We start from the raw sequence: 71,064 nt of genomic DNA, 5'->3' as shown, positions 1-71,064 counted from the left end.
GGGACTGCTGTGACTGGGATGGGATGCAGTTGTACTGGGAAGGGACTGGGGAGGGACTGGGAATCACTTAGGAGGGACCGGGATGGGACTAGGCAAACTGGGGAAGGACTGGGTTGCACTGCAAAAGGACACTTGGGAGGGAAAGGAGGTGGTGGGTTGCAGTGGGGGAAGTGGGGAGAGAGTGGGATGAGAGTGGGGGCACTGGGGTGGGACTGGGAGCACTGGTGGCACTGGGCTAGGACTGGGGGAACTGGGGAGGGAGCAGGGAGAGACTGCGAAGTGACTGGGATGGGAATGGGATGCACAGGGAAAAGGAGCACAATGAACTGGGGAGGGACTGGGATGGGACTGGGGACACTTCAAGGGAGTTGGATGCACTGGGCTGAGACTAGGGGCACTGGAGCGGGACTGGGGGGAGTAGGGAGGGACTGGGATGGGACTGAGGGCACTGGAGATGGACTGGGGAGAACTGGGCTGGCACTGGGGGTGCTGGAGTGCAACTGGGATTCTCAAGGGAGGGACTGGGGGAAGTGGGATGGGACAGGGGTCATTGGGGAGGGATTGGGGACAGTGGGACTACAGGGACTGGGATGGGACTGAGCTGCGCTGGGTGGGCAGAGGGATGGGACTGAGGTCACTGGGGAGGGAACTGGGATGGGACTGGGAGCACTGGGAAAGGGACTGGGAAGGGACTGCAAGAGGACTGTGACAGGACTGGGGAGTGGGCCTGGGATGGGACTGGGATGCACAGGGGGAAAGAACCGGGATGCCCTGGGGAGGGACTGAGGTCACGGGAGGGCTGGGGATGGGTCAGGGGCACTGGGGAGGGAACTGGGATGGGACTTGGATGTTCTAGGGAGGGAGTGGGATGCATCGGGGAAAAGGACTGACATGCACTGGGAGGGACTGGGGCAGTGGGGAGGGATGGGGATGGGACTGGGGACGCTGGGGGGATTTGGGCTGGGAGTGGGGACACTGGGGTGGGACTGAGATTTTCGGGGGGGTGAGGGGGACTGGGAGCACTGGGATGGGACTGGGGGTCATTGGGGAGGGAACTGGGATGGGACTGGGAGCACTGGGAAAGGGACTGCAGGGACTGGGATAGGACTGGGAAGGGACTGCAAGGGGACTGTGAGAGGACTGGGGAGGGGACTGGAGAGCGTGCCTGGGATGGGCCTGAGAATCTCTGGGGAGGGACTGGGACCACTGGGATGGGACTGCTGTGACTGGGATGGGATGCAGTTGTACTGGGAAGGGACTGGGAAGGGACTGGGAATCACATAGGAGGGACCGGGATGGGACTAGGCAAACTGGGGAAGGACTGGGTTGCACTGCAAAAGGACACTTGGGAGGGAAAGGAGGTGGTGGGTTGCAGTGGGGGAAGTGGGGAGAGAGTGGGATGAGAGTGGGGGCACTGGGGTGGGACTGGGAGCACTGGTGGCACTGGGCTAGGACTGGGGGAACTGGGGAGGGAGCAGGGAAGGGAACTGGGATGGTACTGGGATGGGAATGGGATGCACAGGGAAAAGGAGCACAATGAACTGGGGAGGGACTGGGATGGGACTGGGGACACTTCAAGGGAGTTGGATGCACTGGGCTGAGACTAGGGGCACTGGAGCGGGACTGGGGGGAGTAGGGAGGGACTGGGATGGGACTGAGGGCACTGGAGATGGACTGGGGAGAACTGGGCTGGCACTGGGGGCGCTGGAGTGCAACTGGAATTCTCAAGGGAGGGACTGGGGGAAGTGGGATGGGACAGGGGTCACTGGGGAGGGATTGGGGACAGTGGGACTACAGGCACTGGGATGGGACTGAGCTGCGCTGGGTGGGCACAGGGATGGGACTGAGGTCACTGGGGAGGGAACTGGGATGGGACTGGGAGCACTGGGAAAGGGACTGCAGAGACTGGGATAGGACTGGGAAGGGACTGCAAGGGGACTGTGAGAGGACTGGGGAGGGGACTGGAGAGCGTGCCTGGGATGGGCCTGAGAATCTCTGGGGAGGGACTGGGACCACTGGGATGGGACTGCTGTGACTGGGATGGGATGCAGTTGTACTGGGAAGGGACTGGGGAGGGGACTGGGAATCACTTAGGAGGGACCGGGATGGGACTAGGCAAACTGGGGAAGGACTGGGTTGCACTGCAAAAGGACACTTGGGAGGGAAAGGAGGTGGTGGGTTGCAGTGGGGGAAGTGGGGAGAGAGTGGGATGAGAGTGGGGGCACTGGGGTGGGACTGGGAGGACAGGTGGCACTGGGCTAGGACTGGGGGAACTGGGGAGGGAGCAGGGAGGGACTGCGAAGTGACTGGGATGGGAATGGGATGCACAGGGAAAAGGAGCACAATGAACTGGGGAGGGACTGGGATGGGACTGGGGACACTTCAAGGGAGTTGGATGCACTGGGCTGAGACTAGGGGCACTGGAGCGGGACTGGGGGGAGTAGGGAGGGACTGGGATGGGACTGAGGGCACTGGAGATGGACTGGGGAGAACTGGGCTGGCACTGGGGGCGCTGGAGTGCAACTGGGATTCTCAAGGGAGGGACTGGGGGAAGTGGGATGGGACAGGGGTCATTGGGGAGGGATTGGGGACAGTGGGACTACAGGGACTGGGATGGGACTGAGCTGCGCTGGGTGGGCAGAGGGATGGGACTGAGGTCACTGGGGAGGGAACTGGGATGGGACTGGGAGCACTGGGAAAGGGACTGGGAAGGGACTGCAAGAGGACTGTGACAGGACTGGGGAGTGGGCCTGGGATGGGACTGGGATGCACAGGGGGAAAGAACCGGGATGCCCTGGGGAGGGACTGAGGTCACGGGAGGGCTGGGGATGGGTCAGGGGCACTGGGGAGGGAACTGGGATGGGACTTGGATGTTCTAGGGAGGGAGTGGGATGCATCGGGGAAAAGGACTGACATGCACTGGGAGGGACTGGGGCAGTGGGGAGGGATGGGGATGGGACTGGGGACGCTGGAGAGGGACTGGGGACACTGGGGGGATTTGGGCTGGGAGTGGGGACACTGGGGTGGGACTGAGATTTTCGGGGGGGTGAGGGGGACTGGGAGCACTGGGATGGGACTGGGGGTCATTGGGGAGGGACTGGGATGGGACTGGGAGCACTGGGAAAGGGACTGCAGGGACTGGGATAGGACTGGGAAGGGACTGCAAGGGGACTGTGAGAGGACTGGGGAGGGGACTGGAGAGCGTGCCTGGGATGGGCCTGAGAATCTCTGGGGAGGGACTGGGACCACTGGGATGGGACTGCTGTGACTGGGATGGGATGCAGTTGTACTGGGAAGGGACTGGGGAGGGACTGGGAATCACTTAGGAGGGACCGGGATGGGACTAGGCAAACTGGGGAAGGACTGGGTTGCACTGCAAAAGGACACTTGGGAGGGAAAGGAGGTGGTGGGTTGCAGTGGGGGAAGTGGGGAGAGAGTGGGATGAGAGTGGGGGCACTGGGGTGGGACTGGGAGCACTGGTGGCACTGGGCTAGGACTGGGGGAACTGGGGAGGGAGCAGGGAAGGGAACTGGGATGGTACTGGGATGGGAATGGGATGCACAGGGAAAAGGAGCACAATGAACTGGGGAGGGACTGGGATGGGACTGGGGACACTTCAAGGGAGTTGGATGCACTGGGCTGAGACTAGGGGCACTGGAGCGGGACTGGGGGGAGTAGGGAGGGACTGGGATGGGACTGAGGGCACTGGAGATGGACTGGGGAGAACTGGGCTGGCACTGGGGGCGCTGGAGTGCAACTGGAATTCTCAAGGGAGGGACTGGGGGAAGTGGGATGGGACAGGGGTCACTGGGGAGGGATTGGGGACAGTTAGACTACAGGCACTGGGATGGGACTGAGCTGCGCTGGGTGGGCACAGGGATGGGACTGAGGTCACTGGGGAGGGAACTGGGATGGGACTGGGAGCACTGGGAAAGGGACTGCAGAGACTGGGATAGGACTGGGAAGGGACTGCAAGGGGACTGTGAGAGGACTGGGGAGGGGACTGGAGAGCGTGCCTGGGATGGGCCTGAGAATCTCTGGGGAGGGACTGGGACCACTGGGATGGGACTGCTGTGACTGGGATGGGATGCAGTTGTACTGGGAAGGGACTGGGGAGGGACTGGGAATCACTTAGGAGGGACCGGGATGGGACTAGGCAAACTGGGGAAGGACTGGGTTGCACTGCAAAAGGACACTTGGGAGGGAAAGGAGGTGGTGGGTTGCAGTGGGGGAAGTGGGGAGAGAGTGGGATGAGAGTGGGGGCACTGGGGTGGGACTGGGAGGACAGGTGGCACTGGGCTAGGACTGGGGGAACTGGGGAGGGAGCAGGGAGGGACTGCGAAGTGACTGGGATGGGAATGGGATGCACAGGGAAAAGGAGCACAATGAACTGGGGAGGGACTGGGATGGGACTGGGGACACTTCAAGGGAGTTGGATGCACTGGGCTGAGACTAGGGGCACTGGAGCGGGACTGGGGGGAGTAGGGAGGGACTGGGATGGGACTGAGGGCACTGGAGATGGACTGGGGAGAACTGGGCTGGCACTGGGGGTGCTGGAGTGCAACTGGGATTCTCAAGGGAGGGACTGGGGGAAGTGGGATGGGACAGGGAGCACTGGGAAAGGGACTGGGAAGGGACTGCAAGAGGACTGTGACAGGACTGGGGAGTGGGCCTGGGATGGGACTGGGATGCACAGGGGGAAAGAACCGGGATGCCCTGGGGAGGGACTGAGGTCACGGGAGGGCTGGGGATGGGTCAGGGGCACTGGGGAGGGAACTGGGATGGGACTTGGATGTTCTAGGGAGGGAGTGGGATGCATCGGGGAAAAGGACTGACATGCACTGGGAGGGACTGGGGAAGTGGGGAGGGATGGGGATGGGACTGGGGACGCTGGAGAGGGACTGGGGACACTGGGGTGGGACTGAGATTTTCGGGGGGGTGAGGGGGACTGGGAGCACTGGGATGGGACTGGGGGTCATTGGGGAGGGACTGGGATGGGACTGGGAGCACTGGGAAAGGGACTGCAGGGACTGGGATAGGACTGGGAAGGGACTGCAAGGGGACTGTGAGAGGACTGGGGAGGGGACTGGAGAGCGTGCCTGGGATGGGCCTGAGAATCTCTGGGGAGGGACTGGGACCACTGGGATGGGACTGCTGTGACTGGGATGGGATGCAGTTGTACTGGGAAGGGACTGGGGAGGGACTGGGAATCACTTAGGAGGGACCGGGATGGGACTAGGCAAACTGGGGAAGGACTGGGTTGCACTGCAAAAGGACACTTGGGAGGGAAAGGAGGTGGTGGGTTGCAGTGGGGGAAGTGGGGAGAGAGTGGGATGAGAGTGGGGGCACTGGGGTGGGACTGGGAGCACTGGTGGCACTGGGCTAGGACTGGGGGAACTGGGGAGGGAGCAGGGAAGGGAACTGGGATGGTACTGGGATGGGAATGGGATGCACAGGGAAAAGGAGCACAATGAACTGGGGAGGGACTGGGATGGGACTGGGGACACTTCAAGGGAGTTGGATGCACTGGGCTGAGACTAGGGGCACTGGAGCGGGACTGGGGGGAGTAGGGAGGGACTGGGATGGGACTGAGGGCACTGGAGATGGACTGGGGAGAACTGGGCTGGCACTGGGGGCGCTGGAGTGCAACTGGAATTCTCAAGGGAGGGACTGGGGGAAGTGGGATGGGACAGGGGTCACTGGGGAGGGATTGGGGACAGTTAGACTACAGGCACTGGGATGGGACTGAGCTGCGCTGGGTGGGCACAGGGATGGGACTGAGGTCACTGGGGAGGGAACTGGGATGGGACTGGGAGCACTGGGAAAGGGACTGCAGAGACTGGGATAGGACTGGGAAGGGACTGCAAGGGGACTGTGAGAGGACTGGGGAGGGGACTGGAGAGCGTGCCTGGGATGGGCCTGAGAATCTCTGGGGAGGGACTTGGGCCACTGGGATGGGACTGCTGTGACTGGGATGGGATGCAGTTGTACTGGGAAGGGACTGGGGAGGGACTGGGAATCACTTAGGAGGGACCGGGATGGGACTAGGCAAACTGGGGAAGGACTGGGTTGCACTGCAAAAGGACACTTGGGAGGGAAAGGAGGTGGTGGGTTGCAGTGGGGGAAGTGGGGAGAGAGTGGGATGAGAGTGGGGGCACTGGGGTGGGACTGGGAGCACTGGTGGCACTGGGCTAGGACTGGGGGAACTGGGGAGGGAGCAGGGAGAGACTGCGAAGTGACTGGGATGGGAATGGGATGCACAGGGAAAAGGAGCACAATGAACTGGGGAGGGACTGGGATGGGACTGGGGACACTTCAAGGGAGTTGGATGCACTGGGCTGAGACTAGGGGCACTGGAGCGGGACTGGGGGGAGTAGGGAGGGACTGGGATGGGACTGAGGGCACTGGAGATGGACTGGGGAGAACTGGGCTGGCACTGGGGGTGCTGGAGTGCAACTGGGATTCTCAAGGGAGGGACTGGGGGAAGTGGGATGGGACAGGGGTCATTGGGGAGGGATTGGGGACAGTGGGACTACAGGGACTGGGATGGGACTGAGCTGCGCTGGGTGGGCAGAGGGATGGGACTGAGGTCACTGGGGAGGGAACTGGGATGGGACTGGGAGCACTGGGAAAGGGACTGGGAAGGGACTGCAAGAGGACTGTGACAGGACTGGGGAGTGGGCCTGGGATGGGACTGGGATGCACAGGGGGAAAGAACCGGGATGCCCTGGGGAGGGACTGAGGTCACGGGAGGGCTGGGGATGGGTCAGGGGCACTGGGGAGGGAACTGGGATGGGACTTGGATGTTCTAGGGAGGGAGTGGGATGCATCGGGGAAAAGGACTGACATGCACTGGGAGGGACTGGGGCAGTGGGGAGGGATGGGGATGGGACTGGGGACGCTGGGGGGATTTGGGCTGGGAGTGGGGACACTGGGGTGGGACTGAGATTTTCGGGGGGGTGAGGGGGACTGGGAGCACTGGGATGGGACTGGGGGTCATTGGGGAGGGAACTGGGATGGGACTGGGAGCACTGGGAAAGGGACTGCAGGGACTGGGATAGGACTGGGAAGGGACTGCAAGGGGACTGTGAGAGGACTGGGGAGGGGACTGGAGAGCGTGCCTGGGATGGGCCTGAGAATCTCTGGGGAGGGACTGGGACCACTGGGATGGGACTGCTGTGACTGGGATGGGATGCAGTTGTACTGGGAAGGGACTGGGAAGGGACTGGGAATCACATAGGAGGGACCGGGATGGGACTAGGCAAACTGGGGAAGGACTGGGTTGCACTGCAAAAGGACACTTGGGAGGGAAAGGAGGTGGTGGGTTGCAGTGGGGGAAGTGGGGAGAGAGTGGGATGAGAGTGGGGGCACTGGGGTGGGACTGGGAGCACTGGTGGCACTGGGCTAGGACTGGGGGAACTGGGGAGGGAGCAGGGAAGGGAACTGGGATGGTACTGGGATGGGAATGGGATGCACAGGGAAAAGGAGCACAATGAACTGGGGAGGGACTGGGATGGGACTGGGGACACTTCAAGGGAGTTGGATGCACTGGGCTGAGACTAGGGGCACTGGAGCGGGACTGGGGGGAGTAGGGAGGGACTGGGATGGGACTGAGGGCACTGGAGATGGACTGGGGAGAACTGGGCTGGCACTGGGGGCGCTGGAGTGCAACTGGAATTCTCAAGGGAGGGACTGGGGGAAGTGGGATGGGACAGGGGTCACTGGGGAGGGATTGGGGACAGTGGGACTACAGGCACTGGGATGGGACTGAGCTGCGCTGGGTGGGCACAGGGATGGGACTGAGGTCACTGGGGAGGGAACTGGGATGGGACTGGGAGCACTGGGAAAGGGACTGCAGAGACTGGGATAGGACTGGGAAGGGACTGCAAGGGGACTGTGAGAGGACTGGGGAGGGGACTGGAGAGCGTGCCTGGGATGGGCCTGAGAATCTCTGGGGAGGGACTGGGACCACTGGGATGGGACTGCTGTGACTGGGATGGGATGCAGTTGTACTGGGAAGGGACTGGGGAGGGACTGGGAATCACTTAGGAGGGACCGGGATGGGACTAGGCAAACTGGGGAAGGACTGGGTTGCACTGCAAAAGGACACTTGGGAGGGAAAGGAGGTGGTGGGTTGCAGTGGGGGAAGTGGGGAGAGAGTGGGATGAGAGTGGGGGCACTGGGGTGGGACTGGGAGGACAGGTGGCACTGGGCTAGGACTGGGGGAACTGGGGAGGGAGCAGGGAGGGACTGCGAAGTGACTGGGATGGGAATGGGATGCACAGGGAAAAGGAGCACAATGAACTGGGGAGGGACTGGGATGGGACTGGGGACACTTCAAGGGAGTTGGATGCACTGGGCTGAGACTAGGGGCACTGGAGCGGGACTGGGGGGAGTAGGGAGGGACTGGGATGGGACTGAGGGCACTGGAGATGGACTGGGGAGAACTGGGCTGGCACTGGGGGCGCTGGAGTGCAACTGGGATTCTCAAGGGAGGGACTGGGGGAAGTGGGATGGGACAGGGGTCATTGGGGAGGGATTGGGGACAGTGGGACTACAGGGACTGGGATGGGACTGAGCTGCGCTGGGTGGGCAGAGGGATGGGACTGAGGTCACTGGGGAGGGAACTGGGATGGGACTGGGAGCACTGGGAAAGGGACTGGGAAGGGACTGCAAGAGGACTGTGACAGGACTGGGGAGTGGGCCTGGGATGGGACTGGGATGCACAGGGGGAAAGAACCGGGATGCCCTGGGGAGGGACTGAGGTCACGGGAGGGCTGGGGATGGGTCAGGGGCACTGGGGAGGGAACTGGGATGGGACTTGGATGTTCTAGGGAGGGAGTGGGATGCATCGGGGAAAAGGACTGACATGCACTGGGAGGGACTGGGGCAGTGGGGAGGGATGGGGATGGGACTGGGGACGCTGGAGAGGGACTGGGGACACTGGGGGGATTTGGGCTGGGAGTGGGGACACTGGGGTGGGACTGAGATTTTCGGGGGGGTGAGGGGGACTGGGAGCACTGGGATGGGACTGGGGGTCATTGGGGAGGGACTGGGATGGGACTGGGAGCACTGGGAAAGGGACTGCAGGGACTGGGATAGGACTGGGAAGGGACTGCAAGGGGACTGTGAGAGGACTGGGGAGGGGACTGGAGAGCGTGCCTGGGATGGGCCTGAGAATCTCTGGGGAGGGACTGGGACCACTGGGATGGGACTGCTGTGACTGGGATGGGATGCAGTTGTACTGGGAAGGGACTGGGGAGGGACTGGGAATCACTTAGGAGGGACCGGGATGGGACTAGGCAAACTGGGGAAGGACTGGGTTGCACTGCAAAAGGACACTTGGGAGGGAAAGGAGGTGGTGGGTTGCAGTGGGGGAAGTGGGGAGAGAGTGGGATGAGAGTGGGGGCACTGGGGTGGGACTGGGAGCACTGGTGGCACTGGGCTAGGACTGGGGGAACTGGGGAGGGAGCAGGGAAGGGAACTGGGATGGTACTGGGATGGGAATGGGATGCACAGGGAAAAGGAGCACAATGAACTGGGGAGGGACTGGGATGGGACTGGGGACACTTCAAGGGAGTTGGATGCACTGGGCTGAGACTAGGGGCACTGGAGCGGGACTGGGGGGAGTAGGGAGGGACTGGGATGGGACTGAGGGCACTGGAGATGGACTGGGGAGAACTGGGCTGGCACTGGGGGCGCTGGAGTGCAACTGGAATTCTCAAGGGAGGGACTGGGGGAAGTGGGATGGGACAGGGGTCACTGGGGAGGGATTGGGGACAGTTAGACTACAGGCACTGGGATGGGACTGAGCTGCGCTGGGTGGGCACAGGGATGGGACTGAGGTCACTGGGGAGGGAACTGGGATGGGACTGGGAGCACTGGGAAAGGGACTGCAGAGACTGGGATAGGACTGGGAAGGGACTGCAAGGGGACTGTGAGAGGACTGGGGAGGGGACTGGAGAGCGTGCCTGGGATGGGCCTGAGAATCTCTGGGGAGGGACTGGGACCACTGGGATGGGACTGCTGTGACTGGGATGGGATGCAGTTGTACTGGGAAGGGACTGGGGAGGGACTGGGAATCACTTAGGAGGGACCGGGATGGGACTAGGCAAACTGGGGAAGGACTGGGTTGCACTGCAAAAGGACACTTGGGAGGGAAAGGAGGTGGTGGGTTGCAGTGGGGGAAGTGGGGAGAGAGTGGGATGAGAGTGGGGGCACTGGGGTGGGACTGGGAGGACAGGTGGCACTGGGCTAGGACTGGGGGAACTGGGGAGGGAGCAGGGAGGGACTGCGAAGTGACTGGGATGGGAATGGGATGCACAGGGAAAAGGAGCACAATGAACTGGGGAGGGACTGGGATGGGACTGGGGACACTTCAAGGGAGTTGGATGCACTGGGCTGAGACTAGGGGCACTGGAGCGGGACTGGGGGGAGTAGGGAGGGACAGGGATGGGACTGAGGGCACTGGAGATGGACTGGGGAGAACTGGGCTGGCACTGGGGGTGCTGGAGTGCAACTGGGATTCTCAAGGGAGGGACTGGGGGAAGTGGGATGGGACAGGGAGCACTGGGAAAGGGACTGGGAAGGGACTGCAAGAGGACTGTGACAGGACTGGGGAGTGGGCCTGGGATGGGACTGGGATGCACAGGGGGAAAGAACCGGGATGCCCTGGGGAGGGACTGAGGTCACGGGAGGGCTGGGGATGGGTCAGGGGCACTGGGGAGGGAACTGGGATGGGACTTGGATGTTCTAGGGAGGGAGTGGGATGCATCGGGGAAAAGGACTGACATGCACTGGGAGGGACTGGGGAAGTGGGGAGGGATGGGGATGGGACTGGGGACGCTGGAGAGGGACTGGGGACACTGGGGTGGGACTGAGATTTTCGGGGGGGTGAGGGGGACTGGGAGCACTGGGATGGGACTGGGGGTCATTGGGGAGGGACTGGGATGGGACTGGGAGCACTGGGAAAGGGACTGCAGGGACTGGGATAGGACTGGGAAGGGACTGCAAGGGGACTGTGAGAGGACTGGGGAGGGGACTGGAGAGCGTGCCTGGGATGGGCCTGAGAATCTCTGGGGAGGGACTGGGACCACTGGGATGGGACTGCTGTGACTGGGATGGGATGCAGTTGTACTGGGAAGGGACTGGGGAGGGACTGGGAATCACTTAGGAGGGACCGGGATGGGACTAGGCAAACTGGGGAAGGACTGGGTTGCACTGCAAAAGGACACTTGGGAGGGAAAGGAGGTGGTGGGTTGCAGTGGGGGAAGTGGGGAGAGAGTGGGATGAGAGTGGGGGCACTGGGGTGGGACTGGGAGCACTGGTGGCACTGGGCTAGGACTGGGGGAACTGGGGAGGGAGCAGGGAAGGGAACTGGGATGGTACTGGGATGGGAATGGGATGCACAGGGAAAAGGAGCACAATGAACTGGGGAGGGACTGGGATGGGACTGGGGACACTTCAAGGGAGTTGGATGCACTGGGCTGAGACTAGGGGCACTGGAGCGGGACTGGGGGGAGTAGGGAGGGACTGGGATGGGACTGAGGGCACTGGAGATGGACTGGGGAGAACTGGGCTGGCACTGGGGGCGCTGGAGTGCAACTGGAATTCTCAAGGGAGGGACTGGGGGAAGTGGGATGGGACAGGGGTCACTGGGGAGGGATTGGGGACAGTGGGACTACAGGCACTGGGATGGGACTGAGCTGCGCTGGGTGGGCAGAGGGATGGGACTGAGGTCACTGGGGAGGGAACTGGGATGGGACTGGGAGCACTGGGAAAGGGACTGCAGAGACTGGGATAGGACTGGGAAGGGACTGCAAGGGGACTGTGAGAGGACTGGGGAGGGGACTGGAGAGCGTGCCTGGGATGGGCCTGAGAATCTCTGGGGAGGGACTGGGGCCACTGGGATGGGACTGCTGTGACTGGGATGGGATGCAGTTGTACTGGGAAGGGACTGGGGAGGGACTGGGAATCACTTAGGAGGGACCGGGATGGGACTAGGCAAACTGGGGAAGGACTGGGTTGCACTGCAAAAGGACACTTGGGAGGGAAAGGAGGTGGTGGGTTGCAGTGGGGGAAGTGGGGAGAGAGTGGGATGAGAGTGGGGGCACTGGGGTGGGACTGGGAGGACAGGTGGCACTGGGCTAGGACTGGGGGAACTGGGGAGGGAGCAGGGAGGGACTGCGAAGTGACTGGGATGGGAATGGGATGCACAGGGAAAAGGAGCACAATGAACTGGGGAGGGACTGGGATGGGACTGGGGACACTTCAAGGGAGTTGGATGCACTTGGCTGAGACTAGGGGCACTGGAGCGGGACTGGGGGGAGTAGGGAGGGACTGGGACTGAGGGCACTGGAGATGGACTGGGGAGAACTGGGCTGGCACTGGGGGTGCTGGAGTGCAACTGGGATTCTCAAGGGAGGGACTGGGGGAAGTGGGATGGGACAGGGGTCATTGGGGAGGGATTGGGGACAGTGGGACTACAGGCACTGGGATGGGACTGAGCTGCACTGGGTGGGCAGAGGGATGGGACTGAGGTCACTGGGGAGGGAACTGGGATGGGACAGGGAGCACTGGGAAAGGGACTGGGAAGGGACTGCAAGAGGACTGTGACAGGACTGGGGAGTGGGCCTGGGATGGGACTGGGATGCACAGGGGGAAAGAACCGGGATGCCCTGGGGAGGGACTGAGGTCACGGGAGGGCTGGGGATGGGTCAGGGGCACTGGGGAGGGAACTGGGATGGGACTTGGATGTTCTAGGGAGGGAGTGGGATGCATCGGGGAAAAGGACTGACATGCACTGGGAGGGACTGGGGCAGTGGGGAGGGATGGGGATGGGACTGGGGACGCTGGGGGGATTTGGGCTGGGAGTGGGGACACTGGGGTGGGACTGAGATTTTCGGGGGGGTGAGGGGGACTGGGAGCACTGGGATGGGACTGGGGGTCATTGGGGAGGGACTGGGATGGGACTGGGAGCACTGGGAAAGGGACTGCAGGGACTGGGATAGGACTGGGAAGGGACTGCAAGGGGACTGTGAGAGGACTGGGGAGGGGACTGGAGAGCGTGCCTGGGATGGGCCTGAGAATCTCTGGGGAGGGACTGGGACCACTGGGATGGGACTGCTGTGACTGGGATGGGATGCAGTTGTACTGGGAAGGGACTGGGGAGGGACTGGGAATCACTTAGGAGGGACCGGGATGGGACTAGGCAAACTGGGGAAGGACTGGGTTGCACTGCAAAAGGACACTTGGGAGGGAAAGGAGGTGGTGGGTTGCAGTGGGGGAAGTGGGGAGAGAGTGGGATGAGAGTGGGGGCACTGGGGTGGGACTGGGAGCACTGGTGGCACTGGGCTAGGACTGGGGGAACTGGGGAGGGAGCAGGGAAGGGAACTGGGATGGTACTGGGATGGGAATGGGATGCACAGGGAAAAGGAGCACAATGAACTGGGGAGGGACTGGGATGGGACTGGGGACACTTCAAGGGAGTTGGATGCACTGGGCTGAGACTAGGGGCACTGGAGCGGGACTGGGGGGAGTAGGGAGGGACTGGGATGGGACTGAGGGCACTGGAGATGGACTGGGGAGAACTGGGCTGGCACTGGGGGCGCTGGAGTGCAACTGGAATTCTCAAGGGAGGGACTGGGGGAAGTGGGATGGGACAGGGGTCACTGGGGAGGGATTGGGGACAGTTAGACTACAGGCACTGGGATGGGACTGAGCTGCGCTGGGTGGGCAGAGGGATGGGACTGAGGTCACTGGGGAGGGAACTGGGATGGGACTGGGAGCACTGGGAAAGGGACTGCAGAGACTGGGATAGGACTGGGAAGGGACTGCAAGGGGACTGTGAGAGGACTGGGGAGGGGACTGGAGAGCGTGCCTGGGATGGGCCTGAGAATCTCTGGGGAGGGACTGGGACCACTGGGATGGGACTGCTGTGACTGGGATGGGATGCAGTTGTACTGGGAAGGGACTGGGGAGGGACTGGGAATCACTTAGGAGGGACCGGGATGGGACTAGGCAAACTGGGGAAGGACTGGGTTGCACTGCAAAAGGACACTTGGGAGGGAAAGGAGGTGGTGGGTTGCAGTGGGGGAAGTGGGGAGAGAGTGGGATGAGAGTGGGGGCACTGGGGTGGGACTGGGAGGACAGGTGGCACTGGGCTAGGACTGGGGGAACTGGGGAGGGAGCAGGGAGGGACTGCGAAGTGACTGGGATGGGAATGGGATGCACAGGGAAAAGGAGCACAATGAACTGGGGAGGGACTGGGATGGGACTGGGGACACTTCAAGGGAGTTGGATGCACTGGGCTGAGACTAGGGGCACTGGAGCGGGACTGGGGGGAGTAGGGAGGGACTGGGATGGGACTGAGGGCACTGGAGATGGACTGGGGAGAACTGGGCTGGCACTGGGGGCGCTGGAGTGCAACTGGGATTCTCAAGGGAGGGACTGGGGGAAGTGGGATGGGACAGGGGTCATTGGGGAGGGATTGGGGACAGTGGGACTACAGGGACTGGGATGGGACTGAGCTGCGCTGGGTGGGCAGAGGGATGGGACTGAGGTCACTGGGGAGGGAACTGGGATGGGACTGGGAGCACTGGGAAAGGGACTGGGAAGGGACTGCAAGAGGACTGTGACAGGACTGGGGAGTGGGCCTGGGATGGGACTGGGATGCACAGGGGGAAAGAACCGGGATGCCCTGGGGAGGGACTGAGGTCACGGGAGGGCTGGGGATGGGTCAGGGGCACTGGGGAGGGAACTGGGATGGGACTTGGATGTTCTAGGGAGGGAGTGGGATGCATCGGGGAAAAGGACTGACATGCACTGGGAGGGACTGGGGCAGTGGGGAGGGATGGGGATGGGACTGGGGACGCTGGAGAGGGACTGGGGACACTGGGGGGATTTGGGCTGGGAGTGGGGACACTGGGGTGGGACTGAGATTTTCGGGGGGGTGAGGGGGACTGGGAGCACTGGGATGGGACTGGGGGTCATTGGGGAGGGACTGGGATGGGACTGGGAGCACTGGGAAAGGGACTGCAGGGACTGGGATAGGACTGGGAAGGGACTGCAAGGGGACTGTGAGAGGACTGGGGAGGGGACTGGAGAGCGTGCCTGGGATGGGCCTGAGAATCTCTGGGGAGGGACTGGGACCACTGGGATGGGACTGCTGTGACTGGGATGGGATGCAGTTGTACTGGGAAGGGACTGGGAAGGGACTGGGAATCACTTAGGAGGGACCGGGATGGGACTAGGCAAACTGGGGAAGGACTGGGTTGCACTGCAAAAGGACACTTGGGAGGGAAAGGAGGTGGTGGGTTGCAGTGGGGGAAGTGGGGAGAGAGTGGGATGAGAGTGGGGGCACTGGGGTGGGACTGGGAGCACTGGTGGCACTGGGCTAGGACTGGGGGAACTGGGGAGGGAGCAGGGAAGGGAACTGGGATGGTACTGGGATGGGAATGGGATGCACAGGGAAAAGGAGCACAATGAACTGGGGAGGGACTGGGATGGGACTGGGGACACTTCAAGGGAGTTGGATGCACTGGGCTGAGACTAGGGGCACTGGAGCGGGACTGGGGGGAGTAGGGAGGGACTGGGATGGGACTGAGGGCACTGGAGATGGACTGGGGAGAACTGGGCTGGCACTGGGGGCGCTGGAGTGCAACTGGAATTCTCAAGGGAGGGACTGGGGGAAGTGGGATGGGACAGGGGTCACTGGGGAGGGATTGGGGACAGTGGGACTACAGGCACTGGGATGGGACTGAGCTGCGCTGGGTGGGCAGAGGGATGGGACTGAGGTCACTGGGGAGGGAACTGGGATGGGACTGGGAGCACTGGGAAAGGGACTGCAGAGACTGGGATAGGACTGGGAAGGGACTGCAAGGGGACTGTGAGAGGACTGGGGAGGGGACTGGAGAGCGTGCCTGGGATGGGCCTGAGAATCTCTGGGGAGGGACTGGGACCACTGGGATGGGACTGCTGTGACTGGGATGGGATGCAGTTGTACTGGGAAGGGACTGGGGAGGGACTGGGAATCACTTAGGAGGGACCGGGATGGGACTAGGCAAACTGGGGAAGGACTGGGTTGCACTGCAAAAGGACACTTGGGAGGGAAAGGAGGTGGTGGGTTGCAGTGGGGGAAGTGGGGAGAGAGTGGGATGAGAGTGGGGGCACTGGGGTGGGACTGGGAGGACAGGTGGCACTGGGCTAGGACTGGGGGAACTGGGGAGGGAGCAGGGAGGGACTGCGAAGTGACTGGGATGGGAATGGGATGCACAGGGAAAAGGAGCACAATGAACTGGGGAGGGACTGGGATGGGACTGGGGACACTTCAAGGGAGTTGGATGCACTTGGCTGAGACTAGGGGCACTGGAGCGGGACTGGGGGGAGTAGGGAGGGACTGGGACTGAGGGCACTGGAGATGGACTGGGGAGAACTGGGCTGGCACTGGGGGTGCTGGAGTGCAACTGGGATTCTCAAGGGAGGGACTGGGGGAAGTGGGATGGGACAGGGGTCATTGGGGAGGGATTGGGGACAGTGGGACTACAGGCACTGGGATGGGACTGAGCTGCACTGGGTGGGCAGAGGGATGGGACTGAGGTCACTGGGGAGGGAACTGGGATGGGACTGGGAGCACTGGGAAAGGGACTGGGAAGGGACTGCAAGAGGACTGTGACAGGACTGGGGAGTGGGCCTGGGATGGGACTGGGATGCACAGGGGGAAAGAACCGGGATGCCCTGGGGAGGGACTGAGGTCACGGGAGGGCTGGGGATGGGTCAGGGGCACTGGGGAGGGAACTGGGATGGGACTTGGATGTTCTAGGGAGGGAGTGGGATGCATCGGGGAAAAGGACTGACATGCACTGGGAGGGACTGGGGCAGTGGGGAGGGATGGGGATGGGACTGGGGACGCTGGAGAGGGACTGGGGACACTGGGGGGATTTGGGCTGGGAGTGGGGACACTGGGGTGGGACTGAGATTTTCGGGGGGGTGAGGGGGACTGGGAGCACTGGGATGGGACTGGGGTCATTGGGGAGGGACTGGGATGGGACTGGGAGCACTGGGAAAGGGACTGCAGGGACTGGGATAGGACTGGGAAGGGACTGCAAGGGGACTGTGAGAGGACTGGGGAGGGGACTGGAGAGCGTGCCTGGGATGGGCCTGAGAATCTCTGGGGAGGGACTGGGACCACTGGGATGGGACTGCTGTGACTGGGATGGGATGCAGTTGTACTGGGAAGGGACTGGGGAGGGACTGGGAATCACTTAGGAGGGACCGGGATGGGACTAGGCAAACTGGGGAAGGACTGGGTTGCACTGCAAAAGGACACTTGGGAGGGAAAGGAGGTGGTGGGTTGCAGTGGGGGAAGTGGGGAGAGAGTGGGATGAGAGTGGGGGCACTGGGGTGGGACTGGGAGCACTGGTGGCACTGGGCTAGGACTGGGGGAACTGGGGAGGGAGCAGGGAAGGGAACTGGGATGGTACTGGGATGGGAATGGGATGCACAGGGAAAAGGAGCACAATGAACTGGGGAGGGACTGGGATGGGACTGGGGACACTTCAAGGGAGTTGGATGCACTGGGCTGAGACTAGGGGCACTGGAGCGGGACTGGGGGGAGTAGGGAGGGACTGGGATGGGACTGAGGGCACTGGAGATGGACTGGGGAGAACTGGGCTGGCACTGGGGGCGCTGGAGTGCAACTGGAATTCTCAAGGGAGGGACTGGGGGAAGTGGGATGGGACAGGGGTCACTGGGGAGGGATTGGGGACAGTTAGACTACAGGCACTGGGATGGGACTGAGCTGCGCTGGGTGGGCAGAGGGATGGGACTGAGGTCACTGGGGAGGGAACTGGGATGGGACTGGGAGCACTGGGAAAGGGACTGCAGAGACTGGGATAGGACTGGGAAGGGACTGCAAGGGGACTGTGAGAGGACTGGGGAGGGGACTGGAGAGCGTGCCTGGGATGGGCCTGAGAATCTCTGGGGAGGGACTGGGACCACTGGGATGGGACTGCTGTGACTGGGATGGGATGCAGTTGTACTGGGAAGGGACTGGGGAGGGACTGGGAATCACTTAGGAGGGACCGGGATGGGACTAGGCAAACTGGGGAAGGACTGGGTTGCACTGCAAAAGGACACTTGGGAGGGAAAGGAGGTGGTGGGTTGCAGTGGGGGAAGTGGGGAGAGAGTGGGATGAGAGTGGGGGCACTGGGGTGGGACTGGGAGGACAGGTGGCACTGGGCTAGGACTGGGGGAACTGGGGAGGGAGCAGGGAGGGACTGCGAAGTGACTGGGATGGGAATGGGATGCACAGGGAAAAGGAGCACAATGAACTGGGGAGGGACTGGGATGGGACTGGGGACACTTCAAGGGAGTTGGATGCACTGGGCTGAGACTAGGGGCACTGGAGCGGGACTGGGGGGAGTAGGGAGGGACTGGGATGGGACTGAGGGCACTGGAGATGGACTGGGGAGAACTGGGCTGGCACTGGGGGCGCTGGAGTGCAACTGGGATTCTCAAGGGAGGGACTGGGGGAAGTGGGATGGGACAGGGAGCACTGGGAAAGGGACTGGGAAGGGACTGCAAGAGGACTGTGACAGGACTGGGGAGTGGGCCTGGGATGGGACTGGGATGCACAGGGGGAAAGAACCGGGATGCCCTGGGGAGGGACTGAGGTCACGGGAGGGCTGGGGATGGGTCAGGGGCACTGGGGAGGGAACTGGGATGGGACTTGGATGTTCTAGGGAGGGAGTGGGATGCATCGGGGAAAAGGACTGACATGCACTGGGAGGGACTGGGGAAGTGGGGAGGGATGGGGATGGGACTGGGGACGCTGGAGAGGGACTGGGGACACTGGGGTGGGACTGAGATTTTCGGGGGGGTGAGGGGGACTGGGAGCACTGGGATGGGACTGGGGGTCATTGGGGAGGGACTGGGATGGGACTGGGAGCACTGGGAAAGGGACTGCAGGGACTGGGATAGGACTGGGAAGGGACTGCAAGGGGACTGTGAGAGGACTGGGGAGGGGACTGGAGAGCGTGCCTGGGATGGGCCTGAGAATCTCTGGGGAGGGACTGGGACCACTGGGATGGGACTGCTGTGACTGGGATGGGATGCAGTTGTACTGGGAAGGGACTGGGAAGGGACTGGGAATCACATAGGAGGGACTGGGATGGGACTAGGCAAACTGGGGAAGGACTGGGTTGCACTGCAAAAGGACACTTGGGAGGGAAAGGAGGTGGTGGGTTGCAGTGGGGGAAGTGGGGAGAGAGTGGGATGAGAGTGGGGGCACTGGGGTGGGACTGGGAGCACTGGTGGCACTGGGCTAGGACTGGGGGAACTGGGGAGGGAGCAGGGAAGGGAACTGGGATGGTACTGGGATGGGAATGGGATGCACAGGGAAAAGGAGCACAATGAACTGGGGAGGGACTGGGATGGGACTGGGGACACTTCAAGGGAGTTGGATGCACTGGGCTGAGACTAGGGGCACTGGAGCGGGACTGGGGGGAGTAGGGAGGGACTGGGATGGGATTGAGGGCACTGGAGATGGACTGGGGAGAACTGGGCTGGCACTGGGGGCGCTGGAGTGCAACTGGAATTCTCAAGGGAGGGACTGGGGGAAGTGGGATGGGACAGGGGTCACTGGGGAGGGATTGGGGACAGTTAGACTACAGGCACTGGGATGGGACTGAGCTGCGCTGGGTGGGCAGAGGGATGGGACTGAGGTCACTGGGGAGGGAACTGGGATGGGACTGGGAGCACTGGGAAAGGGACTGCAGAGACTGGGATAGGACTGGGAAGGGACTGCAAGGGGACTGTGAGAGGACTGGGGAGGGGACTGGAGAGCGTGCCTGGGATGGGCCTGAGAATCTCTGGGGAGGGACTGGGACCACTGGGATGGGACTGCTGTGACTGGGATGGGATGCAGTTGTACTGGGAAGGGACTGGGAAGGGACTGGGAATCACTTAGGAGGGACCGGGATGGGACTAGGCAAACTGGGGAAGGACTGGGTTGCACTGCAAAAGGACACTTGGGAGGGAAAGGAGGTGGTGGGGTTGCAGTGGGGGAAGTGGGGAGAGAGTGGGATGAGAGTGGGGGCACTGGGGTGGGACTGGGAGGACAGGTGGCACTGGGCTAGGACTGGGGGAACTGGGGAGGGAGCAGGGAGGGACTGCGAAGTGACTGGGATGGGAATGGGATGCACAGGGAAAAGGAGCACAATGAACTGGGGAGGGACTGGGATGGGACTGGGGACACTTCAAGGGAGTTGGATGCACTTGGCTGAGACTAGGGGCACTGGAGCGGGACTGGGGGGAGTAGGGAGGGACTGGGACTGAGGGCACTGGAGATGGACTGGGGAGAACTGGGCTGGCACTGGGGGTGCTGGAGTGCAACTGGGATTCTCAAGGGAGGGACTGGGGGAAGTGGGATGGGACAGGGGTCATTGGGGAGGGATTGGGGACAGTGGGACTACAGGCACTGGGATGGGACTGAGCTGCACTGGGTGGGCAGAGGGATGGGACTGAGGTCACTGGGGAGGGAACTGGGATGGGACTGGGAGCACTGGGAAAGGGACTGGGAAGGGACTGCAAGAGGACTGTGACAGGACTGGGGAGTGGGCCTGGGATGGGACTGGGATGCACAGGGGGAAAGAACCGGGATGCCCTGGGGAGGGACTGAGGTCACGGGAGGGCTGGGGATGGGTCAGGGGCACTGGGGAGGGAACTGGGATGGGACTTGGATGTTCTAGGGAGGGAGTGGGATGCATCGGGGAAAAGGACTGGCATGCACTGGGAGGGACTGGGGCAGTGGGGAGGGATGGGGATGGGACTGGGGACGCTGGGGGGATTTGGGCTGGGAGTGGGGACACTGGGGTGGGACTGAGATTTTCGGGGGGGTGAGGGGGACTGGGAGCACTGGGATGGGACTGGGGGTCATTGGGGAGGGACTGGGATGGGACTGGGAGCACTGGGAAAGGGACTGCAGGGACTGGGATAGGACTGGGAAGGGACTGCAAGGGGACTGTGAGAGGACTGGGGAGGGGACTGGAGAGCGTGCCTGGGATGGGCCTGAGAATCTCTGGGGAGGGACTGGGACCACTGGGATGGGACTGCTGTGACTGGGATGGGATGCAGTTGTACTGGGAAGGGACTGGGGAGGGACTGGGAATCACTTAGGAGGGACCGGGATGGGACTAGGCAAACTGGGGAAGGACTGGGTTGCACTGCAAAAGGACACTTGGGAGGGAAAGGAGGTGGTGGGTTGCAGTGGGGGAAGTGGGGAGAGAGTGGGATGAGAGTGGGGGCACTGGGGTGGGACTGGGAGCACTGGTGGCACTGGGCTAGGACTGGGGGAACTGGGGAGGGAGCAGGGAGAGACTGCGAAGTGACTGGGATGGGAATGGGATGCACAGGGAAAAGGAGCACAATGAACTGGGGAGGGACTGGGATGGGACTGGGGACACTTCAAGGGAGTTGGATGCACTGGGCTGAGACTAGGGGCACTGGAGCGGGACTGGGGGGAGTAGGGAGGGACTGGGATGGGACTGAGGGCACTGGAGATGGACTGGGGAGAACTGGGCTGGCACTGGGGGCGCTGGAGTGCAACTGGGATTCTCAAGGGAGGGACTGGGGGAAGTGGGATGGGACAGGGGTCATTGGGGAGGGATTGGGGACAGTGGGACTACAGGCACTGGGATGGGACTGAGCTGCGCTGGGTGGGCAGAGGGATGGGACTGAGGTCACTGGGGAGGGAACTGGGATGGGACTGGGAGCACTGGGAAAGGGACTGGGAAGGGACTGCAAGAGGACTGTGACAGGACTGGGGAGTGGGCCTGGGATGGGACTGGGATGCACAGGGGGAAAGAACCGGGATGCCCTGGGGAGGGACTGAGGTCATGGGAGGGCTGGGGATGGGTCAGGGGCACTGGGGAGGGAACTGGGATGGGACTTGGATGTTCTAGGGAGGGAGTGGGATGCATCGGGGAAAAGGACTGACATGCACTGGGAGGGACTGGGGCAGTGGGGAGGGATGGGGATGGGACTGGGGACGCTGGAGAGGGACTGGGGACACTGGGGGGATTTGGGCTGGGAGTGGGGACACTGGGGTGGGACTGAGATTTTCGGGGGGGTGAGGGGGACTGGGAGCACTGGGATGGGACTGGGGGTCATTGGGGAGGGACTGGGATGGGACTGGGAGCACTGGGAAAGGGACTGCAGGGACTGGGATAGGACTGGGAAGGGACTGCAAGGGGACTGTGAGAGGACTGGGGAGGGGACTGGAGAGCGTGCCTGGGATGGGCCTGAGAATCTCTGGGGAGGGACTGGGACCACTGGGATGGGACTGCTGTGACTGGGATGGGATGCAGTTGTACTGGGAAGGGACTGGGAAGGGACTGGGAATCACTTAGGAGGGACCGGGATGGGACTAGGCAAACTGGGGAAGGACTGGGTTGCACTGCAAAAGGACACTTGGGAGGGAAAGGAGGTGGTGGGTTGCAGTGGGGGAAGTGGGGAGAGAGTGGGATGAGAGTGGGGGCACTGGGGTGGGACTGGGAGCACTGGTGGCACTGGGCTAGGACTGGGGGAACTGGGGAGGGAGCAGGGAAGGGAACTGGGATGGTACTGGGATGGGAATGGGATGCACAGGGAAAAGGAGCACAATGAACTGGGGAGGGACTGGGATGGGACTGGGGACACTTCAAGGGAGTTGGATGCACTGGGCTGAGACTAGGGGCACTGGAGCGGGACTGGGGGGAGTAGGGAGGGACTGGGATGGGACTGAGGGCACTGGAGATGGACTGGGGAGAACTGGGCTGGCACTGGGGGCGCTGGAGTGCAACTGGGATTCTCAAGGGAGGGACTGGGGGAAGTGGGATGGGACAGGGGTCACTGGGGAGGGATTGGGGACAGTTAGACTACAGGCACTGGGATGGGACTGAGCTGCGCTGGGTGGGCACAGGGATGGGACTGAGGTCACTGGGGAGGGAACTGGGATGGGACTGGGAGCACTGGGAAAGGGACTGCAGAGACTGGGATAGGACTGGGAAGGGACTGCAAGGGGACTGTGAGAGGACTGGGGAGGGGACTGGAGAGCGTGCCTGGGATGGGCCTGAGAATCTCTGGGGAGGGACTTGGGCCACTGGGATGGGACTGCTGTGACTGGGATGGGATGCAGTTGTACTGGGAAGGGACTGGGGAGGGACTGGGAATCACTTAGGAGGGACCGGGATGGGACTAGGCAAACTGGGGAAGGACTGGGTTGCACTGCAAAAGGACACTTGGGAGGGAAAGGAGGTGGTGGGTTGCAGTGGGGGAAGTGGGGAGAGAGTGGGATGAGAGTGGGGGCACTGGGGTGGGACTGGGAGCACTGGTGGCACTGGGCTAGGACTGGGGGAACTGGGGAGGGAGCAGGGAGAGACTGCGAAGTGACTGGGATGGGAATGGGATGCACAGGGAAAAGGAGCACAATGAACTGGGGAGGGACTGGGATGGGACTGGGGACACTTCAAGGGAGTTGGATGCACTGGGCTGAGACTAGGGGCACTGGAGCGGGACTGGGGGGAGTAGGGAGGGACTGGGATGGGACTGAGGGCACTGGAGATGGACTGGGGAGAACTGGGCTGGCACTGGGGGTGCTGGAGTGCAACTGGGATTCTCAAGGGAGGGACTGGGGAAGTGGGATGGGACAGGGGTCATTGGGGAGGGATTGGGGACAGTGGGACTACAGGCACTGGGATGGGACTGAGCTGCGCTGGGTGGGCAGAGGGATGGGACTGAGGTCACTGGGGAGGGAACTGGGATGGGACTGGGAGCACTGGGAAAGGGACTGGGAAGGGACTGCAAGAGGACTGTGACAGGACTGGGGAGTGGGCCTGGGATGGGACTGGGATGCACAGGGGGAAAGAACCGGGATGCCCTGGGGAGGGACTGAGGTCACGGGAGGGCTGGGGATGGGTCAGGGGCACTGGGGAGGGAACTGGGATGGGACTTGGATGTTCTAGGGAGGGAGTGGGATGCATCGGGGAAAAGGACTGACATGCACTGGGAGGGACTGGGGCAGTGGGGAGGGATGGGGATGGGACTGGGGACGCTGGGGGGATTTGGGCTGGGAGTGGGGACACTGGGGTGGGACTGAGATTTTCGGGGGGGTGAGGGGGACTGGGAGCACTGGGATGGGACTGGGGGTCATTGGGGAGGGACTGGGATGGGACTGGGAGCACTGGGAAAGGGACTGCAGGGACTGGGATAGGACTGGGAAGGGACTGCAAGGGGACTGTGAGAGGACTGGGGAGGGGACTGGAGAGCGTGCCTGGGATGGGCCTGAGAATCTCTGGGGAGGGACTGGGACCACTGGGATGGGACTGCTGTGACTGGGATGGGATGCAGTTGTACTGGGAAGGGACTGGGGAGGGACTGGGAATCACTTAGGAGGGACCGGGATGGGACTAGGCAAACTGGGGAAGGACTGGGTTGCACTGCAAAAGGACACTTGGGAGGGAAAGGAGGTGGTGGGTTGCAGTGGGGGAAGTGGGGAGAGAGTGGGATGAGAGTGGGGGCACTGGGGTGGGACTGGGAGGACAGGTGGCACTGGGCTAGGACTGGGGGAACTGGGGAGGGAGCAGGGAAGGGAACTGGGATGGTACTGGGATGGGAATGGGATGCACAGGGAAAAGGAGCACAATGAACTGGGGAGGGACTGGGATGGGACTGGGGACACTTCAAGGGAGTTGGATGCACTGGGCTGAGACTAGGGGCACTGGAGCGGGACTGGGGGGAGTAGGGAGGGACTGGGATGGGACTGAGGGCACTGGAGATGGACTGGGGAGAACTGGGCTGGCACTGGGGGCGCTGGAGTGCAACTGGAATTCTCAAGGGAGGGACTGGGGGAAGTGGGATGGGACAGGGGTCACTGGGGAGGGATTGGGGACAGTTAGACTACAGGCACTGGGATGGGACTGAGCTGCGCTGGGTGGGCACAGGGATGGGACTGAGGTCACTGGGGAGGGAACTGGGATGGGACTGGGAGCACTGGGAAAGGGACTGGGAAGGGACTGCAAGAGGACTGTGACAGGACTGGGGAGTGGGCCTGGGATGGGACTGGGATGCACAGGGGGAAAGAACCGGGATGCCCTGGGGAGGGACTGAGGTCACGGGAGGGCTGGGGATGGGTCAGGGGCACTGGGGAGGGAACTGGGATGGGACTTGGATGTTCTAGGGAGGGAGTGGGATGCATCGGGGAAAAGGACTGACATGCACTGGGAGGGACTGGGGCAGTGGGGAGGGATGGGGATGGGACTGGGGACGCTGGAGAGGGACTGGGGACACTGGGGTGGGACTGAGATTTTCGGGGGGGTGAGGGGGACTGGGAGCACTGGGATGGGACTGGGGGTCATTGGGGAGGGACTGGGATGGGACTGGGAGCACTGGGAAAGGGACTGCAGGGACTGGGATAGGACTGGGAAGGGACTGCAAGGGGACTGTGAGAGGACTGGGGAGGGGACTGGAGAGCGTGCCTGGGATGGGCCTGAGAATCTCTGGGGAGGGACTGGGACCACTGGGATGGGACTGCTGTGACTGGGATGGGATGCAGTTGTACTGGGAAGGGACTGGGAAGGGACTGGGAATCACATAGGAGGGACTGGGATGGGACTAGGCAAACTGGGGAAGGACTGGGTTGCACTGCAAAAGGACACTTGGGAGGGAAAGGAGGTGGTGGGTTGCAGTGGGGGAAGTGGGGAGAGAGTGGGATGAGAGTGGGGGCACTGGGGTGGGACTGGGAGCACTGGTGGCACTGGGCTAGGACTGGGGGAACTGGGGAGGGAGCAGGGAAGGGAACTGGGATGGTACTGGGATGGGAATGGGATGCACAGGGAAAAGGAGCACAATGAACTGGGGAGGGACTGGGATGGGACTGGGGACACTTCAAGGGAGTTGGATGCACTGGGCTGAGACTAGGGGCACTGGAGCGGGACTGGGGGGAGTAGGGAGGGACTGGGATGGGACTGAGGGCACTGGAGATGGACTGGGGAGAACTGGGCTGGCACTGGGGGCGCTGGAGTGCAACTGGGATTCTCAAGGGAGGGACTGGGGAAGTGGGATGGGACAGGGGTCACTGGGGAGGGATTGGGGACAGTTAGACTACAGGCACTGGGATGGGACTGAGCTGCGCTGGGTGGGCACAGGGATGGGACTGAGGTCACTGGGGAGGGAACTGGGATGGGACTGGGAGCACTGGGAAAGGGACTGCAGAGACTGGGATAGGACTGGGAAGGGACTGCAAGGGGACTGTGAGAGGACTGGGGAGGGGACTGGAGAGCGTGCCTGGGATGGGCCTGAGAATCTCTGGGGAGGGACTGGGACCACTGGGATGGGACTGCTGTGACTGGGATGGGATGCAGTTGTACTGGGAAGGGACTGGGGAGGGACTGGGAATCACTTAGGAGGGACCGGGATGGGACTAGGCAAACTGGGGAAGGACTGGGTTGCACTGCAAAAGGACACTTGGGAGGGAAAGGAGGTGGTGGGTTGCAGTGGGGGAAGTGGGGAGAGAGTGGGATGAGAGTGGGGGCACTGGGGTGGGACTGGGAGGACAGGTGGCACTGGGCTAGGACTGGGGGAACTGGGGAGGGAGCAGGGAGGGACTGCGAAGTGACTGGGATGGGAATGGGATGCACAGGGAAAAGGAGCACAATGAACTGGGGAGGGACTGGGATGGGACTGGGGACACTTCAAGGGAGTTGGATGCACTTGGCTGAGACTAGGGGCACTGGAGCGGGACTGGGGGGAGTAGGGAGGGACTGGGACTGAGGGCACTGGAGATGGACTGGGGAGAACTGGGCTGGCACTGGGGGTGCTGGAGTGCAACTGGGATTCTCAAGGGAGGGACTGGGGGAAGTGGGATGGGACAGGGGTCATTGGGGAGGGATTGGGGACAGTGGGACTACAGGCACTGGGATGGGACTGAGCTGCACTGGGTGGGCAGAGGGATGGGACTGAGGTCACTGGGGAGGGAACTGGGATGGGACTGGGAGCACTGGGAAAGGGACTGGGAAGGGACTGCAAGAGGACTGTGACAGGACTGGGGAGTGGGCCTGGGATGGGACTGGGATGCACAGGGGGAAAGAACCGGGATGCCCTGGGGAGGGACTGAGGTCACGGGAGGGCTGGGGATGGGTCAGGGGCACTGGGGAGGGAACTGGGATGGGACTTGGATGTTCTAGGGAGGGAGTGGGATGCATCGGGGAAAAGGACTGACATGCACTGGGAGGGACTGGGGCAGTGGGGAGGGATGGGGATGGGACTGGGGACGCTGGGGGGATTTGGGCTGGGAGTGGGGACACTGGGGTGGGACTGAGATTTTCGGGGGGGTGAGGGGGACTGGGAGCACTGGGATGGGACTGGGGGTCATTGGGGAGGGACTGGGATGGGACTGGGAGCACTGGGAAAGGGACTGCAGGGACTGGGATAGGACTGGGAAGGGACTGCAAGGGGACTGTGAGAGGACTGGGGAGGGGACTGGAGAGCGTGCCTGGGATGGGCCTGAGAATCTCTGGGGAGGGACTGGGACCACTGGGATGGGACTGCTGTGACTGGGATGGGATGCAGTTGTACTGGGAAGGGACTGGGGAGGGACTGGGAATCACTTAGGAGGGACCGGGATGGGACTAGGCAAACTGGGGAAGGACTGGGTTGCACTGCAAAAGGACACTTGGGAGGGAAAGGAGGTGGTGGGTTGCAGTGGGGGAAGTGGGGAGAGAGTGGGATGAGAGTGGGGGCACTGGGGTGGGACTGGGAGCACTGGTGGCACTGGGCTAGGACTGGGGGAACTGGGGAGGGAGCAGGGAAGGGAACTGGGATGGTACTGGGATGGGAATGGGATGCACAGGGAAAAGGAGCACAATGAACTGGGGAGGGACTGGGATGGGACTGGGGACACTTCAAGGGAGTTGGATGCACTGGGCTGAGACTAGGGGCACTGGAGCGGGACTGGGGGGAGTAGGGAGGGACTGGGATGGGACTGAGGGCACTGGAGATGGACTGGGGAGAACTGGGCTGGCACTGGGGGCGCTGGAGTGCAACTGGGATTCTCAAGGGAGGGACTGGGGGAAGTGGGATGGGACAGGGGTCACTGGGGAGGGATTGGGGACAGTTAGACTACAGGCACTGGGATGGGACTGAGCTGCGCTGGGTGGGCACAGGGATGGGACTGAGGTCACTGGGGAGGGAACTGGGATGGGACTGGGAGCACTGGGAAAGGGACTGCAGAGACTGGGATAGGACTGGGAAGGGACTGCAAGGGGACTGTGAGAGGACTGGGGAGGGGACTGGAGAGCGTGCCTGGGATGGGCCTGAGAATCTCTGGGGAGGGACTGGGGCCACTGGGATGGGACTGCTGTGACTGGGATGGGATGCAGTTGTACTGGGAAGGGACTGGGGAGGGACTGGGAATCACTTAGGAGGGACCGGGATGGGACTAGGCAAACTGGGGAAGGACTGGGTTGCACTGCAAAAGGACACTTGGGAGGGAAAGGAGGTGGTGGGTTGCAGTGGGGGAAGTGGGGAGAGAGTGGGATGAGAGTGGGGGCACTGGGGTGGGACTGGGAGCACTGGTGGCACTGGGCTAGGACTGGGGGAACTGGGGAGGGAGCAGGGAGAGACTGCGAAGTGACTGGGATGGGAATGGGATGCACAGGGAAAAGGAGCACAATGAACTGGGGAGGGACTGGGATGGGACTGGGGACACTTCAAGGGAGTTGGATGCACTGGGCTGAGACTAGGGGCACTGGAGCGGGACTGGGGGGAGTAGGGAGGGACTGGGATGGGACTGAGGGCACTGGAGATGGACTGGGGAGAACTGGGCTGGCACTGGGGGTGCTGGAGTGCAACTGGGATTCTCAAGGGAGGGACTGGGGGAAGTGGGATGGGACAGGGGTCATTGGGGAGGGATTGGGGACAGTGGGACTACAGGCACTGGGATGGGACTGAGCTGCGCTGGGTGGGCAGAGGGATGGGACTGAGGTCACTGGGGAGGGAACTGGGATGGGACTGGGAGCACTGGGAAAGGGACTGGGAAGGGACTGCAAGAGGACTGTGACAGGACTGGGGAGTGGGCCTGGGATGGGACTGGGATGCACAGGGGGAAAGAACCGGGATGCCCTGGGGAGGGACTGAGGTCATGGGAGGGCTGGGGATGGGTCAGGGGCACTGGGGAGGGAACTGGGATGGGACTTGGATGTTCTAGGGAGGGAGTGGGATGCATCGGGGAAAAGGACTGACATGCACTGGGAGGGACTGGGGCAGTGGGGAGGGATGGGGATGGGACTGGGGACGCTGGAGAGGGACTGGGGACACTGGGGGGATTTGGGCTGGGAGTGGGGACACTGGGGTGGGACTGAGATTTTCGGGGGGGTGAGGGGGACTGGGAGCACTGGGATGGGACTGGGGGTCATTGGGGAGGGACTGGGATGGGACTGGGAGCACTGGGAAAGGGACTGCAGGGACTGGGATAGGACTGGGAAGGGACTGCAAGGGGACTGTGAGAGGACTGGGGAGGGGACTGGAGAGCGTGCCTGGGATGGGCCTGAGAATCTCTGGGGAGGGACTGGGACCACTGGGATGGGACTGCTGTGACTGGGATGGGATGCAGTTGTACTGGGAAGGGACTGGGAAGGGACTGGGAATCACTTAGGAGGGACCGGGATGGGACTAGGCAAACTGGGGAAGGACTGGGTTGCACTGCAAAAGGACACTTGGGAGGGAAAGGAGGTGGTGGGTTGCAGTGGGGGAAGTGGGGAGAGAGTGGGATGAGAGTGGGGGCACTGGGGTGGGACTGGGAGCACTGGTGGCACTGGGCTAGGACTGGGGGAACTGGGGAGGGAGCAGGGAAGGGAACTGGGATGGTACTGGGATGGGAATGGGATGCACAGGGAAAAGGAGCACAATGAACTGGGGAGGGACTGGGATGGGACTGGGGACACTTCAAGGGAGTTGGATGCACTGGGCTGAGACTAGGGGCACTGGAGCGGGGACTGGGGGGAGTAGGGAGGGACTGGGATGGGACTGAGGGCACTGGAGATGGACTGGGGAGAACTGGGCTGGCACTGGGGGCGCTGGAGTGCAACTGGGATTCTCAAGGGAGGGACTGGGGGAAGTGGGATGGGACAGGGGTCACTGGGGAGGGATTGGGGACAGTTAGACTACAGGCACTGGGATGGGACTGAGCTGCGCTGGGTGGGCACAGGGATGGGACTGAGGTCACTGGGGAGGGAACTGGGATGGGACTGGGAGCACTGGGAAAGGGACTGCAGAGACTGGGATAGGACTGGGAAGGGACTGCAAGGGGACTGTGAGAGGACTGGGGAGGGGACTGGAGAGCGTGCCTGGGATGGGCCTGAGAATCTCTGGGGAGGGACTTGGGCCACTGGGATGGGACTGCTGTGACTGGGATGGGATGCAGTTGTACTGGGAAGGGACTGGGGAGGGACTGGGAATCACTTAGGAGGGACCGGGATGGGACTAGGCAAACTGGGGAAGGACTGGGTTGCACTGCAAAAGGACACTTGGGAGGGAAAGGAGGTGGTGGGTTGCAGTGGGGGAAGTGGGGAGAGAGTGGGATGAGAGTGGGGGCACTGGGGTGGGACTGGGAGCACTGGTGGCACTGGGCTAGGACTGGGGGAACTGGGGAGGGAGCAGGGAGAGACTGCGAAGTGACTGGGATGGGAATGGGATGCACAGGGAAAAGGAGCACAATGAACTGGGGAGGGACTGGGATGGGACTGGGGACACTTCAAGGGAGTTGGATGCACTGGGCTGAGACTAGGGGCACTGGAGCGGGACTGGGGGGAGTAGGGAGGGACTGGGATGGGACTGAGGGCACTGGAGATGGACTGGGGAGAACTGGGCTGGCACTGGGGGTGCTGGAGTGCAACTGGGATTCTCAAGGGAGGGACTGGGGGAAGTGGGATGGGACAGGGGTCATTGGGGAGGGATTGGGGACAGTGGGACTACAGGCACTGGGATGGGACTGAGCTGCGCTGGGTGGGCAGAGGGATGGGACTGAGGTCACTGGGGAGGGAACTGGGATGGGACTGGGAGCACTGGGAAAGGGACTGGGAAGGGACTGCAAGAGGACTGTGACAGGACTGGGGAGTGGGCCTGGGATGGGACTGGGATGCACAGGGGGAAAGAACCGGGATGCCCTGGGGAGGGACTGAGGTCACGGGAGGGCTGGGGATGGGTCAGGGGCACTGGGGAGGGAACTGGGATGGGACTTGGATGTTCTAGGGAGGGAGTGGGATGCATCGGGGAAAAGGACTGACATGCACTGGGAGGGACTGGGGCAGTGGGGAGGGATGGGGATGGGACTGGGGACGCTGGAGAGGGACTGGGGACACTGGGGGGATTTGGGCTGGGAGTGGGGACACTGGGGTGGGACTGAGATTTTCGGGGGGGTGAGGGGGACTGGGAGCACTGGGATGGGACTGGGGGTCATTGGGGAGGGACTGGGATGGGACTGGGAGCACTGGGAAAGGGACTGCAGGGACTGGGATAGGACTGGGAAGGGACTGCAAGGGGACTGTGAGAGGACTGGGGAGGGGACTGGAGAGCGTGCCTGGGATGGGCCTGAGAATCTCTGGGGAGGGACTGGGACCACTGGGATGGGACTGCTGTGACTGGGATGGGATGCAGTTGTACTGGGAAGGGACTGGGAAGGGACTGGGAATCACTTAGGAGGGACCGGGATGGGACTAGGCAAACTGGGGAAGGACTGGGTTGCACTGCAAAAGGACACTTGGGAGGGAAAGGAGGTGGTGGGTTGCAGTGGGGGAAGTGGGGAGAGAGTGGGATGAGAGTGGGGGCACTGGGGTGGGACTGGGAGCACTGGTGGCACTGGGCTAGGACTGGGGGAACTGGGGAGGGAGCAGGGAAGGGAACTGGGATGGTACTGGGATGGGAATGGGATGCACAGGGAAAAGGAGCACAATGAACTGGGGAGGGACTGGGATGGGACTGGGGACACTTCAAGGGAGTTGGATGCACTGGGCTGAGACTAGGGGCACTGGAGCGGGACTGGGGGGAGTAGGGAGGGACTGGGATGGGACTGAGGGCACTGGAGATGGACTGGGGAGAACTGGGCTGGCACTGGGGGCGCTGGAGTGCAACTGGGATTCTCAAGGGAGGGACTGGGGGAAGTGGGATGGGACAGGGGTCACTGGGGAGGGATTGGGGACAGTTAGACTACAGGCACTGGGATGGGACTGAGCTGCGCTGGGTGGGCGCAGGGATGGGACTGAGGTCACTGGGGAGGGAACTGGGATGGGACTGGGAGCACTGGGAAAGGGACTGCAGAGACTGGGATAGGACTGGGAAGGGACTGCAAGGGGACTGTGAGAGGACTGGGGAGGGGACTGGAGAGCGTGCCTGGGATGGGCCTGAGAATCTCTGGGGAGGGACTGGGGCCACTGGGATGGGACTGCTGTGACTGGGATGGGATGCAGTTGTACTGGGAAGGGACTGGGGAGGGACTGGGAATCACTTAGGAGGGACCGGGATGGGACTAGGCAAACTGGGGAAGGACTGGGTTGCACTGCAAAAGGACACTTGGGAGGGAAAGGAGGTGGTGGGTTGCAGTGGGGGAAGTGGGGAGAGAGTGGGATGAGAGTGGGGGCACTGGGGTGGGACTGGGAGCACTGGTGGCACTGGGCTAGGACTGGGGGAACTGGGGAGGGAGCAGGGAGAGACTGCGAAGTGACTGGGATGGGAATGGGATGCACAGGGAAAAGGAGCACAATGAACTGGGGAGGGACTGGGATGGGACTGGGGACACTTCAAGGGAGTTGGATGCACTGGGCTGAGACTAGGGGCACTGGAGCGGGACTGGGGGGAGTAGGGAGGGACTGGGATGGGACTGAGGGCACTGGAGATGGACTGGGGAGAACTGGGCTGGCACTGGGGGTGCTGGAGTGCAACTGGGATTCTCAAGGGAGGGACTGGGGGAAGTGGGATGGGACAGGGGTCATTGGGGAGGGATTGGGGACAGTGGGACTACAGGGACTGGGATGGGACTGAGCTGCGCTGGGTGGGCAGAGGGATGGGACTGAGGTCACTGGGGAGGGAACTGGGATGGGACTGGGAGCACTGGGAAAGGGACTGGGAAGGGACTGCAAGAGGACTGTGACAGGACTGGGGAGTGGGCCTGGGATGGGACTGGGATGCACAGGGGGAAAGAACCGGGATGCCCTGGGGAGGGACTGAGGTCACGGGAGGGCTGGGGATGGGTCAGGGGCACTGGGGAGGGAACTGGGATGGGACTTGGATGTTCTAGGGAGGGAGTGGGATGCATCGGGGAAAAGGACTGACATGCACTGGGAGGGACTGGGGCAGTGGGGAGGGATGGGGATGGGACTGGGGACGCTGGAGAGGGACTGGGGACACTGGGGGGATTTGGGCTGGGAGTGGGGACGCTGGGGTGGGACTGAGATTTTCGGGGGGGTGAGGGGGACTGGGAGCACTGGGATGGGACTGGGGTCATTGGGGAGGGACTGGGATGGGACTGGGAGCACTGGGAAAGGGACTGCAGGGACTGGGATAGGACTGGGAAGGGACTGCAAGGGGACTGTGAGAGGACTGGGGAGGGGACTGGAGAGCGTGCCTGGGATGGGCCTGAGAATCTCTGGGGAGGGACTGGGACCACTGGGATGGGACTGCTGTGACTGGGATGGGATGCAGTTGTACTGGGAAGGGACTGGGAAGGGACTGGGAATCACATAGGAGGGACTGGGATGGGACTAGGCAAACTGGGGAAGGACTGGGTTGCACTGCAAAAGGACACTTGGGAGGGAAAGGAGGTGGTGGGTTGCAGTGGGGGAAGTGGGGAGAGAGTGGGATGAGAGTGGGGGCACTGGGGTGGGACTGGGAGCACTGGTGGCACTGGGCTAGGACTGGGGGAACTGGGGAGGGAGCAGGGAAGGGAACTGGGATGGTACTGGGATGGGAATGGGATGCACAGGGAAAAGGAGCACAATGAACTGGGGAGGGACTGGGATGGGACTGGGGACACTTCAAGGGAGTTGGATGCACTGGGCTGAGACTAGGGGCACTGGAGCGGGACTGGGGGGAGTAGGGAGGGACTGGGATGGGACTGAGGGCACTGGAGATGGACTGGGGAGAACTGGGCTGGCACTGGGGGCGCTGGAGTGCAACTGGAATTCTCAAGGGAGGGACTGGGGGAAGTGGGATGGGACAGGGGTCACTGGGGAGGGATTGGGGACAGTTAGACTACAGGCACTGGGATGGGACTGAGCTGCGCTGGGTGGGCGCAGGGATGGGACTGAGGTCACTGGGGAGGGAACTGGGATGGGACTGGGAGCACTGGGAAAGGGACTGCAGAGACTGGGATAGGACTGGGAAGGGACTGCAAGGGGACTGTGAGAGGACTGGGGAGGGGACTGGAGAGCGTGCCTGGGATGGGCCTGAGAATCTCTGGGGAGGGACTGGGGCCACTGGGATGGGACTGCTGTGACTGGGATGGGATGCAGTTGTACTGGGAAGGGACTGGGGAGGGACTGGGAATCACTTAGGAGGGACCGGGATGGGACTAGGCAAACTGGGGAAGGACTGGGTTGCACTGCAAAAGGACACTTGGGAGGGAAAGGAGGTGGTGGGTTGCAGTGGGGGAAGTGGGGAGAGAGTGGGATGAGAGTGGGGGCACTGGGGTGGGACTGGGAGCACTGGTGGCACTGGGCTAGGACTGGGGGAACTGGGGAGGGAGCAGGGAGAGACTGCGAAGTGACTGGGATGGGAATGGGATGCACAGGGAAAAGGAGCACAATGAACTGGGGAGGGACTGGGATGGGACTGGGGACACTTCAAGGGAGTTGGATGCACTGGGCTGAGACTAGGGGCACTGGAGCGGGACTGGGGGGAGTAGGGAGGGACTGGGATGGGACTGAGGGCACTGGAGATGGACTGGGGAGAACTGGGCTGGCACTGGGGGTGCTGGAGTGCAACTGGGATTCTCAAGGGAGGGACTGGGGGAAGTGGGATGGGACAGGGGTCATTGGGGAGGGATTGGGGACAGTGGGACTACAGGGACTGGGATGGGACTGAGCTGCGCTGGGTGGGCAGAGGGATGGGACTGAGGTCACTGGGGAGGGAACTGGGATGGGACTGGGAGCACTGGGAAAGGGACTGGGAAGGGACTGCAAGAGGACTGTGACAGGACTGGGGAGTGGGCCTGGGATGGGACTGGGATGCACAGGGGGAAAGAACCGGGATGCCCTGGGGAGGGACTGAGGTCACGGGAGGGCTGGGGATGGGTCAGGGGCACTGGGGAGGGAACTGGGATGGGACTTGGATGTTCTAGGGAGGGAGTGGGATGCATCGGGGAAAAGGACTGACATGCACTGGGAGGGACTGGGGCAGTGGGGAGGGATGGGGATGGGACTGGGGACGCTGGAGAGGGACTGGGGACACTGGGGGGATTTGGGCTGGGAGTGGGGACGCTGGGGTGGGACTGAGATTTTCGGGGGGGTGAGGGGGACTGGGAGCACTGGGATGGGACTGGGGGTCATTGGGGAGGGACTGGGATGGGACTGGGAGCACTGGGAAAGGGACTGCAGGGACTGGGATAGGACTGGGAAGGGACTGCAAGGGGACTGTGAGAGGACTGGGGAGGGGACTGGAGAGCGTGCCTGGGATGGGCCTGAGAATCTCTGGGGAGGGACTGGGACCACTGGGATGGGACTGCTGTGACTGGGATGGGATGCAGTTGTACTGGGAAGGGACTGGGAAGGGACTGGGAATCACATAGGAGGGACTGGGATGGGACTAGGCAAACTGGGGAAGGACTGGGTTGCACTGCAAAAGGACACTTGGGAGGGAAAGGAGGTGGTGGGTTGCAGTGGGGGAAGTGGGGAGAGAGTGGGATGAGAGTGGGGGCACTGGGGTGGGACTGGGAGCACTGGTGGCACTGGGCTAGGACTGGGGGAACTGGGGAGGGAGCAGGGAAGGGAACTGGGATGGTACTGGGATGGGAATGGGATGCACAGGGAAAAGGAGCACAATGAACTGGGGAGGGACTGGGATGGGACTGGGGACACTTCAAGGGAGTTGGATGCACTGGGCTGAGACTAGGGGCACTGGAGCGGGACTGGGGGGAGTAGGGAGGGACTGGGATGGGACTGAGGGCACTGGAGATGGACTGGGGAGAACTGGGCTGGCACTGGGGGGCGCTGGAGTGCAACTGGAATTCTCAAGGGAGGGACTGGGGGAAGTGGGATGGGACAGGGGTCACTGGGGAGGGATTGGGGACAGTTAGACTACAGGCACTGGGATGGGACTGAGCTGCGCTGGGTGGGCAGAGGGATGGGACTGAGGTCACTGGGGAGGGAACTGGGATGGGACTGGGAGCACTGGGAAAGGGACTGGGAAGGGACTGCAAGAGGACTGTGACAGGACTGGGGAGTGGGCCTGGGATGGGACTGGGATGCACAGGGGGAAAGAACCGGGATGCCCTGGGGAGGGACTGAGGTCACGGGAGGGCTGGGGATGGGTCAGGGGCACTGGGGAGGGAACTGGGATGGGACTTGGATGTTCTAGGGAGGGAGTGGGATGCATCGGGGAAAAGGACTGACATGCACTGGGAGGGACTGGGGCAGTGGGGAGGGATGGGGGCATTGGGGGAATTTGGGCTGGGAGTGGGGACACTGGGGTGGGACTGAGATTTTCGGGGGGGTGAGGGGGACTGGGAGCACTGGGATGGGACTGGGGGTCATTGGGGAGGGACTGGGATGGGACTGGGAGCACTGGGAAAGGGACTGCAGGGACTGGGATAGGACTGGGAAGGGACTGCAAGGGGACTGTGAGAGGACTGGGGAGGGGACTGGAGAGCGTGCCTGGGATGGGCCTGAGAATCTCTGGGGAGGGACTGGGACAACTGGGATGGGGCGCAGATGTACTGGGAAGGGACTGTGGAGGGACTGGGATTTGATTGGAAGCACTGGGGAGGGACTAGGCATCATTTAGGAGGGACTGGGATGGGACTGGGGAGGGACTGGGGTCACTGATGATGGCTCTTTAATGCACTTGGGAGGGACTGGGAGCACTGGGATGCAGTGGGGAAGGACTGGAGGTACTTGGATGGGACTGAGAGAACTAGGATGGCACTGTGGGCACTGGGGAGGTACCAGGCGCACTGGGTTGGGACTGGGCTGGACTGGGGGCACTTGGGAGCAAGTGGGATCACTGGGAAGGGAACTGGGATGGGACTGAGGCCACTGGAGAGGGACTGCAATGGGTTTGAGGCAACTTTGGAAGGACTGGGAGCACTGGGGAGGTTCTGGAGGGAACTGCACAGGGAGTTTGGTTGGACTGAGGGTACTAGGGATGGACTGGGATGGGACTGGGGTGTAGTGGGAGCAATTGGCAAGAAGTGGAGGCACTGGGGAAGGAACAGGGAGGGGACTGGCTGCACTGGGATGGGGTTTGGGGTACTTGGGAGAAACTGGGAAGGACTCAGGAGGGACTGGGGACAGTGGGGAAAGACTGGGGACAGTAGGAAGGGACTGGAAAGGTGAAATTGAAACAGACTCACCTGAGTCATGGTCTAAGAAGTCCTGCTACAGCTCCTGAGTCGGAACAACAGCCAAGGGGCCTCAGCCCAATCCCTGGCCCCTCCTCCCCCTCACTGTTAACACCTGGGCCTTCCCCATAGAACAGCTGACTCTACCCAGTACTCCCAGTTCCCTCCAATGGCTTGCAATAGAATTACTAGACTCCCCAGAGTGCACAAAAATACAATCCAATCCCACAGTAATTTCTACTCAAAACCAACAGTACCTGACCAAAGAATCCAGTCCATATTCTAGACCCCAGCTCTATCCCAGCCCCTCAGTGATTTTAGCTTGAGACCCACAAGCTTTATTGCACTGCCAGCTCTGCTCTCTCAGCAGCAGCTCCAAATCTTGCAGGATCTTCATATTGGCTCCATCTCTGTGACTTTTCAGCTCCAATCTCACACTCCCATTCCCAGTCCCCCAATTACTCCTCCAGCCCCACAAACCCTAGCCCAATTCAAAACTCACAAACCCAGCACTAGACTAATTTAACCTCTCCTCGCCCAGTCCATGTTCCTGCCCATCAATCACTAGTCCACAGCCACACAGGTTTTTAAGCAACGGTGCCAGTCCCTATCCGAGCTCCAGACACTCTCCCAGCTCCAGAGATGCAATCCTAGCACAATACTGACTTCAGGCCCAGCCTCCCAGTCCGCATTCCCAATTTACAATCCCAATTCCAACCACACAGGGATTTTAGCCACAGGCCCTATCTCACAGTGATTGCTTTGATTCCTGCCCAAGTGTTACTGTCCCCAGTCCAGAACCCTGTCCCTACCCCAGCCCCTCAGTGATTTCAGCTCGAGACCCACAAGCTTTATTGCACTGCCAGCTCTGCTCTCTCAGCAGTAGCTCTGCATCTTGCCAGCGCCGCCACGGGAAGCTGCTCCAGGTTCTCACTGCAGGATCTTCAGCTTGGCTCCAGCTCTGTGACTTTCCAGCTCCACCCTCACACTCCCAAACCCAGTCCCCCAGGTGCTCCTCCAGCCCCAAAATTCCTATCCCAATTCCAAAGACACAAGCACAGCACTAGACTGATTTCAGCTCTCCCACCCAATCCACGTTCCCACCCATTAATCCCTATTCCACAGCCACTCAGGGATTTCAGCGATGGGGCCACAGGCCCTATCTGAGCTCCAGACACCCTCCCAGCTCCACAGATGCAATCCTAGCACTATGCTGATTTCAGCCCCAGCCTCTCAGTCCACATTCCCAATTATAATCCCAATTCCACAGCCACACAGAGATTTCAGCAACGGTGCCACAGGCCCTATCTCCTCCCAACACGGATTCCTGCCCAAGTGTTACAGTCCCAAGCCCAAACCCTGTCCCTACCACAGCCCCTCAGTGATTTCAGCTCGAGACCCACAAGCTTTATTGCACTGCCAGCTCTGCTCTCTCAGCAGTAGCTCTGCATCTTGCCAGTGCTGCCACGGGAAGCTGCTCCAGGTTCTCACTGCAGGATCTTCAGCTTGGCTCCAGCTCTGTGACTTTCCAGCTCCACCCTCACACTCCCAAACCCAGTCCCCCAGGTGCTCCTCCAGCCCCAAAATTCCTATCCCAATTCCAAAATCACAAGCCCAGCCCTATACGAATTTCAGCTCTACCCGCCCAGTCCACATTCCCAATTTACAATCCCATTTCCAGCTGCATAGAGATTTCAGCGACGGTGCCACAGGCCCTATCTCCTCCCAACACGGATTCCTGCCCAAGTGTTACAGTCCCAAGCCCAAACCCTGTCCCTACCCCAGCCCCTCAGTGATTTCAGCTCGAGACCCACAAGCTTTATTGCACTGCCAGCTCTGCTCTCTCAGCAGTAGCTCTGCATCTTGCCAGTGCTGCCACGGGAAGCTGCTCCAGGTTCTCACTGCAGGATCTTCAGCTTGGCTCCAGCTCTGTGACTTTCCAGCTCCACCCTCACACTCCCAAACCCAGTCCCCCAGGTGCTCCTCCAGCCCCAAAATTCCTATCCCAATTCCAAAATCACAAGCCCAGCCCTATACGAATTTCAGCTCTACCCGCCCAGTCCACATTCCCAATTTACAATCCCATTTCCAGCTGCATAGAGATTTCAGCGACGGTGCCACAGGCCCTATCTCCTCCCAACACGGATTCCTGCCCAAGTGTTACAGTCCCAAGCCCAAACCCTGTCCCTACCCCAGCCCCTCAGTGATTTCAGCTCGAGACCCACAAGCTTTATTGCACTGCCAGCTCTGCTCTCTCAGCAGTAGCTCTGCATCTTGCCAGTGCTGCCACAGGAAGCTGCTCCAGGTTCTCACTGCAGGATCTTCAGCTTGGCTCCAGCTCTGTGACTTTCCAGCTCCCACCACACACTCCCAGTCCTAGTCCCCCAGGTGCTCCTCCAGCCCCAAAATTCCTATCCCAATACCAAAGACACAAGCACAGCACTAGACTGATTTCAGCTCTCCCACCCAATCCACGTTCCCACCCATCAATCCCTATATCAGACACACAGCCATTGCAGCGACGGTGCCACAGGCCCTATCTCACAATGATTGCTCTGATTACTGCCCCAAGTGTTACAGTCCCAAGCCCAGAACCCTGTCCCTACCCCAGCCCCTCAGTGATTTCAGCTCGAGACCCACAAGCTTTATTGCACTGCCAGCTCTGCTCTCTCAGCAGTAGCTCTGCATCTTGCCAGCGCCGCCTCAGGAAGCTGCTCCAGGTTCTCACTGTAGGATCTTCAGCTTGGCTCCAGCTCTGCGACTTTCCAGCTCCACCCTCACACTCCCAGTCCCAGTCCCCCAGGTGCTCCTCCAGCCCCACAAACCCGATCCCAATTCAAAAATCACAAGCCCAGCACTATACTGACTTCAGCTCTACCCACCCAATCCACGTTCCCACACATTAATCCCTATTCCACAGCCACTCAGGGATTTCAGCGAACGTGCCACAGGCCCTATCTGAGCTCCAGACACCCTCCCAGCTCCACAGATGCAATCCTAGCACTATGCTGATTTCAGCCCCAGCCTCTCAGTCCACATTCCCAATTTACAATCCCATTTCCAGCTGCATAGAGATTTCAGCAACGGTGCCACAGGCCCTATCTCCTCCCAACACGGATTCCTGCCCAAGTGTTACAGTCCCAAGCCCAAACCCTGTCCCTACCCCAGCCCCTCAGTGATTTCAGCTCGAGACCCACAAGCTTTATTGCACTGCCAGCTCTGCTCTCTCAGCAGTAGCTCTGCATCTTGCCAGCGCCGCCACAGGAAGCTGCTCCAGGTTCTCACCGCAGGATCTTCAGCTTGGCTCCAGCTCTGTGACTTTCCAGCTCCACCCTCACACTCCCAAACCCAGTCCCCCAGGTGCTCCTCCAGCCCCAAAATTGCTATCCCAATTCCAAAGACACAAGCACAGCACTAGACTGATTTCAGCTCTCCCACCCAATCCACATTCCCACCCAGCAATCCCTATATCAGACACACAGCCACTGCAGCGACGGTGCCACAGGCCCTATCTCACAGTGATTGCTCTGATTACTGCCCCAAGTATTACAGTCCCAAGCCCAGAACCCTGTCCCTACCCCAGCCCCTCAGTGATTTCAGCTCGAGACCCACAAGCTTTATTGCACTGCCAGCTCTGCTCTCTCAGCAGTAGCTCTGCATCTTGCCAGCGCCGCCACGGGAAGCTGCTCCAGGTTCTCACTGCAGGATCTTCAGCTTGGCTCCAGCTCTGCGACTTTCCAGCTCCAACTTCACATTCCCAATCCCAGTCCCCCAGGTACTCCTCCAACCCCACAAACCCGATCCCAACTCCAAAGGCCAGATCCCTGCCCTAGACTGATTTCAGCTCTTCCCCCCCAGTCCATGTTGCTGCCCATCAATCCCTATTCCACAGACACACAGATGTTTGAGCGACGGTGCCAGTCCCTGTCTCAATCCTACAGTGATTTCTACTGCAGTGCCACAGTCCCTATCCCTGCTCCACAATCCCTTTCCGAGCACCACTCTCCCTATCCCATACCCAGACCCACAACCTTTATTTCTCTGCCAGCTCTGCTGTCAGCTCCCGGTAAAGCTGCTGCACATTCCAATCCTAGCATCTTTCTTTTTTTAAAGGTCTGAGTTTTCCACCCCAGCTCTCAAGCCCACATTCCAGGCCAGGCCTGACTATTTTTATCCCAGCTCCATCCCTGCAGCACTTATGCCAGGTCCATGCTCCCTAAGCCAGCCCCACTCTTGTTCTGCCCACAGTCCTACCGTCTTTATGTCTCCACCAGCTCTGCTGCCTGAGCTCCACGTTCTCAGCTTTCTGCTGCCTCTGCCTCAGCTTTCTGCTGCCTCTGCCTAAATCTGCTCCTGGGTATCTCTGCAGGCCCGGGCTGTTGACAAGGTCACAAATCAGTCTTTGTCGTTCACTTAAATATCTCTAGGAGCTGTCCCGCCCATCCCAACGGGAACAGCAACAAAACAATAGAATAAACAATCAAGTAGTCAAAGATGAAAATAAAATAAAATTATAATAGAATGAAACATCTTTTATTACTTTTCTTTGTAACAATACTTTCAATACCAGCCCCACTGAGAGGCTGCATCCTAGTCCTTCTGGTTCGGGGGAGCACCCCTGAGCGTGGGCTGCTCCCCCACTGAGCACTGACCAAAGCTGGCCGGCACAGCTGCCCGGGACACCGCCTGCCCAACGCCCCGCCTCGGCAGCTGTGGGGGACCGACCCCGGCTCCCCCTGGATCGGCAGCCGAGGGGGTGCTGCCCCATGGCTCCCCACCACTCCCTGGAGCAGCAGCCGCGAGGATCCCACCCTGGCTCACCGCCGCTCCTCGGCCCGGCGGCCGCGCCAATCCCGGGCCGGCTCCCGCAGCTCCAGCGCCGCCTCCAACCCCGCCGCCGAACTGCCCCCAGTGCCCCCCGCCCGCGCCGTTTATAGCCCGCGGCCCGCACGGCCCCGCCCCCCTCGTGTCAGCCCAGCCAATCCCAGCGTCCGGCAGCGTCCGACCCCGCCAATCCCCGCCTGCCCGTTCCCGCCCTGCCCGTCCCCAAGAACCCCGCTGTCCCCTCAGGCCCCGCTCCCAGGGGCTTATCCGCTTCCGCCCGCTGCCCCCCTCCCTCCCCTTCTCCCGGGAGAACTCCGGGACGGGACGGGACCGCGGACCTCCCACCCGCCCTCCCAACAGCGCCTGCGGGCACCGCGGCAGCGCAGGCGCGGCTCCGCCGGATCCCGAAGCAAAGGCGCCGAGAGCGGCGCCTGAGAGGAACGCGGGGGACGAGGTGGAGAGGGGGGCGGCTCCGCGCCGCGGCTGAGCGAGCAGAGCTTGCTCGACCGCGGCCCCGTTGAAAGGGCCGCCGCCGCTCCCGCCCCCTCCCCGCCTCCCGGAAGAACTCCCAGACGGGACGTGAGCGCGGAGCTGTGCCACCCGCCCTCCCTGGTCCCAACAGGGCCTGTCGGGGGCTGCGGCAGCGCAGGCGCGGCTCCGATAGCAAAGGCGCCGGCACCTACAGCGCCTGAGGGGAACGTGGGGAAGGGGGGCGGCGCCGCGCCGCGGCTGAGCGGGCACAGCTTACGGGACCGCGGCCCCATTGAAAGGGCGGGCTACGATTGGACGGAGCGGAGAAAAGCGGGCTGGGAGTGGCGGGCCGGGATCGGACCTGCACGTCGGGAGCGGCAGCCGCTGGAGTCCCACCCCAGCTCACCGCCGATCTCGTCCCGGCTCCCGCAGCTCCAGCGCCGCTTCCACCTCCGCCGCCGAACTGCCCCCAGCGCCCCCCGCCCGCGCCGTTTATAGCCCGCGGCCCGCACGGCCCCGCCCCCCTCGTGCCAGCCCAGCCAATCCCAGCGTCCGGCAGCGTCCGACCCCGCCAATCCCCGCCTGCCCGTTCTCGCCCTGCCCGTCCCCAAGAACCCCGCTGTCCCCTCAGGACCCGCTCCCAGGGGCTGCTCCGCTTCCGCCCGCTCCCCGCCTCCCTCCCCTTCTCCCGGGAGAACTCCGGGACGGGACGGGACCGCGGACTTCCCACCCGCCCTCCCAACAGCGCCTGCGGGCACCGCGGCAGCGCAGGCGCGGCTCCGCCGCATCCCGAAGCAAAGGCGCCGAGAGCGGCGCCTGAGGGGAACGCGGGGGACGAGGTGGAGAGGGGGGCGGCTCCGCGCCGCGGCTGAGCGAGCAGAGCTTGCTCGACCGCGGCCCCGTTGAAAGGGCCGCCGCCGCTCCCGCCCCCTCCCCGCCTCCCGGAAGAACTCCCAGACGGGACGTGAGCGCGGAGCTGTGCCACCCGCCCTCCCTGATCCCAACAGGGCCTTTCGGGGGCTGCGGCAGCGCAGGCGCGGCTCCGGAAGCAAAGGCGCCGGCACCTACAGCGCCTGAGGGGAACGTGGGGAAGGGGGGGCGGCGCCGCGCCGCGGCTGAGCGGGCACAGCTTACGGGACCGCGGCCCCATTGAAAGGGCGGGCTCCGATTAGACGGAGCGGAGAAAAGCGGGCTGGGAGTGGCGGGCCGGGATCGCACCTGCACGTCGGGAGCGGCAGCCGCGGGAGTCCCGCCCCAGCTCACCGCCGATCTCGCCCCGGCTCCCGCCGCTCCAGCGCCGCTTCCACCTCCGCCGCCGAACTGCCCCCCCCCCGCTCCCCCCCCCGCTATTTATAGCCCGCGGCCCGCACGGCCCCGCCCCCCCGTTCCAGCCCAGCCAATCCCCGCCCGCCCGTTCCCGAGAACCCCGCTGGTCCCGCAGGCCCCGCTCCCGGAGCCCCTCCCGCCCGCTCCCCGCCTCCCTCTCCTTCTCCTGGGAGTGCTCCCAGAGGGGACGTGACCGCGGAGCTCCCACCGCCCTTCCGTGGTCCCAGCAGCGCCTGAGGGGAACGGGGGGACGGTGCCGCTCGGAGGGGCCGCGCCGCGGCTGAGCGGGCAGAGCTTGGGGGACCGCTGCCGGATTGAAAAGGCGGGCTGTGATTGGACGGCGCCGAGAAAGGCGGCCCGGGATTGGCGGGCCAGACTCTGCCTCGGGCCCGGATTGGCGGGGCTTGGAGCCCGCGGGGTGGCGGGAGGTTCTCGGGTGGTCAGGAGGAGGGACTAGGGCCGTGTCGGAGGGGCCCTTCCCGCGGGTCCGTGGCCGTCCCGGGTCCCGCTCCCGGGACCCCGTCCCGCCCCTTGGTCGGGCTGCACCCCCGGGGTCCCGGCTCCAAGGCCCCTGCAGAGCCCCTCGGGGAGCCCCCCACCGGCACACGGGGCGGTTCCGGATCGCGAAGGCGGACTGTGCGGCATGGGGGACCGGGGAGCAGCGGCGACGTGGTGGGCCGGGAGTCGGCGGCGGGGAGCGGGGAGGACGCAGAGCAGCAGTGCGCCTCTGACCGCCTCTCCCCACGCAGCAGTTCTGCTTCTACGGGGACTTAGACTGCCCCGACTGAGTGCTGGCTGAGATCAGCTCCCTGGTAGAAATCTTTTAAGTGCCCGCCCCCACCCCCATCCCCCTGCCTGCCCCAGGCCCGCTGCCCACCCTCCTTCTCCTGCGCAGTCCCCGCTGCTGCTGAAGTTCAGCGCTATTTCAGTACTTGTTCTACTTGTGTTTCTGAAAAAAAGCTAGAATCAGGATAGCCAAAGCAACATAGAAAGTCTATTCCATCTTCAGCTACATTACAGGGCAAAGGAAATAAGTGATCCTACCCATCAGTGGAACAGGGAAAGAATGAAGATTAAGTCTGTGAGATATAGAAGAGAAAAATCACACTGTAACAACTTAGAAGATTGCTCCAAGACCACAGTCACAGGAAAAGGGAAGAGAGCCAGGGGCAGAAACTGTAAGGCCAAAAAGATGATGGACACATCTGTGCATCAATCAGGTTCAAAGGTCACTGCATGCCCCAAGCCTAACGAGTTCTCTGGTTTATGTGTGTTATACACCTATTAATTACTTGAATAGAAAATTTACAATTGAACTTTCACAAAGGTTACAGAGTGATATCCCTGCACTGACCATTGCAGCTGAGCTTCTGCTACAGATTCTGACACGTCAGGTGACTGAATGTTTGCTTGTTTTCTAGGCTCTCCTTACAGTCCATCCAGGTCATGAAATATAGAGGGGATTTCTTGAGAGGCAGCTTTTAGACCTCATTCCCTTACCTTCATGGTCAATGCCATCAGCGTCACTCTCCCTCTCTTCTTGCTCTTCATCGAGAGTTCCTCGTGTTAGTATTAGCTCAGAGGGACCCATTGCAGAAGCATCAGGTCCTTGAAGGGAACAGAAACAGCTGTACACAAACCAGCTTGCTAAAGGTAAGGGAGCGTGTGCACTGACAACTTCTGTCTGCACAGAAACCCAGCAATGAACACCTGCTCTAAGGGGACAGAAAGCTGCTTGTGGATCCCAGACACAGGACAGACTCCATCAGCACCTACTCGCCTCATCTAAGGAACAGTGCAGCCAACAGCAGAGCTTTCTCATATTCTGATCTGACTGTTTCGCCTTTTCTAAAGTATTTCATTATTTCTAGTAGGTCCACTGCTTTAGCTACACAGCGGGGTTTCTTCCAAACCTGTGACTGACACAGGAAGAGCTGAGTGTGACCAATCCCACAGGAACTAAAGCCCTGCTCCTCTAGCATGGAGCTGCTTTCACATTTCTGCTGGGAGGACAAAGAAGCACTGTACTACTTCACGAGGCAAACTCCTCAGAAAACTTCTGCAGTAAACTTTATCTTCCTGGGGAGGTACCTGCCAGTGTGCTGCCCTGCACACACACGCTGCCCATGTCCTTCCACAAGTGTTCCAGCTGCTCTCTCTTTTGTTTATTTTGAGCTTTCTCCCGTAGACAAAGATTTACATGTGGATTCTGAGAACATTTAAAACATCAGGAGAAGAGAAACCTCACCCAAACCCAGCAGCCTGTCCCCCAGTCAGAGAGCAGAAGTCACTACGCAGGTCTTACATTTCAACTCAGGTTACACAGAACTTCTGACTAAGCGTGGAAAGCAACCTCCAGTCAGGTGGGATTCTAGGACGTTTTCAGCAGCGCCGGGAAGCCAAACTCTGTGTAGCTGTGCCTGCAGAGAACTGTCCTTTGGACAGCCAGAACTCAAGGTGAGCAGAGCTACTGATTTTGGCACTGCGATTCAGTCTTTCTTACTAAGTCAAACTAGTACTCTTCACTGGTGCAGGAAGATACAGGGATAGTCTCAACAAATCCCTTTGGAAATTTATTTTTAAGAACTCTCTGTCCATCTGAACGGAAGACACAATCTTATTTCCCAATCATTTTCACACAATTAGCTCAAATATTAGCACTAAACCAGTGAGCAACATCTGTTTTACAAAATCTTTAGTTTTGTAAAGATATGCTCCACCACATCTAGGAAAAAAAAGGCAAATGGTGGACTCCTTCAGGACAGGAGTTTTCCCACAGTGAGTACGACTAGTAAATGAAATGTTAGACCCTCTCAACATAAAGGCAATTGTGTGCCTAAAAGTGACCCAAGATACACTGTTCAGGTGTAAAACAGCTAAAAACACTTACCAGTGTTTTTCTCAGGCGCTCGTATTCTGGACGATACTCTCTGAACAGGTGAATAAAGGGAGTGCATTCAGTCTGAAACACACATGATTTGTATTGCATAAGGATCATCCTGGAGGCTTCTTTTTACTCACAAAAAAAAGTTTTCTCTAGGCTTTCATGTTTGAGAGACATTTCAGAAAGACAGTACTTTTTTCCCCAGATTTGGATTCTGAAACCAATGGATGCAAAATCAATGAACATACTTCATTAAAACAGCAACAATTCAAAACTTGGTATGGAACTACAAGAAAAAAATTACTTCACAGACTTGCTGGCACAGATAGCTTTTACTGTTTCACGGAACAGCACAAAAAATCATCCCTGAATAGTTCCTTTTTACTGCTGCTTTTTATGCTGATACTGGACACCCTAAGCTACCTTGGCTATGGCAACTGTACACTCCTTCAAATCAAAGGAGCAGACTCATGAATCAGGACCTTCAGGAAGTGGTCACTGGGTCGCGGACCAGAAGTTATCCCCTTACCTCTCCTATTCATCTACAGCTTTAGAAAGCTGGGTAAAAATCTCCCCCAGTCCTGTGCCAAACACTGCAGAAACACCAACCACCTGGAAAAGAGAACACACCAGAACTAGAGAGTAACTGAGCCAGATTTTTAATACAGAAAAAAAACCAAAATAAAAACAAACAAACAAACAATCCCCCACAACGACAACAAAAAAAATCAACACCACCGAAAAACCCAACAACGACGAACTACTAATCTAAACCTAACAACACCCATTTAACCAGCACAGTGGCCTAAGAGTGGGCAGTAACACTTCTGCTTCTGTCCAGCCCGCTTTCAAACTCTTCCTCCACTTGCTGTTCATGTTTGTTACTTCTGCTTTTTGGTTGTCGGTGATTTTGTGTTTGGTGAGTTGTTGGGGTATTTTGGGGGGTGTTTCTTTGGGGAAGGAGGTTTGTTTGGTACTTTGTAACACTGTAGGGCAATTCAAAAGAAAGGTCAAGTCTTTCTGCTGTTTACTTGTTTATTGTTAATAACCCAAGTTCTCATTCTGCATCTAGGGTTATAAGTGGTTAGCAAGTATCCGTGTACTAGAATTAAAGTGCAAAAGAGACAACAAGAACTGACCTTTTGGCTCTGAAACAGTCTAATACTTTTCATTTAGCCAAAGCACATTTAAAAGGTCCCCAGAACAGCAAGAGAGGGAGAATTTAATCAGTTGCTATGACAGTACATTCAAAATGCACATCTACTTTCTAATTTCAACTTGTCTCTCATTACACTTCTGGCCATTTGTTCTGCTCGTATTAAATCAATTCTCTAAAAATACCTTGAATTAAGACTATTACCAGCCAGAATCCTACATCCTCTAACGAAAATTCTCCCTCTTTTTCATAGGCAAGACAGTCTCAGCTACTGACTTCCAAATGGAAGACCTTTCCCAACACAGCCTTGCATTTGATCATTAATACAGTAAATATGCAGACAGCTCTCCAAAGGATTTTAAGCATTAAGGCCAGGCGCTGTGCCAATATATATCAATATTTATACTTTCCCTGCACTTCAGTACAAGCTGCCTTTTACTCCGTAATCCTCCTCATATGACCTGCTCTCCATCCAGTGCTCCAACAGTCCTGACAGGCAGATAAACATGACCTGATCAGCAAATAAGGAACAGGAAGTATGTTAGTTCTGTATATGGGACCACTACAATCCCTTCTGAAATTCTGTATATTGTTCCACATAGGACACTTACAATAGTTTTGGTTTGGCTCTGTTATCATTATCTACATGAATGGAATCATTTCGTTCCTGTAATATCCACACAGCCGAGAAGGCTTGCTTTTTCTTTAGTAAAAGCTGATGACAAACACAATCAGCTAAAACCTTTAGCACAGACTATGGGATCATTAACAGCCTCCAGTGTATACTGTTGTCAGAGAAACAATTAATTTGTCCTCTCAAAACCTGGTTGAGTGGAATAACAATCTTCTTCTTGCACAAGCAAATATAAAGGGGTTTTTTGTTCATTTATTTGCTTTGGAGATTCTTTCCCTTCTTCCTATGTAGTACATTGCCCAACTGTACTTGACACTTCCAGAACAAGGAAAATTACCTCAGGCGGGAAATGCTGCAGCAAAGAACACTGCCTCTTACCAGCCTATCTGAGCTTTCATCTTGTGATTAATCACAGTTCAATATTAAATTATTCAGGCTGCCATTCAGTGTGACAAGCTGCAGTGTAACAAGCTGCAGTGTGACCTCAACACAGGTCATCAACAGATTACAGTTCAAAAGGGCAGTGCAAAGCCCCTTTAGAGAAGGACAGAATGGTGGGGGTTGGACAATACCTCTGGAGATCATCTAGTCCAGTCTCTCCTGCTCAAAAAGCGGGATTAGGCAGAAGAGGTTGCTCACAACTTTGCCTGAGCAAAAGTGTTTTAAGCATCTCCAGGGATGGAGACTCCACAATTTCTCTGGACCAGTCCAGAGGAGAACTTCTTAAGTTATTGTTTTCAGTGGGAAGGTAGGGACAGAAACAAGCGATCCCAAAACTTCAAACTCATCCCCACAGCGGTCCAGAGCAGCTTGAGACCAGGCTCCTGCCTTCCCAGGGCCAGGCTCTTCTCTCTGCGAGGCACCCACCAGCCGGGCACTGCCCTGCCCGGCGGCCCCGAGCGCCTCAGGCGCCGGCCCGGCCAACGCCTCGCTCTGCGCGGGCGCCGCTTCCAAAATCACTACCCAAGAGACACAGCAATCAAAGCAGAGGGACTGCACTCCCAGCTTTTCTTACCTGCAGGCACACACAGCACAGCACGCTGGACATAAAAGCCACAGGGTTAGTCCTGCCAGAGGCGTCCGGCACACCCACGGCGACCGAAGGGAAACAGGGAGCCTGGGAACACGGAGTAAAAGACACCTTAATTAGGACTACACTGAGCAATAGCCAGGTCATTCCCACAGACAGCTTCACCGTCCAGTCACACAAAAAGCACTGACCTACCAGGGCCCCAGTTAGGATGGCTCCTGACGCTGACACCTCCCTTTGCCCCGGGGGATCAAGAAGAACATCCCTGGGAAGAAGTCACCCCCAACAACAAAAAGGCAAAATTAGTGAAGCACGGGGTCCTCTTCTGACTAGACTGCCACCAGCATTCAATAGCAAATGCCACGACTATTCTGTTACAGACGAGAAAACCCCGTTCTCCCAAACAAACAGCGAGGAGATTTATGGGCACGCCTGGAAATTTCCTGGGAGGAACTTTTTGTAACTAAGGAGCAGGTGCTGTCTTGAGTTGAAGGCATCAATTTGACAGACACTTAGTACAGCAAACTCTTCAGCAGAGCAATTAATTGCTGCCTATTTGAACAGCAGGGGAGAGAAAATGACAGTCGAAGGGAAGACAAGAAAAGCAGAACTGCAATCAGCAGCCTTTTCTTCCATCTCTCCCGAGAAAGTCTAGTTTGTCTGTTCTAATAATTCTATGCCCTTTTCTACAGGAAACTTAGACCAAGGCTGAAAAAACAACTAGAAAACACGCAGAGAAGCTTTTTAGAATTCCACGTGATTTTCCCAAACCGATCCCAGAAAAGCAGAACTCGGTAGAATGTACTCACCTCGAGGCCTTTGGTCTTTTTTTCCAGAAGCTTCGTCACCTGATTGAAAAAGCAGAGTAGACTCGGTATTTAGGCTCACAACAGGAAAACTTCCCCTTCGTTTCCTAAAAGAAACTACATTAATCTGCACAGCTGCAGGCGCGTCTCCAGCTGTTAAAGCCTTTCAGCTTTTCGGAGGGTGAGAATGCCCTGCTAGGGAAGGCTGAAAAATGCTCGGAGCCTGCCCAGGTCAAAGAGCCCCTCGATTTTGTCTGTGTTCCAGTCCCCGGCTAAAGAAAGGGCAGAACAAGCGCAGCTGTTCCTTGCCTTTTCCCTCAGAGGTTTTGCCAGGCGCCGGGCCAGCCCGGGCGCTCCGGGGGAAGGCCGGCAGTGCCCAAACCCCGCCGCTTTCCCGGGGGCGTCGCTTGCGAGAGCGCCCCCGAGCGCCGGGCCCTGCCTCACAGTCGCCGCCTGGCGGACACGGCCGGGAGCGGCACTGCAGCCGCGCGCGGCACCGCAGCCGCCCCCCCCCACCCCTTGGCGAGACCCGCGGCGCCTTTCGCGCGTACGGGCCTTTGTTCCCTAAAACCTGCCCTTGCCTAGGAAAAGCTGAGCAGTTCACAGAGTTGCTGTTTCCAGCCCAGCTTCCCAAAGGATTTCTCTCTCCCGGCAGCACACACAGGGGCCCCGAGGCAGCGCAGACCCTCCCCGCGGGGGAGGGGGGGGCGCAATGCCAGGGCACATCCGAACCCGGCCCTGCGGCGGCACGCAGGTGCAAGTTTCTCCGCAGAGGCGAGAAACTTGCCTGTCGCTTCCCCTGCCTGCAGTCGCCGATGGCCGCGGGAGAGGCAGAAGAGCGGCCGCGCCCCCCCGCCGCGCCCCCCCACCGCGCCCAGGTTACCCCGGGGACTATCTCCGTCGGATCTGCCGCCGTGGGTCGCTTCCAGGGGGGGAAGGCGGCGGCGCAGCCCCGACAGCATCTCCAGGCCACGGCGGGACCGAGCGGGGCGGGGACGGGGGCGGGAGCGGGAGCGGAGCGGAAGGGGGGCGGTGCCTGGGCTTCCCTCGGCGACCGCCGCGCTCCGCGGCGCCGAGAGGGGGCTGCCCGCGCCGGTGCCTGCCGCCGCCCACGAACCTGCCGCCCGCGCCCGGCGCCGCCGAGCGCCCCGCCTTGTCCCCACAGCGGGAAGCGGCGCGGCGAGACGGCGCTGCGGGCGCGGGGCGGGGGTCCGGGTGGCGGCGGAGGTCAGGCAACAGGATAAACGCCTCTCTAAAGCGAGGGGGCCTCTCGCCGCCATCTTTAGTGTGGCCTCGGCTAAGTTCCGGTTTTGGCGGCGCCATCTTGAGTGTGGCCTCGGGGCGGACTTCCGGGCCGGGGCCGCCATCTTTAGTGTGGTCGTTCCGGTCCTGGTGGCGCCATCTTTACTGTGGGCTTGGCGGACTTCCGGGCCGGGGGCCGCCATCTTTAGTGTGGTCGTTCCGGTCCTGGCGGCGCCATCTTTACTGTGGGCTTGGCGGACTTCCGGGCCGGGGCTTTGGAGGACTTCCGGTCGCTCTCTACTTCCGGGGACCGGGTTTACCCAAATTAGCGTCCCTCCTCGCTAATTTCTGCGCTTTCACCCCAAAAAATCTTCATGTTATTCCCCCCACACACACCCCGGGAGGGACGGGAGACCGCGAGTCCCGCCCTGCCGCCGGAACCGGCCCTTAACTCGACCAGGGAGCGCTGCACCGGCACGAGAGCCACTGCGCATGCGTCGCCGGTCCCTCTCCTGGCTGCCCTCAGTTACCACGTGATCGCCGGCGTCTTTCCAACGACTGCGCACGCGCCGGCGTCGCCACCTTGGCTCCCCCTCCCACCCCGCCGCCCGACCGCCCGGCTTCGCTTTCTTACTGCGGCTCCCCCTCCACTTTTTCGGCTCCCTGGGGTTCCCTCACCCACATTTTGGGGTCCCCTTCTCACATTTGAGGGATGATGACCCCGCAATTTACGGTTCGGGGGGGGGGGGAGAGGAGAGGAAACGGGGTGCCCAAGAAGGGGGTTTTTTGTTTTTTTTTTTCTCTTTTATTTCATTTTCATTTTATTTCCTTTTTAGTTTTTTTGCCTTTTTTTTTTTTTTAATTTTCTTTTCTATTTTATATTTCCTTTTTTATTTCGGTTATTTTTTATTCCCTTTATTTTTCATTTGCTCTCCCAGTGCTCCCCAGTAACACCCAGTGCTCCCCAACAACCCTCAGTAACACCTGGTGCTCCCCAGTGCACCCCAGTAACACCCAGTGCTCCTCAACAACCCCCAGTAACACCCAGTGCTCCCCAGTAAACACCCAGTGCTCCCCAACAACCACCAGTAACACCCAGTGCTCCCCAAAAATTGACCCCAAACCGACCCAAATCACCCCAAAAGCTGACCCAAAACTGACCCCAAAACCTGACCCAAATCATCCCAAAAGCTGACCCAAAACTGACCCCAATCACCCCAAAAGCTGACCCAAAACTGACCCAAATCACCCCAAACAATGACCCCAAACTGACCCCAAAAACTGACTCAAATCATCCCAAAAACTGACCCAAAACTCTGCATTTATTTGGCATCATTTCCTCTCAAAAACAACATCTCCGATTTAGTTGATTGCTAAAGCCATCATTTTAAAATCATCTCAGGAATCAAAAGGGACTGGAAAACACACACAAATCATTCCTGCACCCACCAAATCATTAGGAATTGGAACCCCATTCCCTCATCTCTCTCCTTGTTCTTCTTGGCTGGAAAACCTGATGATCCCCGCTGGCTATTTTTAGGCTGCTTTTCTTCCACAGCTCCTTTCCTCCCGGCTGAAACCTCCTGGCATATTCAGGGCTTAGCTGGAGGGAAGCCCCTCTGAAGTATTTCCTCTCGTGGCAATTCTGTGGGATGAAGAAGTAAAAAAAGCACATCAAGAGCTCCTTCTCCCCCCTTCCTTCGCAAACACCCTCCCAGTTTGTCCTTGGCAGCTCCATCCCCCCGGCACCCGCACCCGACGCTTCGGCTCCGCTCGGAAAGGGACAGCAAGTGCACAAGCAAGTTCAGTGCTGGGCAGGGGCTCCCTGGGGAACGGCACTTCAGTGCTTTAGTCCGTGGCCTTTCCTGCTGCCCTCCCTCCCGGAGGCAGAGGATGACCCGGCCCTTGTTTCTCCCACGCTCGCAGACCCAGGTCCTGCTCCTTTGGCCCCACTTTTCTTAGCAGACCCGGCATCATTTCCCAGGGTCCCCAGGAAACTTCTGCACTTGACCCATTGCTAAGTGCAGAGCACAGGGCAAGGGAAGGACAAATTTCTCGGCACCCACCCCCTGGAATTTTCCTTCTCCGCAGCACGCTCCCGTTCCCGCTGTCTCTGGAGGTGCCCGCACGAGTCCTCCTTCTCCCAGCACCTCAGAGAATGTCCTTTTCACCCGGGTCCTGCTTACCGTCGTCCAACAAAACACGGTGACAACATTTTTCAGGATGCCAGTGGAGAGATATTAGAGCATACTGCACAGGGAAACTGAGCCTGCCCCATCCCTGGAAGTGTTCCAGGCCAGGCTGGACGGGACTCGGAGCAACCGGGGACAGTGGAAGGTGTCCCTGCCCACGGAAGGCAGGGTGGCCTTTGAAGGTCCCCTTCAAACCAAATCGCTCTGGGATTCCCCTCCAAAATCACTACCAAAGGGACACAGCAATCAAAGCAGAGGGACTGCACTGCCAGCTTTTCTTACCTGCAGGCACACACAGCACAGCAGCTTGCTAAAGGTAAGGTTTCTATCTGCACAGAAACCCAGCAATGAACACCTGCTCTAAGGGGACAGAAAGCTGCTTGTGGATCCCAGACACAGGACAGACTCCATCAGCACCTACTCGCCTCATCTAAGGAACAGTGCAGCCAACAGCAGAGCTTTCTCATATTCTGATCTGACTGTTTCGCCTTTTCTAAAGTATTTCATTATTTCTAGTAGGTCCACTGCTTTAGCTACACAGCGGGGTTTCTTCCAAACCTGTGACTGACACAGGAAGAGCTGAGTGTGACCAATCCCACAGGAACTAAAGCCCTGCTCCTCTAGCATGGAGCTGCTTTCACATTTCTGCTGGGAGGACAAAGAAGCACTGTACTACTTCACGAGGCAAACTCCTCAGAAAACTTCTGCAGTAAACTTTATCTTCCTGGGGAGGTACCTGCCAGTGTGCTGCCCTGCACACACACGCTGCCCATGTCCTTCCACAAGTGTTCCAGCTGCTCTCTCTTTTGTTTATTTTGAGCTTTCTCCCGTAGACAAAGATTTACATGTGGATTCTGAGAACATTTAAAACATCAGGAGAAGAGAAACCTCACCCAAACCCAGCAGCCTGTCCCCCAGTCAGAGAGCAGAAGTCACTACGCAGGTCTTACATTTCAACTCAGGTTACACAGAACTTCTGACTAAGCGTGGAAAGCAACCTCCAGTCAGGTGGGATTCTAGGACGTTTTCAGCAGCGCCGGGAAGCCAAACTCTGTGTAGCTGTGCCTGCAGAGAACTGTCCTTTGGACAGCCAGAACTCAAGGTGAGCAGAGCTACTGATTTTGGCACTGCGATTCAGTCTTTCTTACTAAGTCAAACTAGTACTCTTCACTGGTGCAGGAAGATACAGGGATAGTCTCAACAAATCCCTTTGGAAATTTATTTTTAAGAACTCTCTGTCCATCTGAACGGAAGACACAATCTTATTTCCCAATCATTTTCACACAATTAGCTCAAATATTAGCACTAAACCAGTGAGCAACATCTGTTTTACAAAATCTTTAGTTTTGTAAAGATATGCTCCACCACATCTAGGAAAAAAAAGGCAAATGGTGGACTCCTTCAGGACAGGAGTTTTCCCACAGTGAGTACGACTAGTAAATGAAATGTTAGACCCTCTCAACATAAAGGCAATTGTGTGCCTAAAAGTGACCCAAGATACACTGTTCAGGTGTAAAACAGCTAAAAACACTTACCAGTGTTTTTCTCAGGCGCTCGTATTCTGGACGATACTCTCTGAACAGGTGAATAAAGGGAGTGCATTCAGTCTGAAACACACATGATTTGTATTGCATAAGGATCATCCTGGAGGCTTCTTTTTACTCACAAAAAAAAGTTTTCTCTAGGCTTTCATGTTTGAGAGACATTTCAGAAAGACAGTACTTTTTTCCCCAGATTTGGATTCTGAAACCAATGGATGCAAAATCAATGAACATACTTCATTAAAACAGCAACAATTCAAAACTTGGTATGGAACTACAAGAAAAAAATTACTTCACAGACTTGCTGGCACAGATAGCTTTTACTGTTTCACGGAACAGCACAAAAAATCATCCCTGAATAGTTCCTTTTTACTGCTGCTTTTTATGCTGATACTGGACACCCTAAGCTACCTTGGCTATGGCAACTGTACACTCCTTCAAATCAAAGGAGCAGACTCATGAATCAGGACCTTCAGGAAGTGGTCACTGGGTCGCGGACCAGAAGTTATCCCCTTACCTCTCCTATTCATCTACAGCTTTAGAAAGCTGGGTAAAAATCTCCCCCAGTCCTGTGCCAAACACTGCAGAAACACCAACCACCTGGAAAAGAGAACACACCAGAACTAGAGAGTAACTGAGCCAGATTTTTAATACAGAAAAAAAACCAAAATAAAAACAAACAAACAAACAATCCCCCACAACGACAACAAAAAAAATCAACACCACCGAAAAACCCAACAACGACGAACTACTAATCTAAACCTAACAACACCCATTTAATCAGCACAGTGGCCTAAGAGTGGGCAGTAACACTTCTGCTTCTGTCCAGCCCGCTTTCAAACTCTTCCTCCACTTGCTGTTCATGTTTGTTACTTCTGCTTTTTGGTTGTCGGTGATTTTGTGTTTGGTGAGTTGTTGGGGTATTTTGGGGGGTGTTTCTTTGGGGAAGGAGGTTTGTTTGGTACTTTGTAACACTGTAGGGCAATTCAAAAGAAAGGTCAAGTCTTTCTGCTGTTTACTTGTTTATTGTTAATAACCCAAGTTCTCATTCTGCATCTAGGGTTATAAGTGGTTAGCAAGTATCCGTGTACTAGAATTAAAGTGCAAAAGAGACAACAAGAACTGACCTTTTGGCTCTGAAACAGTCTAATACTTTTCATTTAGCCAAAGCACATTTAAAAGGTCCCCAGAACAGCAAGAGAGGGAGAATTTAATCAGTTGCTATGACAGTACATTCAAAATGCACATCTACTTTCTAATTTCAACTTGTCTCTCATTACACTTCTGGCCATTTGTTCTGCTCGTATTAAATCAATTCTCTAAAAATACCTTGAATTAAGACTATTACCAGCCAGAATCCTACATCCTCTAACGAAAATTCTCCCTCTTTTTCATAGGCAAGACAGTCTCAGCTACTGACTTCCAAATGGAAGACCTTTCCCAACACAGCCTTGCATTTGATCATTAATACAGTAAATATGCAGACAGCTCTCCAAAGGATTTTAAGCATTAAGGCCAGGCGCTGTGCCAATATATATCAATATTTATACTTTCCCTGCACTTCAGTACAAGCTGCCTTTTACTCCGTAATCCTCCTCATATGACCTGCTCTCCATCCAGTGCTCCAACAGTCCTGACAGGCAGATAAACATGACCTGATCAGCAAATAAGGAACAGGAAGTATGTTAGTTCTGTATATGGGACCACTACAATCCCTTCTGAAATTCTGTATATTGTTCCACATAGGACACTCACAATAGTTTTGGTTTGGCTCTGTTATCATTATCTACATGAATGGAATCATTTCGTTCCTGTAATATCCACACAGCCGAGAAGGCTTGCTTTTTCTTTAGTAAAAGCTGATGACAAACACAATCAGCTAAAACCTTTAGCACAGACTATGGGATCATTAACAGCCTCCAGTGTATACTGTTGTCAGAGAAACAATTAATTTGTCCTCTCAAAACCTGGTTGAGTGGAATAACAATCTTCTTCTTGCACAAGCAAATATAAAGGGGTTTTTTGTTCATTTATTTGCTTTGGAGATTCTTTCCCTTCTTCCTATGTAGTACATTGCCCAACTGTACTTGACACTTCCAGAACAAGGAAAATTACCTCAGGCGGGAAATGCTGCAGCAAAGAACACTGCCTCTTACCAGCCTATCTGAGCTTTCATCTTGTGATTAATCACAGTTCAATATTAAATTATTCAGGCTGCCATTCAGTGTGACAAGCTGCAGTGTAACAAGCTGCAGTGTGACCTCAACACAGGTCATCAACAGATTACAGTTCAAAAGGGCAGTGCAAAGCCCCTTTAGAGAAGGACAGAATGGTGGGGGTTGGACAATACCTCTGGAGATCATCTAGTCCAGTCTCTCCTGCTCAAAAAGCGGGATTAGGCAGAAGAGGTTGCTCACAACTTTGCCTGAGCAAAAGTGTTTTAAGCATCTCCAGGGATGGAGACTCCACAATTTCTCTGGACCAGTCCAGAGGAGAACTTCTTAAGTTATTGTTTTCAGTGGGAAGGTAGGGACAGAAACAAGCGATCCCAAAACTTCAAACTCATCCCCACAGCGGTCCAGAGCAGCTTGAGACCAGGCTCCTGCCTTCCCAGGGCCAGGCTCTTCTCTCTGCGAGGCACCCACCAGCCGGGCACTGCCCTGCCCGGCGGCCCCGAGCGCCTCAGGCGCCGGCCCGGCCAACGCCTCGCTCTGCGCGGGCGCCGCTTCCAAAATCACTACCCAAGAGACACAGCAATCAAAGCAGAGGGACTGCACTCCCAGCTTTTCTTACCTGCAGGCACACACAGCACAGCACGCTGGACATAAAAGCCACAGGGTTAGTCCTGCCAGAGGCGTCCGGCACACCCACGGCGACCGAAGGGAAACAGGGAGCCTGGGAACACGGAGTAAAAGACACCTTAATTAGGACTACACTGAGCAATAGCCAGGTCATTCCCACAGACAGCTTCACCGTCCAGTCACACAAAAAGCACTGACCTACCAGGGCCCCAGTTAGGATGGCTCCTGACGCTGACACCTCCCTTTGCCCCGGGGGATCAAGAAGAACATCCCTGGGAAGAAGTCACCCCCAACAACAAAAAGGCAAAATTAGTGAAGCACGGGGTCCTCTTCTGACTAGACTGCCACCAGCATTCAATAGCAAATGCCACGACTATTCTGTTACAGACGAGAAAACCCCGTTCTCCCAAACAAACAGCGAGGAGATTTATGGGCACGCCTGGAAATTTCCTGGGAGGAACTTTTTGTAACTAAGGAGCAGGTGCTGTCTTGAGTTGAAGGCATCAATTTGACAGACACTTAGTACAGCAAACTCTTCAGCAGAGCAATTAATTGCTGCCTATTTGAACAGCAGGGGAGAGAAAATGACAGTCGAAGGGAAGACAAGAAAAGCAGAACTGCAATCAGCAGCCTTTTCTTCCATCTCTCCCGAGAAAGTCTAGTTTGTCTGTTCTAATAATTCTATGCCCTTTTCTACAGGAAACTTAGACCAAGGCTGAAAAAACAACTAGAAAACACGCAGAGAAGCTTTTTAGAATTCCACGTGATTTTCCCAAACCGATCCCAGAAAAGCAGAACTCGGTAGAATGTACTCACCTCGAGGCCTTTGGTCTTTTTTTCCAGAAGCTTCGTCACCTGATTGAAAAAGCAGAGTAGACTCGGTATTTAGGCTCACAACAGGAAAACTTCCCCTTCGTTTCCTAAAAGAAACTACATTAATCTGCACAGCTGCAGGCGCGTCTCCAGCTGTTAAAGCCTTTCAGCTTTTCGGAGGGTGAGAATGCCCTGCTAGGGAAGGCTGAAAAATGCTCGGAGCCTGCCCAGGTCAAAGAGCCCCTCGATTTTGTCTGTGTTCCAGTCCCCGGCTAAAGAAAGGGCAGAACAAGCGCAGCTGTTCCTTGCCTTTTCCCTCAGAGGTTTTGCCAGGCGCCGGGCCAGCCCGGGCGCTCCGGGGGAAGGCCGGCAGTGCCCAAACCCCGCCGCTTTCCCGGGGGCGTCGCTTGCGAGAGCGCCCCCGAGCGCCGGGCCCTGCCTCACAGTCGCCGCCTGGCGGACACGGCCGGGAGCGGCACTGCAGCCGCGCGCGGCACCGCAGCCGCCCCCCCCCACCCCTTGGCGAGACCCGCGGCGCCTTTCGCGCGTACGGGCCTTTGTTCCCTAAAACCTGCCCTTGCCTAGGAAAAGCTGAGCAGTTCACAGAGTTGCTGTTTCCAGCCCAGCTTCCCAAAGGATTTCTCTCTCCCGGCAGCACACACAGGGGCCCCGAGGCAGCGCAGACCCTCCCCGCGGGGGAGGGGGGGGCGCAATGCCAGGGCACATCCGAACCCGGCCCTGCGGCGGCACGCAGGTGCAAGTTTCTCCGCAGAGGCGAGAAACTTGCCTGTCGCTTCCCCTGCCTGCAGTCGCCGATGGCCGCGGGAGAGGCAGAAGAGCGGCCGCGCCCCCCCACCGCGCCCAGGTTACCCCGGGGACTATCTCCGTCGGATCTGCCGCCGTGGGTCGCTTCCAGGGGGGGAAGGCGGCGGCGCAGCCCCGACAGCATCTCCAGGCCACGGCGGGACCGAGCGGGGCGGGGACGGGGGCGGGAGCGGGAGCGGAGCGGAAGGGGGGCGGTGCCTGGGCTTCCCTCGGCGACCGCCGCGCTCCGCGGCGCCGAGAGGGGGCTGCCCGCGCCGGTGCCTGCCGCCGCCCACGAACCTGCCGCCCGCGCCCGGCGCCGCCGAGCGCCCCGCCTTGTCCCCACAGCGGGAAGCGGCGCGGCGAGACGGCGCTGCGGGCGCGGGGCGGGGGTCCGGGTGGCGGCGGAGGTCAGGCAACAGGATAAACGCCTCTCTAAAGCGAGGGGGCCTCTCGCCGCCATCTTTAGTGTGGCCTCGGCTAAGTTCCGGTTTTGGCGGCGCCATCTTGAGTGTGGCCTCGGGGCGGACTTCCGGGCCGGGGCCGCCATCTTTAGTGTGGTCGTTCCGGTCCTGGTGGCGCCATCTTTACTGTGGGCTTGGCGGACTTCCGGGCCGGGGGCCGCCATCTTTAGTGTGGTCGTTCCGGTCCTGGCGGCGCCATCTTTACTGTGGGCTTGGCGGACTTCCGGGCCGGGGCTTTGGAGGACTTCCGGTCGCTCTCTACTTCCGGGGACCGGGTTTACCCAAATTAGCGTCCCTCCTCGCTAATTTCTGCGCTTTCACCCCAAAAAATCTTCATGTTATTCCCCCCACACACACCCCGGGAGGGACGGGAGACCGCGAGTCCCGCCCTGCCGCCGGAACCGGCCCTTAACTCGACCAGGGAGCGCTGCACCGGCACGAGAGCCACTGCGCATGCGTCGCCGGTCCCTCTCCTGGCTGCCCTCAGTTACCACGTGATCGCCGGCGTCTTTCCAACGACTGCGCACGCGCCGGCGTCGCCACCTTGGCTCCCCCTCCCACCCCGCCGCCCGACCGCCCGGCTTCGCTTTCTTACTGCGGCTCCCCCTCCACTTTTTCGGCTCCCTGGGGTTCCCTCACCCACATTTTGGGGTCCCCTTCTCACATTTGAGGGATGATGACCCCGCAATTTACGGTTCGGGGGGGGGGGGGAGAGGAGAGGAAACGGGGTGCCCAAGAAGGGGGTTTTTTGTTTTTTTTTTTCTCTTTTATTTCATTTTCATTTTATTTCCTTTTTAGTTTTTTTGCCTTTTTTTTTTTTTTAATTTTCTTTTCTATTTTATATTTCCTTTTTTATTTCGGTTATTTTTTATTCCCTTTATTTTTCATTTGCTCTCCCAGTGCTCCCCAGTAACACCCAGTGCTCCCCAACAACCCTCAGTAACACCTGGTGCTCCCCAGTGCACCCCAGTAACACCCAGTGCTCCTCAACAACCCCCAGTAACACCCAGTGCTCCCCAGTAAACACCCAGTGCTCCCCAACAACCACCAGTAACACCCAGTGCTCCCCAAAAATTGACCCCAAACCGACCCAAATCACCCCAAAAGCTGACCCAAAACTGACCCCAAAACCTGACCCAAATCATCCCAAAAGCTGACCCAAAACTGACCCCAATCACCCCAAAAGCTGACCCAAAACTGACCCAAATCACCCCAAACAATGACCCCAAACTGACCCCAAAAACTGACTCAAATCATCCCAAAAACTGACCCAAAACTCTGCATTTATTTGGCATCATTTCCTCTCAAAAACAACATCTCCGATTTAGTTGATTGCTAAAGCCATCATTTTAAAATCATCTCAGGAATCAAAAGGGACTGGAAAACACACACAAATCATTCCTGCACCCACCAAATCATTAGGAATTGGAACCCCATTCCCTCATCTCTCTCCTTGTTCTTCTTGGCTGGAAAACCTGATGATCCCCGCTGGCTATTTTTAGGCTGCTTTTCTTCCACAGCTCCTTTCCTCCCGGCTGAAACCTCCTGGCATATTCAGGGCTTAGCTGGAGGGAAGCCCCTCTGAAGTATTTCCTCTCGTGGCAATTCTGTGGGATGAAGAAGTAAAAAAAGCACATCAAGAGCTCCTTCTCCCCCCTTCCTTCGCAAACACCCTCCCAGTTTGTCCTTGGCAGCTCCATCCCCCCGGCACCCGCACCCGACGCTTCGGCTCCGCTCGGAAAGGGACAGCAAGTGCACAAGCAAGTTCAGTGCTGGGCAGGGGCTCCCTGGGGAACGGCACTTCAGTGCTTTAGTCCGTGGCCTTTCCTGCTGCCCTCCCTCCCGGAGGCAGAGGATGACCCGGCCCTTGTTTCTCCCACGCTCGCAGACCCAGGTCCTGCTCCTTTGGCCCCACTTTTCTTAGCAGACCCGGCATCATTTCCCAGGGTCCCCAGGAAACTTCTGCACTTGACCCATTGCTAAGTGCAGAGCACAGGGCAAGGGAAGGACAAATTTCTCGGCACCCACCCCCTGGAATTTTCCTTCTCCGCAGCACGCTCCCGTTCCCGCTGTCTCTGGAGGGGCCCGCACGAGTCCTCCTTCTCCCAGCACCTCAGAGAATGTCCTTTTCACCCGGGTCCTGCTTACCGTCGTCCAACAAAACACGGTGACAACATTTTTCAGGATGCCAGTGGAGAGATATTAGAGCATACTGCACAGGGAAACTGAGCCTGCCCCATCCCTGGAAGTGTTCCAGGCCAGGCTGGACGGGACTCGGAGCAACCGGGGACAGTGGAAGGTGTCCCTGCCCACGGAAGGCAGGGTGGCCTTTGAAGGTCCCCTTCAAACCAAATCGCTCTGGGATTCCCCTCCAAAATCACTACCAAAGGGACACAGCAATCAAAGCAGAGGGACTGCACTGCCAGCTTTTCTTACCTGCAGGCACACACAGCACAGCAGCTTGCTAAAGGTAAGGTTTCTATCTGCACAGAAACCCAGCAATGAACACCTGCTCTAAGGGGACAGAAAGCTGCTTGTGGATCCCAGACACAGGACAGACTCCATCAGCACCTACTCGCCTCATCTAAGGAACAGTGCAGCCAACAGCAGAGCTTTCTCATATTCTGATCTGACTGTTTCGCCTTTTCTAAAGTATTTCATTATTTCTAGTAGGTCCACTGCTTTAGCTACACAGCGGGGTTTCTTCCAAACCTGTGACTGACACAGGAAGAGCTGAGTGTGACCAATCCCACAGGAACTAAAGCCCTGCTCCTCTAGCATGGAGCTGCTTTCACATTTCTGCTGGGAGGACAAAGAAGCACTGTACTACTTCACGAGGCAAACTCCTCAGAAAACTTCTGCAGTAAACTTTATCTTCCTGGGGAGGTACCTGCCAGTGTGCTGCCCTGCACACACACGCTGCCCATGTCCTTCCACAAGTGTTCCAGCTGCTCTCTCTTTTGTTTATTTTGAGCTTTCTCCCGTAGACAAAGATTTACATGTGGATTCTGAGAACATTTAAAACATCAGGAGAAGAGAAACCTCACCCAAACCCAGCAGCCTGTCCCCCAGTCAGAGAGCAGAAGTCACTACGCAGGTCTTACATTTCAACTCAGGTTACACAGAACTTCTGACTAAGCGTGGAAAGCAACCTCCAGTCAGGTGGGATTCTAGGACGTTTTCAGCAGCGCCGGGAAGCCAAACTCTGTGTAGCTGTGCCTGCAGAGAACTGTCCTTTGGACAGCCAGAACTCAAGGTGAGCAGAGCTACTGATTTTGGCACTGCGATTCAGTCTTTCTTACTAAGTCAAACTAGTACTCTTCACTGGTGCAGGAAGATACAGGGATAGTCTCAACAAATCCCTTTGGAAATTTATTTTTAAGAACTCTCTGTCCATCTGAACGGAAGACACAATCTTATTTCCCAATCATTTTCACACAATTAGCTCAAATATTAGCACTAAACCAGTGAGCAACATCTGTTTTACAAAATCTTTAGTTTTGTAAAGATATGCTCCACCACATCTAGGAAAAAAAAGGCAAATGGTGGACTCCTTCAGGACAGGAGTTTTCCCACAGTGAGTACGACTAGTAAATGAAATGTTAGACCCTCTCAACATAAAGGCAATTGTGTGCCTAAAAGTGACCCAAGATACACTGTTCAGGTGTAAAACAGCTAAAAACACTTACCAGTGTTTTTCTCAGGCGCTCGTATTCTGGCCGATACTCTCTGAACAGGTGAATAAAGGGAGTGCATTCAGTCTGAAACACACATGATTTGTATTGCATAAGGATCATCCTGGAGGCTTCTTTTTACTCACAAAAAAAAGTTTTCTCTAGGCTTTCATGTTTGAGAGACATTTCAGAAAGACAGTACTTTTTTCCCCAGATTTGGATTCTGAAACCAATGGATGCAAAATCAATGAACATACTTCATTAAAACAGCAACAATTCAAAACTTGGTATGGAACTACAAGAAAAAAATTACTTCACAGACTTGCTGGCACAGATAGCTTTTACTGTTTCACGGAACAGCACAAAAAATCATCCCTGAATAGTTCCTTTTTACTGCTGCTTTTTATGCTGATACTGGACACCCTAAGCTACCTTGGCTATGGCAACTGTACACTCCTTCAAATCAAAGGAGCAGACTCATGAATCAGGACCTTCAGGAAGTGGTCACTGGGTCGCGGACCAGAAGTTATCCCCTTACCTCTCCTATTCATCTACAGCTTTAGAAAGCTGGGTAAAAATCTCCCCCAGTCCTGTGCCAAACACTGCAGAAACACCAACCACCTGGAAAAGAGAACACACCAGAACTAGAGAGTAACTGAGCCAGATTTTTAATACAGAAAAAAAACCAAAATAAAAACAAACAAACAAACAATCCCCCACAACGACAACAAAAAAAATCAACACCACCGAAAAACCCAACAACGACGAACTACTAATCTAAACCTAACAACACCCATTTAATCAGCACAGTGGCCTAAGAGTGGGCAGTAACACTTCTGCTTCTGTCCAGCCCGCTTTCAAACTCTTCCTCCACTTGCTGTTCATGTTTGTTACTTCTGCTTTTTGGTTGTCGGTGATTTTGTGTTTGGTGAGTTGTTGGGGTATTTTGGGGGGTGTTTCTTTGGGGAAGGAGGTTTGTTTGGTACTTTGTAACACTGTAGGGCAATTCAAAAGAAAGGTCAAGTCTTTCTGCTGTTTACTTGTTTATTGTTAATAACCCAAGTTCTCATTCTGCATCTAGGGTTATAAGTGGTTAGCAAGTATCCGTGTACTAGAATTAAAGTGCAAAAGAGACAACAAGAACTGACCTTTTGGCTCTGAAACAGTCTAATACTTTTCATTTAGCCAAAGCACATTTAAAAGGTCCCCAGAACAGCAAGAGAGGGAGAATTTAATCAGTTGCTATGACAGTACATTCAAAATGCACATCTACTTTCTAATTTCAACTTGTCTCTCATTACACTTCTGGCCATTTGTTCTGCTCGTATTAAATCAATTCTCTAAAAATACCTTGAATTAAGACTATTACCAGCCAGAATCCTACATCCTCTAACGAAAATTCTCCCTCTTTTTCATAGGCAAGACAGTCTCAGCTACTGACTTCCAAATGGAAGACCTTTCCCAACACAGCCTTGCATTTGATCATTAATACAGTAAATATGCAGACAGCTCTCCAAAGGATTTTAAGCATTAAGGCCAGGCGCTGTGCCAATATATATCAATATTTATACTTTCCCTGCACTTCAGTACAAGCTGCCTTTTACTCCGTAATCCTCCTCATATGACCTGCTCTCCATCCAGTGCTCCAACAGTCCTGACAGGCAGATAAACATGACCTGATCAGCAAATAAGGAACAGGAAGTATGTTAGTTCTGTATATGGGACCACTACAATCCCTTCTGAAATTCTGTATATTGTTCCACATAGGACACTTACAATAGTTTTGGTTTGGCTCTGTTATCATTATCTACATGAATGGAATCATTTCGTTCCTGTAATATCCACACAGCCGAGAAGGCTTGCTTTTTCTTTAGTAAAAGCTGATGACAAACACAATCAGCTAAAACCTTTAGCACAGACTATGGGATCATTAACAGCCTCCAGTGTATACTGTTGTCAGAGAAACAATTAATTTGTCCTCTCAAAACCTGGTTGAGTGGAATAACAATCTTCTTCTTGCACAAGCAAATATAAAGGGGTTTTTTGTTCATTTATTTGCTTTGGAGATTCTTTCCCTTCTTCCTATGTAGTACATTGCCCAACTGTACTTGACACTTCCAGAACAAGGAAAATTACCTCAGGCGGGAAATGCTGCAGCAAAGAACACTGCCTCTTACCAGCCTATCTGAGCTTTCATCTTGTGATTAATCACAGTTCAATATTAAATTATTCAGGCTGCCATTCAGTGTGACAAGCTGCAGTGTAACAAGCTGCAGTGTGACCTCAACACAGGTCATCAACAGATTACAGTTCAAAAGGGCAGTGCAAAGCCCCTTTAGAGAAGGACAGAATGGTGGGGGTTGGACAATACCTCTGGAGATCATCTAGTCCAGTCTCTCCTGCTCAAAAAGCGGGATTAGGCAGAAGAGGTTGCTCACAACTTTGCCTGAGCAAAAGTGTTTTAAGCATCTCCAGGGATGGAGACTCCACAATTTCTCTGGACCAGTCCAGAGGAGAACTTCTTAAGTTATTGTTTTCAGTGGGAAGGTAGGGACAGAAACAAGCGATCCCAAAACTTCAAACTCATCCCCACAGCGGTCCAGAGCAGCTTGAGACCAGGCTCCTGCCTTCCCAGGGCCAGGCTCTTCTCTCTGCGAGGCACCCACCAGCCGGGCACTGCCCTGCCCGGCGGCCCCGAGCGCCTCAGGCGCCGGCCCGGCCAACGCCTCGCTCTGCGCGGGCGCCGCTTCCAAAATCACTACCCAAGAGACACAGCAATCAAAGCAGAGGGACTGCACTCCCAGCTTTTCTTACCTGCAGGCACACACAGCACAGCACGCTGGACATAAAAGCCACAGGGTTAGTCCTGCCAGAGGCGTCCGGCACACCCACGGCGACCGAAGGGAAACAGGGAGCCTGGGAACACGGAGTAAAAGACACCTTAATTAGGACTACACTGAGCAATAGCCAGGTCATTCCCACAGACAGCTTCACCGTCCAGTCACACAAAAAGCACTGACCTACCAGGGCCCCAGTTAGGATGGCTCCTGACGCTGACACCTCCCTTTGCCCCGGGGGATCAAGAAGAACATCCCTGGGAAGAAGTCACCCCCAACAACAAAAAGGCAAAATTAGTGAAGCACGGGGTCCTCTTCTGACTAGACTGCCACCAGCATTCAATAGCAAATGCCACGACTATTCTGTTACAGACGAGAAAACCCCGTTCTCCCAAACAAACAGCGAGGAGATTTATGGGCACGCCTGGAAATTTCCTGGGAGGAACTTTTTGTAACTAAGGAGCAGGTGCTGTCTTGAGTTGAAGGCATCAATTTGACAGACACTTAGTACAGCAAACTCTTCAGCAGAGCAATTAATTGCTGCCTATTTGAACAGCAGGGGAGAGAAAATGACAGTCGAAGGGAAGACAAGAAAAGCAGAACTGCAATCAGCAGCCTTTTCTTCCATCTCTCCCGAGAAAGTCTAGTTTGTCTGTTCTAATAATTCTATGCCCTTTTCTACAGGAAACTTAGACCAAGGCTGAAAAAACAACTAGAAAACACGCAGAGAAGCTTTTTAGAATTCCACGTGATTTTCCCAAACCGATCCCAGAAAAGCAGAACTCGGTAGAATGTACTCACCTCGAGGCCTTTGGTCTTTTTTTCCAGAAGCTTCGTCACCTGATTGAAAAAGCAGAGTAGACTCGGTATTTAGGCTCACAACAGGAAAACTTCCCCTTCGTTTCCTAAAAGAAACTACATTAATCTGCACAGCTGCAGGCGCGTCTCCAGCTGTTAAAGCCTTTCAGCTTTTCGGAGGGTGAGAATGCCCTGCTAGGGAAGGCTGAAAAATGCTCGGAGCCTGCCCAGGTCAAAGAGCCCCTCGATTTTGTCTGTGTTCCAGTCCCCGGCTAAAGAAAGGGCAGAACAAGCGCAGCTGTTCCTTGCCTTTTCCCTCAGAGGTTTTGCCAGGCGCCGGGCCAGCCCGGGCGCTCCGGGGGAAGGCCGGCAGTGCCCAAACCCCGCCGCTTTCCCGGGGGCGTCGCTTGCGAGAGCGCCCCCGAGCGCCGGGCCCTGCCTCACAGTCGCCGCCTGGCGGACACGGCCGGGAGCGGCACTGCAGCCGCGCGCGGCACCGCAGCCGCCCCCCCCCACCCCTTGGCGAGACCCGCGGCGCCTTTCGCGCGTACGGGCCTTTGTTCCCTAAAACCTGCCCTTGCCTAGGAAAAGCTGAGCAGTTCACAGAGTTGCTGTTTCCAGCCCAGCTTCCCAAAGGATTTCTCTCTCCCGGCAGCACACACAGGGGCCCCGAGGCAGCGCAGACCCTCCCCGCGGGGGAGGGGGGGGCGCAATGCCAGGGCACATCCGAACCCGGCCCTGCGGCGGCACGCAGGTGCAAGTTTCTCCGCAGAGGCGAGAAACTTGCCTGTCGCTTCCCCTGCCTGCAGTCGCCGATGGCCGCGGGAGAGGCAGAAGAGCGGCCGCGCCCCCCCGCCGCGCCCCCCCACCGCGCCCAGGTTACCCCGGGGACTATCTCCGTCGGATCTGCCGCCGTGGGTCGCTTCCAGGGGGGGAAGGCGGCGGCGCAGCCCCGACAGCATCTCCAGGCCACGGCGGGACCGAGCGGGGCGGGGACGGGGGCGGGAGCGGGAGCGGAGCGGAAGGGGGGCGGTGCCTGGGCTTCCCTCGGCGACCGCCGCGCTCCGCGGCGCCGAGAGGGGGCTGCCCGCGCCGGTGCCTGCCGCCGCCCACGAACCTGCCGCCCGCGCCCGGCGCCGCCGAGCGCCCCGCCTTGTCCCCACAGCGGGAAGCGGCGCGGCGAGACGGCGCTGCGGGCGCGGGGCGGGGGTCCGGGTGGCGGCGGAGGTCAGGCAACAGGATAAACGCCTCTCTAAAGCGAGGGGGCCTCTCGCCGCCATCTTTAGTGTGGCCTCGGCTAAGTTCCGGTTTTGGCGGCGCCATCTTGAGTGTGGCCTCGGGGCGGACTTCCGGGCCGGGGCCGCCATCTTTAGTGTGGTCGTTCCGGTCCTGGTGGCGCCATCTTTACTGTGGGCTTGGCGGACTTCCGGGCCGGGGGCCGCCATCTTTAGTGTGGTCGTTCCGGTCCTGGCGGCGCCATCTTTACTGTGGGCTTGGCGGACTTCCGGGCCGGGGCTTTGGAGGACTTCCGGTCGCTCTCTACTTCCGGGGACCGGGTTTACCCAAATTAGCGTCCCTCCTCGCTAATTTCTGCGCTTTCACCCCAAAAAATCTTCATGTTATTCCCCCCACACACACCCCGGAGGGACGGGAGACCGCGAGTCCCGCCCTGCCGCCGGAACCGGCCCTTAACTCGACCAGGGAGCGCTGCACCGGCACGAGAGCCACTGCGCATGCGTCGCCGGTCCCTCTCCTGGCTGCCCTCAGTTACCACGTGATCGCCGGCGTCTTTCCAACGACTGCGCACGCGCCGGCGTCGCCACCTTGGCTCCCCCTCCCACCCCGCCGCCCGACCGCCCGGCTTCGCTTTCTTACTGCGGCTCCCCCTCCACTTTTTCGGCTCCCTGGGGTTCCCTCACCCACATTTTGGGGTCCCCTTCTCACATTTGAGGGATGATGACCCCGCAATTTACGGTTCGGGGGGGGGGGGAGAGGAGAGGAAACGGGGTGCCCAAGAAGGGGGTTTTTTGTTTTTTTTTTTCTCTTTTATTTCATTTTCATTTTATTTCCTTTTTAGTTTTTTTTGCCTTTTTTTTTTTTTTAATTTTCTTTTCTATTTTATATTTCCTTTTTTATTTCGGTTATTTTTTATTCCCTTTATTTTCATTTGCTCTCCCAGTGCTCCCCAGTAACACCCAGTGCTCCCCAACAACCCTCAGTAACACCTGGTGCTCCCCAGTGCACCCCAGTAACACCCAGTGCTCCTCAACAACCCCCAGTAACACCCAGTGCTCCCCAGTAAACACCCAGTGCTCCCCAACAACCACCAGTAACACCCAGTGCTCCCCAAAAATTGACCCCAAACCGACCCAAATCACCCCAAAAGCTGACCCAAAACTGACCCCAAAACCTGACCCAAATCATCCCAAAAGCTGACCCAAAACTGACCCCAATCACCCCAAAAGCTGACCCAAAAACTGACCCAAATCACCCCAAACAATGACCCCAAACTGACCCCAAAAACTGACTCAAATCATCCCAAAAACTGACCCAAAACTCTGCATTTATTTGGCATCATTTCCTCTCAAAAACAACATCTCCGATTTAGTTGATTGCTAAAGCCATCATTTTAAAATCATCTCAGGAATCAAAAGGGACTGGAAAACACACACAAATCATTCCTGCACCCACCAAATCATTAGGAATTGGAACCCCATTCCCTCATCTCTCTCCTTGTTCTTCTTGGCTGGAAAACCTGATGATCCCCGCTGGCTATTTTTAGGCTGCTTTTCTTCCACAGCTCCTTTCCTCCCGGCTGAAACCTCCTGGCATATTCAGGGCTTAGCTGGAGGGAAGCCCCTCTGAAGTATTTCCTCTCGTGGCAATTCTGTGGGATGAAGAAGTAAAAAAAGCACATCAAGAGCTCCTTCTCCCCCCTTCCTTCGCAAACACCCTCCCAGTTTGTCCTTGGCAGCTCCATCCCCCCGGCACCCGCACCCGACGCTTCGGCTCCGCTGGCAAAGGGACAGCAAGTGCACAAGCAAGTTCAGTGCTGGGCAGGGGCTCCCTGGGGAACGGCACTTCAGTGCTTTAGTCCGTGGCCTTTCCTGCTGCCCTCCCTCCCGGAGGCAGAGGATGACCCGGCCCTTGTTTCTCCCACGCTCGCAGACCCAGGTCCTGCTCCTTTA

At 58.1% G+C, this 71,064-nt stretch overlaps 1 protein-coding gene across 1 annotated transcript; it reads right to left on the bottom strand.

Annotated features, from left to right (window-relative positions):
• Nucleotides 1-45,172: 45,172 nt before the first annotated feature.
• On the bottom strand, nt 45,173-68,753 carry LOC135408126 (GPN-loop GTPase 1-like). Its single transcript, XM_064643462.1, has 12 exons — nt 68,664-68,753; nt 67,880-67,918; nt 67,056-67,157; nt 64,257-64,328; nt 59,303-59,341; nt 58,479-58,580; nt 55,680-55,751; nt 50,714-50,752; nt 49,890-49,991; nt 47,091-47,162; nt 46,292-46,409; nt 45,173-45,808 (listed from the first exon to the last, which is right to left on the bottom strand). The coding sequence occupies exons 3-12, from the start codon at nt 67,086-67,088 to the stop codon at nt 45,645-45,647; spliced, it is 813 nt and encodes a 270-aa protein (XP_064499532.1). The 5' UTR covers nt 67,089-67,157; nt 67,880-67,918; nt 68,664-68,753; the 3' UTR covers nt 45,173-45,644.
• Between the last annotated feature and the right edge of the window lie 2,311 nt (nt 68,754-71,064).

Source organism: Pseudopipra pipra, unplaced genomic scaffold (genome assembly GCF_036250125.1).
Source record: "Pseudopipra pipra isolate bDixPip1 unplaced genomic scaffold, bDixPip1.hap1 HAP1_SCAFFOLD_189, whole genome shotgun sequence".
Classification (NCBI taxonomy): domain Eukaryota; kingdom Metazoa; phylum Chordata; class Aves; order Passeriformes; family Pipridae; genus Pseudopipra; species Pseudopipra pipra.
Note: the sequence above shows the minus strand (reverse complement) of the source record. Positions and strands in the feature narration are given on the sequence as shown.

Excerpts from the sequence above, each read along its gene's own strand:
- LOC135408126 (XM_064643462.1), bottom strand. The coding sequence starts at position 67,088 with ATGTCCAGCGTGCTGTGCTGTGTGTGCCTGCAG. Across the intron at positions 50,753-55,679 it reads AGCGCCTGAGAAAAACACTG|GTGACGAAGCTTCTGGAAAA; the intron begins GTAAGTGTTTTT and ends TTTTTCAATCAG. Across the intron at positions 46,410-47,090 it reads AGCGCCTGAGAAAAACACTG|AATCCACATGTAAATCTTTG; the intron begins GTAAGTGTTTTT and ends AAATGTTCTCAG.